Source organism: Protopterus annectens, chromosome 1.part0 (assembly GCF_019279795.1).
Source record: "Protopterus annectens isolate FY-2018-M chromosome 1.part0, PAN1.0, whole genome shotgun sequence".
NCBI classification, from domain to species: Eukaryota; Metazoa; Chordata; order Ceratodontiformes; family Protopteridae; genus Protopterus; species Protopterus annectens.
The window spans coordinates 962,675,311-962,747,399 of NC_056725.1; positions in this window are offsets into that span (position 1 = coordinate 962,675,311).

Below are 72,089 nucleotides of genomic sequence, written 5' to 3' on the forward strand. Positions count from 1 at the left end.
GCTTGTGCTATGTATAAGAGCCTTAACTGCGTTGCTCTAAAATACTCCCTCAAATCGTGTAGTCCTAGTCCACCTTGTTCTATTGGAAGAATCAGCGTATCCCACTTGACCCTTGCTGTCTTCTCTTCCCAGATAAAATCCTCTTTTTTAATTGCTATAGACAGCTTCTCCTCTGGTGGAAAAAATATGTCTGACCTGTGTATAAGACTAAAGAGACTAAAAACATTTTAATTGCTTGTATCTTAGTATCCATATAACAAAGCTTCCAGTTTCTCAATTTTTGTGTTATCTTCTATTTAGTCTCTTCCCACATATACTTAGCTGCCATAATAGAGTCATTTCTAATCCGTACTCCTAAATACTTCATTTTATCATGTCCCCATAAATATGGATATTGTTGGACCAATTTGTGATTTTTATTTACATAATTTACTGCTATTGCCTTTGTTTTAGCTTCATTAATTTTGTATCTTGAGAATATTTGAAACTGTCTTAAAACATTCCACAACACTGTAATGCCCCTTGTAATGCCCCTTTCTGGTTTTGTCATGTATAAAATAATATCATCTGCAAATAGAGACAGATTTTCCTGACTGCCATACCAATTATATAATTGAATTTCTGAATCTCTTATTTTCTTTGCCAATGGTTCTAAATATAATGCGAATAACAAAGGGGAAAGCGGACAACCCTGCTGGTTTCTCTACTCAAGCATAAGTTATCAGACAGGATCCCACCCACTTTAATTTTCACCTCCAATCCCTCATATATATTCCTAATCAACCTCATAGTTGTATCAGGGAAAGCAAATGCTTCCATTGCCCTGCTCAATAAGTCCAAGTCTACTCTGTCAAATGCTTTCTCTGCAACAAGACCCATCAATAACAGTGGTATTTTCTTACATTCTGCTTCCCTCTGGATCATCAGTGTTCTGTTAATATTGTCAAATATTTGCCTCCCCTCCACAAAACCACACTGATCCATATCTATCAATTTTGGTATCACTTTTACCATCCTTTTAGCCATTATAGACATAAACACTTTATAATCATGATTTAGTATTGAAATGGGCCTGTATGAAGCTCAATCCAATGGATCTTTACCCTCTTTAGGTATTACCGTTACCACCACTTTTTTCCAGGATGCTGATGCTTCTCCATCTCTTAAAATACTGTTAAACAAAACCTTTCAGATCTTTATCAGTTTTTTCACTCCCATCTTCCAAATTTCCACAGGAATGCCATCTATTCCTGGGGACTTTCCAGTACATTGGTTATACATAGCCATTTTTATCTAATCTCTTCCTGTCCTAACTGTTAGTAATTGAGCCTCATCTACCTCTAACCTTTGCATATTTAATTCTTCCATTAACATTTCCATGTGTACAGTTTCTTGATTTCCATATTTCTCTGCTTTATACAAACTTGCATAAAATTTCCAAAAATATTTCTAATACTTCCACAGGATCTCTTGTTATCTTCATTGTTATAGGCTCCCTAAGATTAGTGACACCTCTTTCCACTTTCTGTTGCCTGAGTCATTGTGCTAAACATTTTTGTGCTCTAGAATTATTATCAAAAAACAGCTGCTTAACAGCAATCTTTCTAAACTCATGTGTATTATTGAGGTAATCCCTTATTTTCTGTTTAGTAGCTGCAGTTGCTCCTTTTCTTGTTCTGAGAGATTCCCCCTATTTTGCAATATTTTAACATTTGTCAGTCCCTCTAAATAATTCTTGTTACTTCTTAACCATATCTTCCTTTCCTTTATGTCCACCCTAGTTTTAAACTCCATTTTAATTTCATCCCACTCCCTAGCTATATTTTCAGAAGAAATTTCTGTCTTCTCTAGTAGCTGCTAAATTGATTCCAAAACCCATTCTTTAAATTCCTCTCTTTTCAACTGATAGGTGGGAAAGCGCCAGTGTCTCATTTTTATTTCATTACCTTTTGTTTTTATTTTAGTTATTATTGGGACATGATCTGAAATAGTTATTGGGTGTGTTTCAATGCTGTCAATTAAATACACATGTTCCTGGGAGATATAAATTCCATCTAGCCTAGCCCAGTTTTTGTATCTTGGAGAGCAATACTTAAATTCACTGTTAACTCCTAGTACTGAATGCATATCTTCTGTGCCAAAAATTTTTATAAATTTCTTCAAAAATCTACCCTCCTTTGTTATATTTTCCTTTCTAGGCCCCCCAGACACACCTTCACTGTTGCAAACCATATTCCAGTTTCCAACTATAAGTAATATTCCTTGCTGAAAGCTAATTATTTCTCCCAGAATTTTCTTAAGCTCCATTACAGCTGTTTTAGGGGGGATGTAAATGCATGCCAGTGTAATCCTCCTCCCTAGCCAGTAGCCCCTTAGTACTATATATCTTCCATTATTATCTTGTTTTTCCTCTTCTATCACCATTGGAGCTCCTCTGGAAATTAATATAAGTACTTCTCTTTTCCTTTGCCCCAAATAGTCCACTGAATAACCATCCTGAAAAACCCTTCTTTATCAAATTCACATGTTCAGTTATTTTCAGGTGTGTCTCATGTAGCATAGCTATTTGCGCTCTACATTTTTAATATGGTTCACTACTTTTTCTTTTTTATATTTATCTGTAAGACCATTCATATTGAAAGACATCACAGATAGCATCCTTTTATTATATAGTTATTATTATCACCTTTTATGTATAAGTGCTTTTTTGTTAAATGTCTAATTCCGACTTTTATGTTACATGCATATATTGTTTGGCAGGTTGGTCTTTTATACAGTTGTCTCTTGTCATACCCATTTGAGCTTATGTCACAGCTTACATAACTTTTTGTTTTTTGAAAACCCTCAAATAGAACAAATACCCCCCAAACCCCCCCAAAACATGTCAACTTAATAACAACACACAAAGCTGTGTACATCTTCAAATTTTGAAGTTTTTGCTTCCTAATAAGAACAAAAGTTCTAAGTTGATAGCCACACAGACAGGATAGAGTTAACCAAAAAGAAAGGTTAGTCATGCTAAGATGCATGGTACAGCTTGTGCTATTAGTAATAGCTCCCACCATATAAAACACTTTCTCCAAGCCATTTCTCTTTATCAAATTGTCTTCGAGTGACATACAAACCAGACACAAAACTGCTAAGGATACCTTGATTACCAGAAATAAAGCCTAATAATATTCAATATTATTTTTCATTTACATGTTTTGTAGTAAATTTGTTACTGGATAACACCTAGGGTCTTAACCCAGTCATTTCCCTATGCAAGCATGGGAAAAAGCACATTGATTTTTCTTTTGTCATACTCTCTTAACCAAACTCCTCCACTCTACCTCTTTTTTTTTTTTTTTGCATTACAGTGCCTACATTTCTTAAAGCCGAACAAAGCAAAAGAGAGGCAAAGGGAGAAAAAGAAAAAAACAAACGCACCTGTTTATATTAGTATCCCCATTGCATTTCAAGAAAAACTGAGAAAACTTTACTTTAAGTGTAATCGATTTTGTCTTATCTTTAGAGTTCTCCCAGCTGGGAAAACCATTGATTGCTTTCAGAGAACATTATGTCCTAGCCAATTTCTCTGTTCTTTTTCCCTCAGCCAATTCCCTTCCACCAGACTGTCTCCAGTTTCTCTTTATCAGATTGTCTCCATGGAGACATGAGAACCAGACAGCAAGTTTCTCTTTATCAGTTTTTCCTATGGAAACATGAAGATAAGCTGCAGAAATGCTACAAAGTATACATGCATTTGCTAGGAAAAAAAGCTTCATAATATTCAATATTCCTTTTCATTTATTTGCTCTCTCTTAAAACTAATCAATCTATGGTCTTTAACCCAGTCATTTCCCCATGCAAGAATGAGATAAAGCACATTAGTTTTAACTCTGTCATGCTGTTTTAAGCAGGCTCTTTTTTTTTTTTTTTTACATTGCATTGCCTATATTTCAACTGTACAATAAGAAAGAGAGAAGAGGGGAGAAAAAAAACAGCACCTGTTTACAATCCCCATTACACTTAAAAATATCATGAAAAGAAAATCACACACCACAAATACAGTACTATTAAGAAAAGAAAATATTTTCTTTACTTACAGTTAGCTTTCTCTCTTCACCTCCCCCAAGCATTTTTCCAAACAATGACATGAAGTAGGGCACATACTTTAGAGTCCCCCACAAGTCCAACACATTTTGAAAAAGCTCAATATTTCCAGATTTTCTTGTTCTGTCATATTCCACAAATATAATTATTATAGTGTAATCCCATAGTAAGTTACTGTTTTAATTATTGTTCTTCTCCATCTCCCAGATCCTGTCTCTGCTTCATTTACAACATAGTCTCAATTCTTCTAGCCATCTCATTTGCTCCCTTCCTTCTCTTCAACATTTTCTGTTGAAATACTAGAAAAGGTTTCACAGGTATAGTCTCTCTGTGGTCTTTATTACCAGAAGAACAAGAAGAGCATGCATGTCATCAAAAATGATTTTGTCCCTCCAGGGAAAAATACCTTAAAGACAGCTGGATACAGCAGTTTGAATCTCACACCTGCATCTCCACATGCTCTGAATAGTGGAATGAATTTACTCCTCTTCTGCCTGGTGTACAATGAATAATCATTCTCCATAAACAATCTTCTGTCTCACACTTTTAGTATTTTGTCCTTCGGCCACAGTTTTGTCAGAATCAACTCCTTCTGCTGATAGGATTGCACCTTTACTATTAAAGGTCTAGGTTGCTTTCTTATAGCTAGGTTTAGAGCATACACATAATGCACCCATTCAGCTAACAACTCCTGCTGAGGAATACCAGTCCAACTGCTTATTTGTACTTTCGTAAAATTAATGCAGTCTGTTTCTTCCAGCTTCTCTGGTATAGCTGAAAATCTCAGGTTTTCCCTACATGCTCTGTCCTCTAATTCTTTTATGTTTTGAAACATCTCTTCCTGAACAGTTTCATATTCAGTCAACCTTTTCTTCATTTCAACCTCTGATTTTTGTAGCTTTGTCATTCATATCATCTGAATATCTGTTTAAAGCTTCTTCCATTTTTTCCAGCCTTTTGTTATTTGTGTTGATATGCTCCATCAGTGTTTTGTTTATTTTAACTAGATCTTTATGTAGTTGTCTTATATCATCCTGTAACTTACTGGAAGTCATGTCTGAAGGTTGCATTGCTTTTTGCTGATCAGCTGCAAAACTTTCCCCAGTCAGTGTTTCTTCCTCACTTTTTGTAGCTGATTTTTTTCCAGGTCTTCTGTATTTCTTTATTCCTGGTATCAAGACAGTGTCCTTAATAGTCATTTACTGAAATGTATCCGTCAACACAAGTCTACTGGCCTTCTCTGCTGAGTTTCTGTTTTCATGCTGGGAAAGCTGGAAACAAGCTGTTACGCAATGTACAGCCATCTTAGAAGTCCTGCTAATAGACAGCCTTAGACATTCTTTACAAGATATTTTTCCAAACTAAAGCAATATAAACAGGTACATTTTTTCTTGCCTGATGATAGCTACTGAGTTGAGAAAATTGAAAAATCATGGAGAGAAGATTGGATGCTGCCTGTAATTTGTTATTACTATAGTTATCGCTATGATGTGATATGTATCTTTGTTTATTATATGCTGTACTTGAATGGATTTATTTCTACAAATACATACATTATCTATCTATCTATATAGATATCTATTTATCTACCTGTTTATTCATTAATTAATTTGTGTTGATTCATTTATGTTGACTGGGCTAATCCTATTGGGCTTCTGGCTTGTTTTCAGGAGTAACTCAACTTGGTGTTTTACAAAGAATTAAGCATGACCTAGCTGCGTAATATTCAAGTCAGCATGCATTTGGACTTGTGAGGATCTCACAACGTGCTTAATTTAAAAACAAGTTGTCTTCATTTTGAGCTTTGTGGTCAAGCAAAGTCTCCCAGTAGTATTTAAGTGATCTGCAGGCAACTGTCACAGGAAAAGAATGGACGGCATATGCTCATCTCTTCGTGTTATGCAACATGTACTTGATTTACTAGGCTCTCTACACACACCCTGTCAGTAACTAAATACATCTTGTTATACTGGTATCTTGTCATCCTGAATGAAAAGAGACTCTTACTAAAGAGTACATTGGCATCTGATAAGTCAGTAAATATTTTATATGATAACAACAGTTTTTCACATGATTCACGGGGTACTTTGAAAAGGCCAATATCACCTGCAGTAAAAGATGCAAGTGTGACAGAAATTCCTTGATTTATTAGATTCTTTAATTATATGTCTATGAGTTTGAAATGAGGAAGTTAATAAACTGTTATATTTTACAGTTAACCAGCACCATGGGGATTGGTAGATGCTGGATAAGTATAGTTTCTGGTTGCTTGAGAGTTACTATTAAAAACAGACCTGGCAAATACTGTACCCTATACTATACCATACCATACCATACCATAATATACCATACCATAAACAACGTATTGATTTGATTTTGATATTGAAATACAGCAATTAAAAGCCTGGCTGTAATAATAATATTTTAAACTTATATTTCCACTAGAAAACGTGCCACGTGGAACAGTTTTCATTGGAACTCTGAGTGGATTCAAATTGAATGAATTGAATAGAGAGAGAGAGAGAGAATGCATGTATGAAAGAAGAAGTGACTGTGTGTGAGAAATTGGAGAGATGTATGAAAACTGAAGAGAGTGTGTGTGAGACTGGAGAGAGAAAGAGTGAGTGAATGCATGTATGAAAGTGGAAGCGAAAGTGTGTGAGAGATAGAAGAGATGTATGAAAGCTGAAGACAGTGTGTGTGAGAGATCGGAGAGAGAGAAAGAGTGCATGAATACATGTGTAAAAGCTGAAGAGACTGTGTGTGTGTGTGTGTGTGTGTGTGTGTGTGTGTGTGTGTGTGTGTGTGTGTGTGTGTGTGTGTGTGTGTGTGTGTGTGAGAGAGAGAGATCAGAAAGAGAATGTGCAATCTGATGCAAACTGACTGAATATGGAGCAAGTATTTACATTTTAACGATTTGGCATGTTTGGTTTGACTTGTTCTCAGGTTGGGGAGAGGGAATTTATTTGTATCTTCCTTTTTAAAACTCTAAAAATGTAAGGTATGTTTCTGCAGGGGGAAAACAAAGTGCAACACATGAAAAACTGACTATTGTATTTCTTCAATTTTTTTTCTGGTTGCTTGAGTTCTGGTTAACTGAGAGTTTACTGTAGTTGGATAACAAAGAGATGAGGTAGATTTCTTCAACATGGAGTTTTGCAAAAGCTGTGAAAAGTGGGGACTTGAAATCTCATCTAATCTGCATTTCTAATTTTTTTTTCTCCTCATACCCCTGGCCATTTGATTCCCCTTCTCTGTTAGGATTTTAGTCAGAGGGAATGGCATTTAGGCAAAACGAGCTGGGTTTTCTTCTACCCTAACTCCTGAAGTCCTCACAGCAGCCTTGATGTCCACATACTTTCTCAGGGATGCATATGTTTATGTAGGCATGAACTGTATCTTATTTTGTGTGCTAATATACTACTGGAGGAGGGTGGGTTTGGAATAACAGATATCGTCTTCATCTCATGAAACACAAGGTACAAGTTTTCATTGCTGCTGTTGGGTTATTGGTTAGGTTTAAAATGGCCATACAGGGCAGTTACCCTGGTATTCTCCTACACACCTTTGAACTTGTTGCGCAAGTATCATGTTTCCTTTTTCTGCCTTGCTTTATCTCTCAGCCTTAGCTGGGATATCTGTATTGCAGTGGACCAAACTGTCTTCTTTCCCCAAGTTGGGTGAGCTAATATCTAATGTTCAGCCCTACTATTCCAAGCTGGCTTCCTATCATCCAGACTACTGGTTAATTCTGGGTCATTTGGGCCACAGCCAGGGCTTTAACCCTATGCACCATGGAGCCAGTTGCATCAGAATAGAATAGTTATTTTTGATGAAGGGATTGACCCATCACCAAATGTTTTTATTTATTTACTTCCGTTTGATGACCGGGGAACTCCACTGGCCTAAAAAGAGCCCATTTTCAGTGGAGGTCTGGGGAGAAAAGCTCCAGTAACAATGGCAAACATATTAGCATATACATATATAAAGCAAATAAGTCATACAGCTTTATGCAGCATTCTACAGTAAAAAATATCTACATTCTACAATAATAATAAAATCTTGCAACTATACAGTCTAAGAATTATTAAGAGTGAATTACAACAGAAATTTTACATTCCACAATAATAATAGTACAAATCTAGCAACAGAACAGTCTAAGGGTCATTAACAGTGAATTACAATTGAGGATGAGAAATTGTTGGAAATATTTTTTCTTAATAAAACACTTACTGCAGGGTTGACACTATCACCAGATCTGGGTCTCTTACTTATTGAGAATGGTATATTATAGATTTGTGCCATTTTCTACCTGGAGTCTCAGAACTCTGATATGAAAAAGATCGCTAGGTGTTTTATTGTCATTTAATTCATCTAGCAATAACCATGTTGTCATACCTGTAGGTAAATCCCTGTTACAGCTGTGCTAATCTTGGTTAAACTTGTTATTGGAAAAGGTTGGTCTAAATGCATATAATATGAACTTTCCTGTACACCTGCATTTATTGAATTATGTTATACAGATAAAAGTGAGTTATTAAGGTTAATCTAAGACTGCAAAATATGTATTTGGTTTTCCAGAATTTTCAATTTAACAGAATTGTGAGCACTTGAAGCCTGAACAGCTGTCTTTACTGAATTATTTTATTTTGTATCTGTTTATTAGTGTTCCTTCCTCTGGTATGGTATGAATACATGATTTTTTGAATGTTTCCACAGTGGGACAAGAGAGGAATAACATAAGGGGAAAAACAGAATTAGACCAAAGTTTATGGAGTTACATATGTAATAATAGGGATGTCGTAAAGTTCCGATAAAACCAGTGTTGACATGTGATGATTAAAGAGGTTTCATTCTACTAATCAGATTTCATTCATATATGTACAAAAATAAAGAATTTGTATTAGGAAGACAGTTGCATGAGAAGAAAGATAAAAGGAATGTAGCCCCAGCTTGTATACTAATCTAGGAAGTCGTACCAATGATAGTTCACTATGGACTTAACTGACCGACAAAATAAAGTGTTGTACTGAGGAGCAGTGATATGGTATTATGTTCTGGGGCAAGACAGGTCAATAATTAATCATATAACTGGCAAGTATAGTGCATGACTAGTAAATGTGTCGATGTAAAAGTGCTCAAAATAATCTGAAAAGTTTTCTGACTTTAAAACCAAAATAGTATTTTGGAGAACAAGTATTAAACCAACAAAAAAATGAAGACCTGTGGTGCAGGCAGCAAAACTGCTGAAATGTGGTAGTGGTAAAACACACCACACTACCTTTGCTTCTCCAAAGAAGAAGATATCTGTACTTGAAAGCAAACATAGTTCCACACAAAAAGGAGTTTATCTATTTTCAGATCCCTAACAATCTGAAAGGAAATCCCTGCAGTGGGCAATTTGCAGAGTTAAATAAGTGCTAGCAGATTTAAGTTCTTCTGCACCTTAACAGCAAGAGGCCCCATTTTGTAAAATTTGAAATAAAGGCTAAGTCATAATTTTGAAATTTTTATCTAAGGGGGTGTACAATACATGCTTTATCAGATAGATCAAATGACAGCCACGGTCATATGGATAAAGTCATTTGTGAAATTTACTTATGATGAACTACTAGATGTGAAATTCAGAGTAGTTCCTCAGTGTAGTTCTATAAATATCCTCTTTACTTGCTGTAGTTAACAAATTTTGATCACTAGGCATTAAACTGAAGTAGATCTTGTGGAAATAAAAATACAATGGGCTTTGTTAAGTGCTTTAGGAAAACAAGTATTGAAAAGAAGCACTCAGCCTTTGATTGAACTGTAACCTATGGGTGAATTTAAGTCAACAAATTAGTATTTCATGAAAAAAAGTACTTTGGTTATGTGGAGTTATCTAGTTCTGCAATCTGTAAAGGTCAGTTCTGCAACAAAAAAAAAAAGCTGTTCTTCCGTGACTGGAACATATTGAAAACTGATGTAGTATAATGCTGCAATTTAGCACAACTGTTTGTGTAGTTAAATATTAGCTTTTGTAGTAAAATAAATATTTTTGTTATATTTAATGTCAACAGATGCAAAATTATGAAGCTAAATATTACCTTACTGCAGCATATAGACCTAGTGCTCATGTTTCAAAGGGAATTTAAATCTTGAGTTACATTTCAAAATGCAGTCTGTCTACTGGACGTTCCCTAATGGAGCTCAGACACCATCAGACTAACAAGACAGCTCAGACTGTTCCCCCTGAATTTAAGGATAGTGCTAGAAGTCCAAGTAAAAGCTGAAAGACCGAATGTAACAAAATGCAGACACCAAATACTGTCTGCTTTAAAAAAGAGAGTTATATTGGTGAGAGTTAATCAACAACACAGAATGCAGTCCAGTCAGATAACAAGTTAGTCATCACTTTTAGGAGGATGTGTATGAACACTTATAGTTGCACTTCTTCTATATTTAGATTTTCTCTTTTTTTTTGATCAATTGATTAAAATTATCTTATCTTTAACATACATCTCTAATGGTTTCATTTGTGCACAGGTTTGCACATTGTGTTGTCCCCATACCTGAGATCTTTCAAAATATAAACAAACAAAAAACTTAATTATTACCATTATACTGCTTTGTACAGTACTGCGGTGGTGGTGCTGCGGTAGCGTTGTCGCCTCACAGTTAGACGTTGCTCATTTGATTCTCAGTTAGAGCGTCTTCTGTGTGTCGACATGCGTGAATGGGTTTTCCTTCGTTGAAGGCTGTGCGTTAGGACCGGCAAGCCAGCATGTAAAAATCTACTGCCAATCATTAGTGGACCGGAGTTCCGCTGTGGCGACCCCTAACCGAGAAAAGCCAAAAGATACAAACAAATACTGCTTTGTACAAATTCTTAGTTAAAATGTCATGATAAACCACTACATTTTGTTTTGTTTCTAATTTAAAATCTGTCCATGGTATCTCACACATACACACACACACACACACACATATATATATATATATATATATATATATATATGGTTTACCTTTATATGTGCGTAATGCACATGAGTGAAATACAAAAGTCCGAAAGGACTTTTTCAAGTTTTCGGAAGGCCGAAAACAGAATGCATCGAATGTGCAATGAACGAATGCACAGTAACGTTCGCTCATTGCAGATTCGGCAATTTTGGTGCGAGGTGCACTATAGTGGGGATCGGGAAGTGGACCCTTTCCCCATTGTAGTGCGACCTTGGAGTTAGAATAATAAAGTAGGGGGGTGTGGGGGGTGCAGGGGGCACAGCCCCCCTGCATTATAATTTGTCTTTGAATTGAAGTTCAAAAATCAGCGAATCTGGTTTTCGATTTGCTGATTTTCGAACTTCGGTGCAAATCAGACTGACGATTTTTGTCATTTCGGTTCACACAAAGGGCCGTTCGGTAGGTTGATTTTTGACCTTTCAAAGGTAAACCATATATATATATATATATATATATATATATATATATATATATATATATATATATATATTGTTGTGCCTTTCGGCTTACCCTGGTTAGGGGTCACCACAGTGGAACTCCGGTCTGCTAATGTTTGGTAGTGGATTTTTACGTGCCGAGTTACCAGCCCTGATGCACAACCTTCAACAAAGGCACGCCCATTCACGCATGCCTCCACACAGAAGACGCTCTAGCTGAGAATCGGACGGGACAACGTCTTGCTGTGAGGTGACAACGCTACCGCAGCACCACTACCGAATATATATATATACACACACATATATATATATATATATATATATATATATATATATATATACACACACACATATATATATATATATATATATATATATATATATATACATATACACACACACACACACATATATATATATATATATATATATATATATATATATATATATATATATAACAATGTCATTCATATTTCCTTAAGGACGCTAATGCTACTGAGTACAATGAATGATGTGATACTGCAAACAGAGCTTTTGGTGAAAGCATCTCATGTCTTACCCCTTTAATAGGTCATCCTTAATAGTATGCATTCTTACCAATATACATATATGACATAGTGTCATATCAGAATTAAATGTGTTTTGATACTATGAATTGCTTTTTGGATCCTCCATTTTTTGAGTTGAAATGCTTCTTCAGACCTAAGGGCTTCTGAGTCACAACCATCGGCAACATCAAGCCAACTATTTAGCTCATATTTTTCAGTGAAAGTTGAAAGGTTTTTCTATTTTTTTAATTTTTACATGTTACACTTTTCTCAGTTAAGTGATTTATTTCTCACATATTTAAGACTTGCATCTCAATTTTGCAAACATCATCTCATTTCTGCAATAAATTGGACCGCCCATATTTTTCAATCACACTTCTTCAAATTTTGGATCAACACAACTACACTACACTACAACAACCACCATCACTGAAGCTTCATAGAAACCTCCCTTGTCTCTAACCAGATCTGACATGGCCCAAAGCTGGAACTGGTTGAAGTCATAGTTACAGTCAGTATAATTAATAATCACATTACAGACCATTATAAATGCCCCTCTATGGCCCCTTCAGAGTATGAAGAATATCCTAACCAGTTAGAACAATCAAACAAAGTGCCTTTCTGGCTTTTTTTATGGGTGAATTCAACTATCCACACATAGAGTGGCAAACTTATACTACCAGCAATAAATTGACTCAGAGATTTCTGGACTTCATAAATGTCAATATACTTGACCACATTTTCCCTTACCATCCAGAGATGTTAGTCTTCTTCATCTTCTCTTCACAAACATTTCTGCGAATTGCACCACACTGCTTGTTACCCCCTCCCTGGTTAAATCTGATCTCACTGTGATCTTCTTTATGAAAAACTAATTTGTGACCCCCTAGTAACTCTTCAACACTCCAACCTCATGTACAAAATGAGAAAAGAGGGTTTGCTGCTGATGCCAGTTAAGGGGTTACTGCAAAAGCAGTTGATCACTATTAACTGATCATTTTGATAATCACAAATGGCAAAGTTCCTCAGCAAACCTAGTAACTGGAGTTGCAGCTTACTGCCCTAAATGTTACTCCCTTTTGAAAAGATTCATTGAGGCATCTGTACCAAGCTGGCCAAAGCATACTGACAATGTTAAAAATAAACCCACACAGTGGAATTTCCACATCAACAAACTCTATAATAAAAAGAAAACGCTCCTGTCCATTACTTAAAAATATCCTCCTCATCATTGTAAAATAGGTGTGAAATGTTTAAGTCTGTCATTCAAATGTACCATTCGGAAATTTAAAGATAGCTGTGAACTTCTGGTTACTGCTTAAAGAGTAAGACAACCATAAGGTCTTATTCAGGGGTCTATATTATAACACCGAAGAGGTATATAAGTGAATGCCTCTTCGTCTTCACGTAAAGACTGATCGCACTAAAGCGCGAACGGTCAAAACTGCAAATTCTTTCCCTGGGAAAGAATTAATTTGGTTAAACACACACACACACACACACACACACACACACACACACACACACACACACACACACACTTACAAACATAACTATGTTTGTAAAACCAAAGCGCGAATGGTCAAAACAGTGAATTCTTTTCCCTGGGAAGGAATTTGTTTGGCTAAACACACACACACACACACACACACACACACACACACACACACACACACACACACACACACACACACACACACACACACACAGACACACACACACACACACACAGACACATGAACATAACCATGTGGGGGACTTTGCCCCCACACTCCCCAATGTGGGGGTGTCTGCCCCCCACACCTCCCTAACTAAATATACCATCTCCGAGGTCACATTACAGTGGAGAAAAGGGCAACACTGTGTAGTTGGCCAACTACACCTTTGCCCTGTAAAGTATTCATCGAATCGCTTAAATGTGTTTCGATGAATACATGTCACTCATTTGGTGTTAAAAATTACAACGTTTCGACGTTGTAATATAGACCCCTTATTCAGGTATATAAAGAAGCTTATATGTAAGGTAACCAAGAATTCTGTAATGAACTTATCTCAAATAATATCTCCTTCGTTGATCCTAAGGACATTCTTAATATTCTTGTGGACAAATTCTCTTCCAACATCACTCTACCCAGTCCTTTCTGTTCCATCCATTCCCCCTCATACACTCTTCCTGAGATTAATTTGGACCAAGTCATTTTGATGTTTTCCAAAATTAAAAATACCACTTCCATGGTTACTGACAATATCTCTGGGTGTCTGGTGAAAAGCCTAAATTCTCATCTAGCAAAATTCCCCCAACAATTGTTCAACATGTGTACCAGCACTGGTTATGTCCACAAAGTGTGGAGAATGGCAGTTCCGGGGCCCTGGCATAAAGATGGTCCATCTACAGCCATGGGAATTAAGGCCTATTTTATTTATTTATTTATTTATTTAACATTTGTTGACCGGGAATGTCCGACTAGGTTCCACAGAGCCTGTTTTCAGCGGAGGCCCGGGGAGAAACGCTCCAGATGCATGTCTTTGGAATGTGGGAGGAAACCGGAGTACCTGGAGGAAACCCACGCGAACACAGGGAGAACATGCAAACTCCACACAGAAGGCACCCCAGCTGAGAATCGAACCGGTGAACCTCTTGCTGTGAGGCAACAACGTTAACCGCTGCACCACTGTGCCGCCCTGAAAATGTATTTATTATTATTTATTATTTATTTATTCATTTGGCATTTGTTTACTGGGGAAGTCTAACTGGGTCATGAGGTACCCATTTTCATTGGAGGCCCGGGAGAAAAGCTCCAGATACATATGGTTAACAGAATGAAAAACTACACAGCATACCTCTCAACCATACCAAATTCCTTGGTAAATACTGGTTTTGCGGGCAAAATATTGGGGTGCCATGAATTCCCAAGTGGCCCCTTTAATTTCTGAATTTCCTGCGTTTTTTTTTTTGACAAATTTGTACCTGACGTCATCACGTGCAGGCTGTGCAATGATGTCAGCTGACAGACAGCCTGTCAGAATGCCATAATTTAATTTAACTTGCTGCAGAGTCAGACTGGTCCAGTTCGCATGTTTATTCAGGCAGGTAAGGCACTGTTGCACATGCAAGAAAAACAGCAGTCTTTGTGCTTTTTATTAAGTTTGGCTTCTCTTTTGTGAACAAACAGCAGCCTTTGTGCTCTCATTGTTAAGTTTATTAAGTTGTGGCAGCAGGCTTCTTCTGTTTTGTAGAATGGCTAAGCTTGAGCTTCTGTATTTTATTTATTAAGCCAGCAGCTTCTGTACTTAAGCTTCCCTTTGTGTGAATCTCACGCTCTTTAAGTTTTCCCTATGTTATGTGCAACTACCTTTGAACAAAACTGCTGCATGAAGTTTTAGGCATATTTTTGTAAGTGGAACAGCTGCAAGGAGTGTGTGGCAGGCATAGATCTGTTTTATATTTGTTTAACTTTCACTAAGGAGTGCGTGACTGCAACCGCTGCTTTTAAACATGTCTTTGTGCGTTGAATGAACAGCAAGCATAGTATAACTGGAACAGCTGCATTTAAATTTTATTTATATTTGTTTAGCTGCATTTATGTTGGTTTACCAAGGCAGGCATAAAACAAACAAAAAAAACCCTAAGAAGTTACATATATTTGTTTACCAATGGCTTTGCTTAGCAGATGTCTATTAGTTTGTGCTATAAAATGTAAAATAAAAGTTTTAAATGAAATCCAAATAATCACTGTAGAAGTAAAGCTGTATGCACATTAATGCTCATGGTAAATGGGGCAAAATAGCCAAGTAATGGGACATTAGAATGGCTGTGTATGGGGCTGCCCCATTCGACCATGATTTGGCAAACTCAAAGACAGTCCCGGGGGCAGAAAGTCTAGCTATGCCACTGATCAATAGGCCATGTAGAATGAGTTTTGGAGGTCATAGCAAACTATAATATTCTTTTGCTAAGATTAGAATATTGCCTACCATTAAATGCCCTACTTTTACCATAAAACCCACATACCGCAAGTCGCCAAAAACAAAATCCTAAGGTTCATCATCTTCTCCCTTCCCAGTGAACATTATTGCTACACATTTCAAAAAAATGGTTACCATTTACTACAGGGTCTGGGGTCTGGTGCCATATTTTGCGTGTCTGTTCTTCCGTTTGCATTTGAAAGTTGGTATCCCACAATTCCACGGGAGTGGGTGGGGTTCCATAATTATATATGCAAATATTATGTTAATCAACGTACAGATTTGCACCTCTTTTTCATGGGCCTTTGTCCAGATTTTTGATGTTTCCAAGTTGAGGGGTATGCTACACAGACATAATAAAGTCATAACATTCAAGCACAAATATGAAAACAACATATTAGTTTGTCAGAATGAGAACTTAACAGACATCATAAAGTCATAACTTTCAAGCTCAAAATTTGAAAAACTACACATTAGTTTGCCAGAATAAAAACTCAACAGACATAATAACGTCATAGCGTTCAAGCATAAATTATATGGAAAGCCTGACTGATAATAGGAAGATGCAGCATTACTTACATAATAGATGATTATCATAACAATTATTAATAATCTATAGGTTATGAAATATGGTAACATATTATATTGGTGAAGGTGTAGGATAGTATGGATAGAGAAGGGTAGGGTGTGATAGAGGGGTTAGTAGGAATAGATGTGGAAAAGGTATCAGTGTAACCTGAGGGGAGTATGTGTAGAGGAAGGGAGGGTAGGGTAAGTTAGTAGTTGGGACAGAGAGAGTGGAGGTAGAAAAAGGTGTAAGAGAATGAAATCCTTCTTACTTGCAAAACCTATGTTTCATAATATCTCCTCAAGGACCACATAATTTATAGTCCTACTTTATTCATCCTTTGTTAGACTCATGATTGAATATAATGCACTGTTCTGCATATATTCCATGCCAAACAACACCTAAAAAGACGATAAATCAAAAAAAAAACTACAACAGGCACTGTGAAATATCCAGAAAACACTTAGAAGTAAAGGCAAAAATAAACTGTTTATTCCAATTCAATCCTTTAACGCATTAACTGACTCATCCAACATATCCTTAATTTCTGGAATAAGCATTTTTTCAGGTTTCTCCACAAGTCCACTGACAATGAGATACAGATCAAAATGTTGACTCCACAACTTCCATACGTTCATAGAATCTTACTAAGCTTATGGTCAATGAAACTATTAAGAAGCTCAGCCACATCACCCTATAGTGGTGGGGAACTAACAGCACCTCACCAAGCAACTTTCTACATGCATCTCTGTAAAAATTTGTGATCATCTGTCCAGTCATTTAGACTTATTTTAAAGGTTGATTCAGAAGTACTCTGACTGATAGGTAAGGACAGGCTATTCCAGAAATTAAGGATATGTTGGGTGAGTTACACGTCATACCATCTAGTATTGCTAATGTGGTAATATAAGTTTAGGTCTCTAGAGGAAGTCGAAAAAAAACACAATAGGCCCTGTGAGAGGTCCAGCAAACATCCAGAACTAAAGGCATAAATAAACTGTTTATTCCAATACAATCCTTTAACGCATTAACTGACTCACTGCAATTTCGTAACTATACACAAGTATTTGATACCTGATAAAGTCCTGTGTGTAGGTATGAAAATACGATGAGTCAGTTAATGCGTTAAAGGATTGTATTGGAATAAACAGTTCCTTCATGCAGCAGGTGAGGAAACATCAGGGTATTTAACACATTTATCTTTAGAAAGGTGAAAAGGGGCAAGGTTTCTGCTGTAAACAACAAGTTTCAAGTGTATTGTTTGTCAAAGAAGAATCTACCATATGTAAGGAATTTACTTTTCACTAGAAATTAAATGGTTTGGGAGTCAGTCAATGCTTATATGACTAAACTTAAAACAGACTACAAAACTTTGAGTTTGACAGTTTGGCTTATTCAATGATGAGAGTTACAACTTAGTGTGGAGTCAGAAATGAATAGTTATAACTAGAGGCATAGCTGACCCAACTAGTGTCTTGAATCATTCCTCGATACTGTGCCCCTCAACATGTCCGCTGTCAAGTACATTGTGCTCCTGAAATGCAGGATCCGATCAGGTCCCCTTTCTGTGTCCTGCCCCAACCCTCCTTTCCCAGATTTTAGTTAAAAAAAAAGAAAACCAGATTCATTAACAACTACACTGTGTACAAAGTCTATATTCAAGAACATCCTTACCACATTTTTTGTGCTTTCTAGTCCCACAGAAAGATTACCTTAAGTGTACATGTAGTCCACATTTTGTGGTAACTTTTATAAACACTCTGAATATTTAAGTCGCAAGACAATCAGTAGGAAAACTAAAATTAGGAGGAAGAAGGTGAGAGTTATGCTTGTGTTGTCTGTTTACCCAGAATGTTGTACAGTTAGTGCAGACATTAATGAATGTTTTTTTTTTCTTTTAAGCTGTAGCAAACTACTTATGTAGCAAGCAGTTTATATAGTTTATACCACGCATAGAATGCTACAGCACTCAGATTTGACCACAAATGCAACACTGGCTTTTTAAAGCTGGTATGAACTAAACAGCGATCTGTAGTGGAAAGGCTGATTGCGCTCCCCTGACACTTTATGCCCAAGGCAGTTGCCCCCTTCATCCCGCCCTAACAACACTAGTAGTTATAAGGCAGATTATTAAGAAAAGCAGATCTGGCACTGGGCAAAGTGAATTATGTATGGAAAGCAAACAAACTTCCAAATATTTAGCTTTAAGGCATGATTGAAGAGTAGAAAGTGTCCAAAATAGAATTAGCATGTCATAATGAAAAAAATAAAAAAATAAAGCAAGGACCATTAAAATATTAAAAATAAAAATGAGAAGGGTGGCAACCACATGGCCACATGACATGTAGAATAGTAACTGGTTAAAAAAACAAGTAAGCAGAAACCACACTCAGTGCAATCAGTATGTACTTTCACAAAAACATGTTTCAAAGCAACTGATAATGTCTGCAAATGGTATGGGAGTTGTAAGTCCGTAGGTTCATAAATGATTACTTGACTAATGACCCTAAAGGACATTCCTAAGCCTAGCAATGCTTCCCAACTGTATTTGACAGGTAATGATATCACTCTTTTTATGCGGATATAACTTGGATATGAGTAGTCAAGCATTTACAAGATTCCCCTTCCTAATAGGGACATAGGTGTCAGGGCAGGAATACATTTTATGAGTACTCATCCACTGATTCAAGTTGCACTTGAATAAGTGCAGGGAGGAACTGTGCTTCACATGTGCTTCACATGGATGGGATGCCTGTTCCAGAGAAGAGGTAGTCTCTGAGACACATACCTGTTCCTCCAATATTCCTTATTTATGTTGCTGATGAGGTTCATGTCCCTAGACTGGGTGTAGGTGTTTCTGATACTGTTTGTTTTATGTATGTACAATAGATCAGAGGCTGCTTTGAAGGCCAGGAATAGATCACCCCCCAGCAGTCTGTAAGTGACTGAGTACAAGGATAAGGCTTTGACGTGGTCCGCATAGGACAAGTTTTCTACACCATGTACTCTTTTTTTGTGGGGAAACTCTGAGGACACTCAAGTTGTTACATATGCCTGGTCAAGTACATGCCAAAAAGAATGATTAGTCTAATGAGAGCTGAGTACATCTGAGCAATGATATCTTTGGACCTAGATGCCATACCCTTGCCTATAAGTTCACAACATAGAGTGATTTTCTTACTATAGTAGGCACATTATGGTCAAAGGCCAAGTTGCATTCCCAAATCCCTGACCACAGGGTCACCTCTTAGATGTAGATTATCAGCACAGTAATTTCCAAGGGCTTTCATCTTTCTGAAAAATACTGTTATGCATTTTTTGGCACTGAGTTTTAGACCGTGACTCTGGCACCATTTATTAGTCTGTATCAGGCTTCATGGTGGATGTTTGTGTCTTTGGGGTTTTAGTGGCTGCACCTAGTTTCCAATCATCTACAAACCTGGTCAACCAGAGGCCTTTGAGGTTGGCGCTGACTTCAGGGAAGTAGACACTGTCGCTTGTCTTGTTTCCATTAAATGCAAACAGGTAGGGTAGTTTGTTTATATGCTTTATTACACAGAAACACATCAGGATGGATAGCAGCAGTACAAAATATAAACAAACTGATTAACTGACATACTAGACAGACATACATGCTTACATCTCAACAGCTAACTACAAAATGACAGTCAGGCCCACACGTGCTCAGTATTTATACATGTGCAAGTCCCTAGAAAGCTTCTTAAAGGTATACATACATATTGATCTACATCCTCCCTCTTTAATGAATTGCCCACAATATAATGACATTTGAAAAGAAACATGCAATTGTACAGACAATGGGAAACAAACACAGTGTTCATGTCCAAGTTGCCGTTTATCTGGAACATGGTCTGGAAATGCAACCTGATCTAGTGATATAGCAATAACAATTGTGTTTAGCAACAGAGACAGTCATGGATGAACAAATTGCTTCAGCAGTTTCTGGATTCTTCTCAGGAACAGGGATATTTACTGGAATGTCCTCTGGGAATTGAAACTCGGGATAACTCACTCTTGAGATATAGAGTCTTTCTTGCAGGTATGATACTGCAATACAGGCTCAGACACCAGGATCACATGTTTCTGAGCCGCCTAAATTCTGCTCCTTGCGATTTCACAATGTACAATCTCGGCTCTGGACATACATTTTTCACAACACCAATCCAATCAAAACCTTTGGACATTTGCAGCCTCACTATCTCCCCTTCTCGTAATGGATTGAGCGGTTTGCTGGTCTTATCATAGGAGTTCTTCTGGGATAAGTGCTTCTTTAACAGATTGTCTTTCACTGACCTGTTGTTCTTGACACATGGAACCAATAATGAACTACTGATTGGCAGTGTGGTCCTGGTTTGGCTCAACAGAAGTCTCTGTGCAGGTGAACCAAGATGTTTATCACAAGGAACACTTCTGAGATTCAAGAAAACATTGCTATTGTCTCATTTCAGCTTCTCTAGTAATTGTTTCACACTTTGAACTGCACCTTCTGTCAAACCATTTGGCTGTGGGTACTCAGGGCTACTCGTGACATGAGTAAAGTCCCACTCTTCAACAAATCTTTTGAACTGATGGCTTGTAAACTGTGTACCATTGTCAGAAATAACTTTGTGTGGACTCGACAATGACAATTCAGGAATCTGGTTTAGCTGAAGTGGTTCCTTCTGTTGATGCGGTTTAGTATTATTACATACAGAACAAGAGGAAAGTACTTTTTCAGTATCCTATGACATAGAAGGCCAGAATAGTAGTCCTCTTACCCTTCTTTTGGTAGAATAAGTTCCTGGGTGGCCATGATGCAAAATATTAATATACTCTTGTTGCAAGGATTTTGGAACAATCACTTTTGGACCTTTCATGATGATACCATTGTCAAACAAAATCTCATCTCTGATAGGAAAATAAGGTTGCACTTCCATTGGTAAGCAAGATTGCTTTGATGGCCATCCTTGACTGATAAAGTGGTTAAGCTTCTGAATAACTGCATCTGAGGCTGTATGACTTCTAAGCTCTTTAAGATGTGTGGAAGAAAAATGTCTCACTTCCATGACTTCAAATCTAATTTCTCATTTTCATGCTATTCAGTGGTATTTCTGGGTGATCTGGATAAAGTATCAGTAAGATAAAGAAGTTTGCCTTTTGTGTAGACAAGATTGAAATTATACTTTTTCAATTTAAATATCATGCGTTACAATCTGGCAGGAGCTGCATGCATAGGTTTTCTCAAAATAGTGACTAGAGGTTGACGATCTGTTTCAATTTATATAGGTTGACCATAAATCTAATCATGAAACCTCGAGCATGCAAACACAATTGCCAAGACTTCTTTCTCTATCTGCGCATAGTGCATTTCAGTTTGGGTTAGAGTTCTGGACATATAGGCTACTAGTCTACCCTCTTGAAGAACGATTGAGCATCACAAGAAAGAATAACTGGTTTGTAAACATCATAGTATCTGAGGATGGTGGACTGGCAATTCTGTGTTTCAGGACATCAGATGTTTTCTGGTGTTGTTCAAACCATGACCAAGATACATCTTTCTGTGTCAGCTCTCTAAGCGGTGCTGAAAGTTGGCTCAAGTCTGGAATGAAGTTGCCTAAGTAGTTAACCATGCCAAGAAAATGTTGAAGGGCTTGAACATTGTCTGGAGCTGGCATCTCGAGAATTGCTGTTTGCTTTGAAGGATCTGGTCGTAAGCCTAAATGGGTAAACAAATGACCAACGTAAGTAACTTCTCATAGCCTGAATTTGCACTTCTGAGGATTCAGCTTAAGATTAACTTCACATGCTCTTTCCAGAACTTTCTTGAGGTTTCTGTCATGCTTAGTTTCACCATTGCCTCTTACTAGAATATCATCTACTATAATAGCACTTGGATACCCAGAAAAAATGTGCTCTATTGCACGCTGGAAGATTTCACTGGCAGAATTTATCCCAGATGGCATTCTCAAAAATTTGCACCTGCCAAACAGAGTACTGAATGTGGTTAGCAATGAAGATTTTCTATCAAGCAAAATTTGCCAAAATGTACTCTTTGCATTTAAGACAAAAAAAAATCAAAAAAGCAGAGGCATTTGGCATAAGAGCAGTGACTTTTCGACTGTACGCTTTGGATGGTGATGACTTTTCAGTGCTTTGATCAAATCTCATGGATCAATACATATTCTAATATCATCTGAGCTTTTCTTATGAGCAATGACCATGGAAGATACCCATTCTGTAGGGGTAGAAGAACCTACTTGACAAATTACACTTTGCTACACCATTTTATCTAGCTCAGCTTTAACTCTGTTATGCATAGCTTTTGGAACTTTCTGGGCTGGCCTGACAACCTGACTGACTTCAGGGTCTAACTTTCATGGGAGTTTGCCTAGTTTGTCTTTGAAAAGATCAGCATAGGTAGAAAAAATAGACTGGGTGAAATTAGAACAGTGGTCTTTCAAGCTTACATGGTGCACTTCCTTATTAAATGAAAGTAGTCTCATTTTCAAACTGTCTCTGAGGCCTAATAATGACTACATGCACCTTTCATGTCATAGCTGCACCCAGCAGAGTAACATGAAAGCACTACTGAACATTCAGTTTGAATTTCTTCACCACCATAAGCAACAAGCTTCGCACACTTTGCCAAATCAAGCTTCTCACCAGCACATACTCTAGCAAACGTGTCTGCTGACATAACATTGCACTTTGAACCTGTATCAACTTTGAGCTCTATGCATTTTCCATTTATCTGAACAGTACAGAATTACTTCATTCTTTGCCCATAAATCTACTGCATTGACTGTTTCATTAAGCACAGACACCATCAACATAAAAAGTAGGGTCACAGCTTTTTAATAGACCAACTTGTCTCTCTGAGTGTCCTCTTTTAATAAAAGAATGTCCCTTATTTGATTTACAAAACCTTTGGAAATCATTCCACTTACTGCATTTGTGGCATTGTTGACCAAAAGCTAAGCATTTTTCTTTTTTGGGTTCATGATTTGCACCACAATTACGACAGTTGACTATAAAACTGGGTAAGGGTACATTCTTTGAGTTTGCTGACTCACTCTTATGCTTCACTAAGACTGTGCAATTTCCAGAGTGCACCTTGGAACTTGCTAGAAAGCTATGGGGTTTCCCAGTTAGTGTTGCAGGGCTTACAGTTGCTGCCATGTGCTTGAGCCTGTTCCTTTTAACCACGTGGTGCATACTGTCAATCTGAGTATTAGAAGATACTGGAAGCATGCATTTCCCATTTGTAAGCATATTTGTGTGCTTCTCTGTGAACTCGTATAGCTCATATAGTGTTATTCAAAGTTAAATCACTGTCACAAAGCAAAATCTTTCTCACAGCATCATCTTTAATACCCACACTAGTCTGTCTTTTATCAACTCATCCCTTAAATCACCACATCTGCACATTTTAGCTTTGTTTCTCAAGTTAGTTATATATGCTGCAAAAGTTTTCCCAGGGTTTTGATCTCTTGTGTAAAATAAGTGCCTTTCCATTGTAATATTCATTACACATTTCTCTAAATTTACGATTTTAAGCACTTAGGGTCTTCCCTTGACTCAGCTGGTACAACTGTATGATGGTTTCCCCCCTCTCCTGCAAATACAGCAGGTGCATGCACAAATGAATGCTCTCTATCTACGGCTTCTGAACCAGCCAAATTAAGGAGAATAAATGTCTTTGTACTGTCATCTTTATCAGAAAATGCAGCTTGTATGAAAATATCTTGCTCTTGCTCAAAAACTGTCAAATTCTCTACAGTATTATTATCAAAGACAAGTGGAGCTAGTTTTTGAAATTCGTCAGCCATGCCAACAAACTATTCCCAAACACACTGAAAATGGCCCTTGTAATTATGTACAAACATGCATACATAGCCAGTACTTGTAATAACATTCAAATGCACAATAAACTCTTTGAAATACTGTACTTTGTAAAATATGCTTTGAAATGGCTGTGTTTTGCAAAATAACTGTACTGTATTACTGCACAATCATGCAAACTCTATATATACTTCGGATATCTTGAATAGCTTTAATTAATATGAAAAAAGTATGTGCTATGAGCTACTTCGAAAAAAAAAATTCAGTTGTTTTCCTTATTTTATTCATTTTATGCGATTCGGACTTTATTTCAAACATTTCCATAGCTATTTGAATATTTTATCAATATATCGCAGTTTTGGACATTTTGTTTACTTAGAAATTCGGTTAGAGCATTCTAAGTGCTTTGTTTTGTATTTTGCAAATAAGAAATTATTTAAGTAAAGTTTGATACCTGAAATAAGTTTCTGATCTGCTTTGCGAATTAAACCTGCAGTGGAGATGATCCACTCTTCTATATTCCTCCACCTTTAACCGAGTGCCTTCTTGGTTCAGAATCTGGATTTCTGGATCCCATTCTTACACCATGGTGCTCATCTGTTTTCATTAAAGACGAACAGGTGGGGTAGTTCATTTATATGCTTTTTTACACAGAAACACATCAGGATGGATAGCAGCAGTACAAAATATAAACAAACTGATTAACTAACAGACTACACAGACATACATGCTTAGATCTCAACAGCTAACTACAAAATGACAGTCAGGCTTGCACATGCTCAGTATTTATACACTTGTGCAAACCCCTAGAAAGAGCTTCTTAAAGGTATACATACATATTGATCTACAGACACCAAAAAGGAGTGGCCTCAGAACTGAGCCTTGGGGGACTCTACTAATGACCATCCTTTTTGTGGAGGTAGGGTCACCTATCCTGACTTATTATTGTCACTACCTTTCTCAAGATAAATATCTTATAATAAATGTATTTCTTACTGATTTTTTAACTTGTATCTAAGAACAGCTGCAGATTTACTGTAGTGTATATTTTTTGCCCTCTGCTGCACTCCTGTAATTTGTATTGTATTGTTATTATGCATTAAGTCAATTTCTGTAATTTTTACTTAATTGTATTATGGAGCTTTTCTACCCAGGCCTCTGCTGAAAAAGGGCATTAGCCCAGTCAGACTATCCCGGTCAACAAATGTCAAATAAAATAAAATAATGTCCTATCTGTGAGCCAGCTGGCTACCCAACACGTGACATAGGGGTTTATACCTAGTTTTGTAAGGTTGTCTATAATGCCAAGCGGGATATTGTGTCAAATGCTTTGGCCAGGTCAAAGTAGGCACTATGCACCATTTCCCCCTCACCATTACTTTGCTGACCTTCTCAAATAAATCCACCAGATTGAGTAGGCATGACCTGCCATTGATGAAACCAGACTGGGTCAGATCCAGTGTGAGAAGGTTTCCTGTGTCATTTATCATGTCCATAATTATTCTTTCCATGATCTTACATATGAGACTAGTCAGGCTTATTGGTCAGAATTTTCTCGAGTCTATGGATGGTCTGCCCATGTGCAGGGGGATAACAGTTGCAGTCCTCCATTTGCTTGGCAGAAAGCCTTTTTGGAGCCTATGACTGAATAGTCCTTCTAGTTGGACCTAAGTGTCATGTTTTATGGTATTAAGAAGGCTTTCTGGGATATTATCAAGTCCACTGCTGCAGTGTTTTTGCTCTGGAGAGTGCATTGAAGACCTGGCCCCTGATAGACAATTGACTGTATCCTTCCCCTTTCTCAGCCAGCCCAACAATGGAGTCTCATATGACCAAAATGTTGGCTTATGTGGTAGTCTGCCTTATGAGCTTAGATGTAGAGACACTGTGAGTTGAGGGTGAATGTGTTGTGATGGGTGTTGCTTTGGTAATGTGTTTTTGAGGTCAGTGAGGTTATTTATTGTAATTATTGAATCTGGGAGGCCTTTTTTTTAGTTTGGTCTGGGTAGATTACTTTTGAGAGCCTCAGCATATGTGGACCTGTGTGTTTGTCCAGCAGTGTGCGTGGCAGGTATTGTATAGTGTTGTGTGCTTCTGACAACCAGTTTGGTATTTGTAGTGGCTTTATATGAGACAGTGTATAGTTACAAATCTCAAATACTGTATCAGATTGTTTGAGAATTAGCAGGATGTCAGTAGACATGAGACAATTTCTGCATTGACTCTGGATGTCTACTTCTACTCATCTGGCCACAGAGACAGCAGGAAAGTGCAGATAAATGGTTTGCGTCTATATCATAACATCAACAGCTTAGGTTGTCGAATCCAAAAACATCGACACCTAAGTGTCAAAAGCTTACAATAGCAAATGGCCATATAATCAAATTCTTTCCTTGGGAAAGAATTCAAGTGGCCACCCGTAAACAAAATAAACAAACACACCCAAACATAGTGGGGGGGCTTCACCCACCACACCCCCTGATGTGGGAGGCTGCACCCCCCACAGCCCCTCTAACTAAATATACCAACTCCGAGATCGCTCTACATTGGGGAAAGGGCAAATCCCTGATAACGGCCATGTGAATTCTTTCCTGAGGACACACTTGAAGACAGTCATCAAAAAGTGGAGAAAATATGGGACAATAGTGACGTTGCAAAGAACTGGACGTCCCTCAAAAATTGATGAAAAGACAAGATGAAAACTGGTCCAGAAGGCTGCCAAGAGACCTACAGCAACACTGAAGGAACTGCAGGAATTTCTAGCAAGTACTTGTTGTGCACTGCATGTGACAACAATCTCCCATATTCTCCATATGTCTGGACTATGGGGTAGGGTGGAAGATGGAACCTGTTTCTTACACGGAAAAACATCCAGACCCGGCTAAAATTTGCAAAACAATACATCAAGTCTCCCAAAAGCATGTGAGAAAATGTGTTGTGGTCTGATGAGACCAAAGTTAAAATTTTGGCCACAATTTCAAAAGGTACGTTTGGCGCAAAAACAGCACTTCGCATCACCAAAAGAATACCATCCCCACGGTGAAGCATGGTGGTGGCAGTATCACACTTTGGGGTTGCTTTTCTTAAGCTGGAACTGGGGCTTTAGTCAAGGTGGAGGGAATTATGAACAGTTCCAAATACCAGTCACTTTTGGCCCAAAACCTTCAGGCGTCTGCTAGAAAGCTGAAGATGAAGGGGAATTTCACCTTTCAACATGACAATGCCACCAAGCACACATCGAAATCAACAAAAGAATGGCTTCACCAGAAGAAAATTTAAGTTTTGAAATGGCCCAGTCAGAGCCCAGACCTAAATCCAATAGAAAATCTGTGAGATGACCTGAAGAAGGCTGTGCACAAAAGATGCCCTCACAATCTGACAGATTTAGAACGCTTTTGCAAGGAAGAGTGGGCAAATATTTCCTAGTCAAGATGCGCCATGCTGGTAGACTCCTACCCAAGAAAACTGAATGCTGTAATTAAATCAAAAGGTGCTTCAGCAAAGTATTAGTTTAAGGGTGTGCACACTTATGCAACCAACTTATTGTACTTTTTTTATTTTTTATATTTTTCCCCTAACAGATTTGTTTGTTTTTCAATTGAATTGTACAGATTATAGGTCACATTAAAGGTGAGAAAAGCTTTGAAATGATTTATTGTAGTCTTATTTTTTATATCATAAAAACCTGGCATTTTAACAGGGGTGTGTACACTTTTTATATCCACTGTGTATATATATATATATATATATATATATATATATATATATATATATATATATATATATATGTTTGTGTGTGTGTGTGTGTGTGTGTGTATATACTATGGGAATGTCGGATCAACATCGGTCGAACGTTTACAATGTTCACCTTAAATGTTGAATCCAAAATACCAAATATTAACCCACAACGAAACTGAATGTATCAAAGTCCATGGTTTGATGTATTCGACATAGCAGGAGGTGACGTCACTCACCTCCTGCTATACACAGTAATGTATCGTTGAATTCTACATTCAATGTTACATTAATTCTACTATTTTGCAGGGGGGCTATGCCCCACTGCACCCCCACACCCCCTGCACATTAAATATACCAACAACGAGATTGCACTACAGTGAGGAACTGGGCTAATTCCCTATTCCTCACTGAAGTGTGAAGTCTCGGTACGTCGCTTGGTGAAAGGTCAAGTCCACCATGCAACTCAACTAAATGTGGTCGATCACTCTTGATTCGGTTTCCTGCCGCTTGGAAACCATGATTTCGACAATCAGCCGTTCGACTGACTGCCATTCAGGTAAGTGATTGTAAACTATATATATATATATATATATATATATATATATATATATATATATATATATATATATATATATATTCGTGTGTGCGTGTGTGTGTCTGTGTAGTGGGTTATGAGGGCAGTGATACAAAAGGATTCTGTGCTCCTGATTGTGTAACCACTGTAGATCCAACCATGATAACAGAACCAGGACTCAGTTCATATATGAAAAAAACCAACAGTATACACTGAGGAAGGGTTTTTACCTGAAAGCTTTGTTTTATTAAACAGCTTTTTTGTTGCATTTGTGTTGCTGAGCTCATGTTTCTACTGTTGGATTTTTTTGTATATGAACTGTGTATCCAGAGTACCACAGAACAGATCCTTCTAGGGTGTTTTGTTGGGTAAGAAGTACAGTCTTAGAATAATCTTGTGGAGCAAAGCATCTCTTCACACAAACTTGGGGCTCACTGAGCAGTTACATGCTTAGGAGCTCTTATGAACACCTTTATAGGAAATTTGAAATTGTAAGTCCTGTGTCTATTCAGGGCAGTGCTGACCCCCATTGCATGATGTGCAGCATTGTGAAGGTTTGTAGAGAGTGAAACAAACTGTTGCAGCAAAATGGTAACTACAGGTAAAGGAGTAGTGTAAAGCTAATATATTTGTTGGTATCACAAAAGGAAATATTGCCAGCCCAGCTAAATATATTTGTCGGTATCATAAAAGGAAATATTGCCAGTCCAGCTATCTGGTATTTGTAAATAATCATATGTCATTTGTGAATATCAACATGATTCATATGCTTGTATTATAAATGTATTAGAACTGTATGTCATATAAGATGGTTTGTACAGAGGTGTGCTGAAGAGATATGTTGCAGAGTACTCAGCTTAGAGATATGTCCACAGTGTACCCTACTAGAAGGGAAAAGAAATGTACATAAACTATTATAACTGTGTAAATGTATATATCTTAACAGTGGAAACTGGAACATAGAGGGTTAACTTGAAAACTTCAGAAAAATAGTTGAAATTATTTTATAACTGTGCCATAAAAGATGGTTTCAATGCTGCAAGGAAACAGGATATCTAAAATAGGGAGCCTTATGCATTGTATTGTGTTTTATTGTTTTATGTCTTCCAGCAGCCGCAAAGATCTGAGGGCTACGTATTTTCACAGGCAGTTTATAGCAATGGAGGTTTAGCCTAGGAACTAAAGTCAGATGACAAGAAGTGATGTCATCCTGCAAGCTAATCCAGCAATGATATTTGATATTAATTTAAGAACTCTCTGAGAGAGACAGAATATTCTGTATTCTGACTTGGACCCAACATCAGCTAGAAGATCCATTCACCACACTTGCTTTGCTGTAATAGTCAGGAATAGAGCTGAGCTTAATTTAGATGTTTTTCTTCATTTATCTGAGACTATCCTGCAATATTGTTTTAAAAATTTCCAGTGATTTTGAACTCTGATGTAACTGCGTTTATTTACTGAGTATTTTCTTGTCCTTTTATTATTTATTATTAAATATATTTAAATGTATCATTGTGGCTGATATCTTTGAGACATATTTAAGTTCTGGGAGTACTTTCATATTTATTTGGTGACACTGTGGGCCACTCCTAATAGTCTTGTTCTTGGTCAAACTACCATTTGTATTGATAGTAAGATTACACAGTAAGATTGGACACCCTTTGTTTAGGGTCTTAAAGTAGCTGCTAAAGAGTTGGCTGGTGGCAGTTATAACTACCTTATAGTCTGGGCAAAAAGGGCATAGCTAGTAAACCTGTACCACCCTTTCCGAGGGGTGTATGTGTATATGTTTGTGTATAAATCAAATATGTGTGTCAGCTACTTGGGCAGGAACACAAAGCACTGGTTGGACAGAGAGGATACTGGAGGTCTTGGGGACAGAGAGGATACTGGAGGTCTTGGCTTGGCCAATCAGCTGAGATATCAACTCTGTAGCTCTGCCAGTGGGGAGTCTTATTGAGGATATGGAGAAAGATGGAAAAACCAGCCCCAGACTGACTGAGGTCTCTGTGTGCGCTTAAGGGAAATTGCACTTTACTGTGTGTTTACTTGTCATCCTCCCAGTGTGTATGTCCCCCCCACTGTTGCCTGTGGTCAGGATTGAGGCTTCTTGATTACCGGGCCAGTAGTGGGGCATCACAGTTGGCACAAGTGAATTATGTAGAGTTAAGACAGTTCCTGCTTCACACAGTGTTAGGGCAAACTGTAATTAAGTAATTAATTAATATATTAAGTAATGGTGTAATTAAGGCACCACTGCCTTACTTTCCTTTACTAACACTATCCTTCAACATAAAAACAATGGCTATCTCTCCTCTGCTACTTTCCTAGACATATCTAAAGCATTTGACATGGCCCCACACAAACAACTTATCTCTGTCCTCAATAACCTATCCTTCTCTCAGTCAGTCACCAACTGGTTTCAGAGTTACCTGTCTGACCGCCAACAATCCGTTGTATGGTAGAATGGCATATCTCCCCAACTACCTGTCTCCATAGGGGTTCCCCAAGGACCCATCCTTGGACCCCTACTCTTCTCTGTTTTCACCAATAATCTAGCCTCTGCCACCAAACATGGCACACTCATACAATATGCAGATGACTCAACCATCTGCTCAGCCCAGTCCCTACCCAAACTGCAAAATGTCACACAGGAAGCCTTTTCCTCTGTTGAAACTTGGGTATCCGATGCCCAAGTAATACTCAACCCAAACAAAACTAAACTACTCATCTTCAAACCCACCAAACATACTCAAAACAACTCTCACTTTAACATCACAGCAAAAGACAACACCACTATATACCCAACTGAACACACCAAATTGCTAGGAGTGGAAATAGACAATAAACTAAAATTTGACATTAACATATCCATGACCATAAAAAAAGTCCACAAAAACAAGGAGCATTGTACAGAAATAAGCAACTTCTCACCAAAGCAGCAAAGATTTCAGTAGCAAATTCCCATCTTATATCCACCCTACTTTATGCCTCTCCAATATATACCAACCTAAGGCAATGCGATCTAAATAAGCTAGAGATCTGCTACAACAAAATCACCAAATTCGCCACAGGGGCATCCTACCATAGTCACCACTATACCTCCCAACCATCTCGAATTACTCGGGTTTTACCGAGTTTTGGGTTCCCAATAATGAGGTGCCACGATTCCCGAGTGGCACCCCATTATTTCCGATTTTTCCATCTATTTTGTTTGTTTTTCACACTTTCAGGGCTGACGTCATCATGTGCGCGATGACGTCAGCTCCGTCAGCATGCCGCACGTCTGTTTGAATGCTGGACTGTCATTCGGACAGAGCATAGGATATCTAAGCCGTGCATCTACTTTTTAAGGCAAGTCCGACTCGTAAATGATTATACATTTACTTTTAAGCTAAATTAATAAATACTGCTGCACTAGCTACCGCCCGGACAGGATTCCAACTGCAGAGCTGAAAGCCATGTGTCTGTTGTCGTTTAACTGCAGAGCGAGCAGACAGAAGGTACCATAGAATGCAGCTGAAGAGTGTGGTGTGTGTGTGTAGGCATGGATGAGTATGTTTGCATGCAAGTATTTGTAGATTATGGTTAGAGTATTGGTTGGGGAGGGGATAGATGTCGTATGTGTGTGTGTGTGTGTGTTTTTGGATTATAGTAAAGGTTAAATTAAGGGGATGTACTTAATTGTGTATGTATGTATATGTTGGTGTGTGTGTGTGTGTGTAACTGAGCCTATCTTGTTTGGTGGTAGTGTTACAGAAAATTTTGTTAAGGTAATGTGTAAGGTTAGGGTTAGGGCCAGTGACAGGGTCAAGGTTAGAGTTAGAATGCATAGATAAGACAGTGCAGGAAGGTGTTAGTAATATGTGCCTACTTTAGCCCTATACTTTTACCTTAAAAAAATCCTTAACACTACCATTCATCAAAGAAATTAGAGGACAACATTATGGAGGGGTCTAGAGTAAATATTGTGAAAGAAAATTCACTGTATAGTGTTTTGTGATACAGTAATGAATTCCATTAGAATCCATTCAGACACATAACAGGCATGATTTTAAATCTGAGTTACTGAAACAATACTCCTCATGCTTCATTAACAGCTAATAAACTTTAATGCAAAAGTTATTGACAATGGTGACTGGGGGCTTTGAATACTTTTGAAGAGGGAATAAATAGCCATTATCAGATGAAATCCTTTATGGCTGTATACATTTTTAATTTCTGTTTACATAACAATCATTAGGATTCTGGCTTTTGCATCTTAATTTCACTTTATGTTTCAAATGAATTTATTTGGTATTTAGATGGATAATAAATACCTCTATTATGGTTGTAAACTGCAGATAACATATTGTTACACTTGCATACTCAGATGGCTTTTCATATTTTTTCTCGTCTCTTTGTTTGCACATGGATTTGTTAAACAGTGTTTATAACTTACTTAATTGCTGGTGTACTTTTATTCATGGCACAATATATTGTGCATCAGATAGCTGTAATAAATGCTGAACCACTATATATATATATATATATATATATATATATATATATATATATATATATATATATATATATTGTGTGCAGAAGTAGACTGTTATCATGGAAATGTTCTGAATAGGGCAGTTTTGTCATTACTGGTTCATGCGTTTTGTTTCATTGCCTACTGGAAAAATGTTTAAACAATAAATTTAAAATGCTCTCTAACTTAAGTCTAACAAGTGTGCTGTATTGTACAAGGAATATAATTTAAGCTTCCTGCTGAATTCCTTCAGGTAGCAGCAAAAGCTATAGCCTACCCTGTTTCGATCCTAATAAACAGATCCATAAAAGAAAGTGATTTTCCAGCAATCTGGAAGATATCACACATCATACCCTTACATAAAGGAGGCAAATCCACTGACCTCTCTAACTACCGCCCAATAGCACTATTATCTCCACTAGCTAAAATCATGGAAAAATGTATACACAAACAACTACTTAACCATCTCCTTCAAAATAACCTACTAGCAAACACTCAACATGGATTTAGACCCTCACATAGTACGACCACTGCACTACTTTCCTTTACTAACACAATAAACTGTAACCGTAATAATAACAAACTAACTGCTTCTCTTTTCCTAGACCTGTCAAAAGCCTTGACATGGTCAACCATAAACTTCTCCTACACATACTAAACTCACTTGCCTTGGATTTTTCCTCCTTAACGTGGTTCTCATCCTACCTTGAAAACCAACAACAAGCAGTACTCTGGAAAAATTCTCTATCTGCTCTACTACCTATCTCCTTAGGAGTACCTCAAGGATCAATATTAGGCCCACTCTTATTCTCTATCTTTATTAATGATCTTCAATCATCTATCCATAACACTACCTGCATACAATATGCAGATGATTCTACCATCATCTGTACAGCTCCCACCCAATCTGAACTCCAGTCACTCACACAATCTACCTTTTCAACCGTTGAACAATGGTTCTCAAAAAGATGTCTCCTTCTCAACTCCAAGAAAACAAAACTATTACTATTCTCACCTACCCACAAATCTCCTCAACTAAATTTTACTATTACTGCAGCTGACAATTCTCTTATCCTTCCAGACTCTACTACCAAACTGCTTGGTGTTACTATTGATAATAATCTTAACTATGATTGTCATAGCAATAACACTATAGAAGCAGTAAATAAGCAGGATAGGTTCACTGTACAGAATAAAACCCTTCCTTACTCCAGAAGCACGGACCACCTTAGCTCAATCACATCTTATCTCCACCCTACTGTATGCTTCCTCTATTTACACCAATCTCTCTAAAGGTAACCTGAAAAAACTAACTACATCCTATCATAATATAGCCCGTTTTGCCACAGTATCCCAGTACAGAACTCACCACTGTAATAACTTAAAACAATTACAATGGTTAGAACTACCTAACAAGCTTATCTATCAACAACTCTTAATTACACATAACATTCTTTATCAACCAACAAAAACACCAGCTCTCAGTAACCTCCTTACTCCCTACAAAAACTTGAAACAGTTGCGATCTGCCGAAAAGATACAAGTCACCACAACTAGAATTACAAATTCAGCAGGTAACTGTCTATTTTCAAACTCCATAGGGAAAATATGGAATAACCTCCGGCCACACATTACCTCACTAGACTCCTTTCAACTTTTCAAAAAGCAACTTCTATTACATCTTAACAACTTCTGGCTCTGCTCCTGTACCAATCCAGACTAAATGACTTCTTCGCTCTTCAGCCATACCTCCCTCGTAAAAATCACTATCTTTCCCTGCTATTTCAAATGACTAAATTACTGTACTGTTCTAAAAAAAAAAAAAAAAATATATGAATATATAGCTTAGGCTATTTGTTTTTTACCTGTTTTTTTTTCGCTGTATTTTCTACTACACTAAAATGTATGCATTGTTGCTTAAATGTTTAACCTTGTTTTAATTGTGGAGCTTTTCTCCCCGGGCCTCCACTGAAAATGGAAATTATCCAGCTGGACTAGCCCGGTCAACAAATGTAAAATAAAAAAATAAAATAAAATAAAATAAATAAATAAAGTCAGGAAGGTGTAGCAAAGGACACATGCATGTTTCTTGTTTTGTGTGCAAGGGGCCTATGATTTGAAAACAGCCCAAAGGTAATCTTTATCCACCACTGGCCAGATGCATTTTCTTTGGATGTGGTGTAGGTTTCAATGCTGTCAATGAATGTGAGTTGCAAGGGTAGAGAAGTTTTAATGCCAAGTCTATTTTCATTGTGAGACAGTATTGCTTTGTTTTGCAGATATCGTCTATTAGTGTTTGTGCATTGTGCTATAAAATGTAAAAATAAAATCCAAATAATCGCTATAGAAGTAAAACAGCATGCACACATTGGTGTTTATGGTAAATGGGGTGAAAATGCCAGGTAATGGGACATTGGAATGGCTGCAGGGAGACTCTGGTACTGCATTTTGGTTCTGTTCTTCAGTATGTGTTTGAAATTTGGTATCCCACAATCCCATTGGAGTGGGCAGGGTTGTGTAATTATGTATGCAAATTTTATGTTAATCAGCGTACAGATTTGTACCTATTTTTCACGGGCCTTGTCCAGATTTTTGATATTTCCAGGTTAAGAGGTATGGTCACCACTGTCTCTCACTTGCTGAACTGGGCTGGCTTGAACTTCCTCACCTCCTTCAATGGTATCAACTCTCACTCGCCCACAAACTAGTAAAGCATCCACTAAATGTCCCATCCCTCCAGAATCTACTCCAACCCTATTGCACCACCAGACCACTAAGATCCAGCAACAAAAATCACTTGCAGATCACTAAAGCCAATAACTCTGCTGGTGAAGCACTATTTTCTTGCACCATAGCCAAATGATGGAACTCCCTCCCCCCACAATTACCTCCATACCATCATGCACCCACTTCAAAACATTACTTAAGGCACACCTAAAAACATGCTGGCTATGCCCTTGCAACTCCCACTCTAATATCACCCACCCCATCCAACCAATACCTTTCTTTCCACTCCACTAACTACCTTGATTATAGCAAGCTCAGATGCTCATAAGCCTAGTACTTATTATACAGCAGGAACTTCTTATTGAAACATTTGTTAATGTCTGTTATGTACTTCACAGATAAAGATTCTAGTTGTCTACTGATGTACTATGTTCTTCATTTGTAAATATGTTGTAAGTAATTGCTGTGTTAAATTGTTAATCGCTATGTAATTCAATGTAACTACAGTCTGTTTATTTTAACTGTGGAGCTTTTCTCTCCGGGCCTCCACTGAAAATGGACCTACGTCCAGTGGGACACCCTTGGTCAACAAATATAAATAAATAAATAAATAAAAGTTTAGTACTAGTGTACATTTAGTTCAAACTGTTACTGATAGTAGTAACTGGTTCAGGCAAATAAAACAGTAGACTCCAGATGAAATAAGTGTATTTAATGGATAAAATAAAGTGCTTTTCATCCAGTATTTTAACTTGAACTTCTTCATATCTGAAGAAGTTCAGTTTAATATACTGTACAAAAAGCGCTTTATATTATCCATTAAATACACTTATTTCATCTGGAGTCTACCGTTTTATTTGCCTGAACCAGTTGCCAGTGTTTCATTTTTGGTTTGTCTTTCGTTTTTGAGTTTTGTTACTGATAGTAAGGAGAGCTAATGGTTAGGAAAACTGCTGATTAAAATGAATTTTAGTTTGATATTGCACTAGAATGCAACATATCATCAGAATGTTAATTTAAGATACTTAATTTAAATAATGAAGTGTCCAGTTCAGCATACATGCTTCTGTCATACTAAGGCCACAGGTTAAGATCTTTGTGTCAAATCTGACTGGAATTCGAGAAAAAAAAAGTTTTAAAACAGTCTGTTGCTTCAGATAGTATCCTTACTTCCCAAAAAGCTCAGTTAAAGTAACCAAATATTTTAGGTAACAATGATTGTAAAGCACTCGGTATAGTGAAAATTCACTCAGTAGAGTTGCACAGTGACTTATTATCTGCTACAGTCACACACACACACACACACACACACACACACACACACACACACACACACACACACACACACACACACACACACACACACACACACACACACATATACACATAAAGAATTTCAGAAAAAAAGCTCCTCTGTACTCATATAACTGTAGCAAACTGTTTGTTATAAATGTAACAAGAGCATCGTGCTAGGATTACCAACATGCACTCAGTGCTTCAGTACTTCAGCCATGATGGCAAATGCAATATCAGTATTCATTTATGAAGCTGTGATATCCTCTCTGCTTCATACAACAATGCTGGCACTGCACTCTTGCACCATTGGCATCTACGGATTGTGTCCCCTAACAGCTTATACCTGGGGTGACTGCCCCTTCACTTCATCCTAGTTATTGCTGTGATGTAGCAATCAGAGTCAGCAAAAGATTGTGTGTAGTACATCACCCTAAATTTAGAAACACATATCGCAGATCACTGAATGTGTGCTATAAACTACAGATGACATGTTGCATAACTATTCCAATGTGTTTGAAGGCTTGCATTGTCTCTAATTTGAATATCATGCAAGAGTTACCCCTGAAGCAATGACAGTGATGCAAAGAAGAGCTCCTGCTTTACTAAGAGCTATAACTGAACAAGAAATGAATTATATGGAAAACAAGATAGTTATTGTCAAAAAGATTGAACTGATAGATCAGATAACTATGCATAGATCCTCAATATCTAAGTGGATTAAAAGGAACCACTATTCATTTCAGGCAATTGAAGATGTAGTAGCAACAATGCTTAGTGCTGAGTTCCCTGCTCTGTACTTGATGCGAAGTATGGCAGATTAATATGGATAAAACTAGTTCCAAGCGATACTCTTTTAATATACCTTTTGGTGAGTTCACATTCTTGAGTTTACCATTTGGAGCTTCTTTAGCTCCAGAAATATTCCAGAGAGCTGTAAAAAGTGTAGTTGAGGGGGCAAGATGGAACATCCATCTCAGTTGATAGCATTCTATTTTAAGATGGTATAAAGCAGCTGTCCAATATGTAAGTAAGACTACTGAACAGATTAAGGTTAAAATACATAAAACCTACAAGGAACAAATGCCAAGTTTGTGTAACTTCTCTGAAATGCATGTGTTATGTTTTGTCTTCAGAAGGGTTTATACCTAATGCTGATAAAGAAAGAAAACAATTGTAAATATGCAAACGTTTTATGATAAATAACCTGTTATGTATTTCATAGGCATTGTGCAGTACCTTTGCAAGTTTAGAAACACAACCACTTGAAGGCGGTGTCCAGTAACACAAGATACCAGGTGTCCTCAATAAAAATGCTTTAATGCAAAGCCAAAATCCACAGCAGCAACAAATACAATTTGCGAAAAGCAGCACAGCTATAAGAACAGAATGTTGGATAAGCGCTTTCATCTGCTACCATAGCAGACTTGATCAAATCTTTGATTGTCTGCTATGGTAGCAGACGAAAGCGCTTATCTAACATTCTGTTCTTGTAGCTGTGCTGCTTTTCGCAAACTGTATTTGTTGCTGCTGTGGATTTTGGCTTTGCATTAAAGCATTTTTATTGAGGACACCTGGTATCTTGTGTTACTGGACACCGCCTTCAAGTGGTTGTGTTTCTACAGTTCCTTGGTTCCACTTGTTTACCCACTGTGATTTTTACCTTTGCAAGTTTGTTCACACGTTATCAGCGGTAACAGTACCATTTAATAGGCTAATTGGCTGAGTATAATATAGCATACTTCGGTTAAGGGATCAAGAAGTGCCTTTTCTCAGGTGATATGATGTGACACGATCAACTATGTAAGTAGATGCCACTGAACAAGGTTATTACAAAAGTGCAGATCAACAAGTATTGGGCATAGAGCTCTCACTGATGCTTAAGCACATTATTGACAGATGGAGAAAAATGCCTGCCGTATGTTTTTGTTGTGACAAGTTCCATGACTGTATTTATGATAAAAGAGTAATTATGGAATCAGGCCATAAAACACTTTGAAGTATTTAAGAAAGTAATTATGCAAGGCACAAACATATCTTCAAATAATGTTACAGTCTTTGAGAAAACATGATTTGCAAATTCAGTATAAACCTGGTAATGTTTATAGATGATACCCTGAGTACTGCATACCTGTATGAGCATAAGTTGGATCTGAAGAGTTTATGGAAATTTCTTTAAAAAAGTTAAAGGCTTGTACCAAAGATGGCTCCTAACTTCACTTGCTGCTTAATATTGTTATTACAAAAGTGCAGGACAATGCAAAATTACTTTATCCTAATATCTTACTTTTCCTACTGATGTACATTCAAGAATTGCTATTTAAAGATGATAGAAGCTGTTACTATTGTATACACACCTTTAAAGTAAAACAGTGTTACATATAGTAATACATGCACCAGAGTAAAAGAACATTATTACAATATTAGAAAACAAGACAAGAAGACAAGACAAATGCTTTTTATAAGCATACTATCATCTGTCCTATGTATAAAAAAATTTTGTTTTCTGCGCTGGAGCAAGTAAGTCATTACTTTAGGGGTGGCAATTTCAAAACAAATCTTGAACAAAAGGAGGCTTTATGGCAAATCAGATTAAATTCAGATAGTAAACCTGGTATAAGTGATGCTGTTAACATTAAATGTTTTTTGAAAGATCGTAGAGTCTATATAAGGAAATAACTTCCCGAGCTTTGAAATTTTATTGATTAATTGTACAACTGTTTAAGTGAAGGATGTGTTTATTGGTGCAGAGGTATTTCAAAACTGTTTTTAAATGTGATGTTGAGAACATACATTTTATTCTGAAGACGTTTGGTTACGAAAGCGCAGATTAAAAGTTTTTATTACGCTAACATTGTGTGGATTTTACTCCGTTCTTCTGCGTCTTTCAGTTTAGTTTTTTGGTTCTTGTGGTCATCCAGGAGTACTTATACACATATGACACTTGATCTTCCAAGGCTGAAGGTCAAGACAAAATCTCTAACCTCATTGCTTCTTTGGTTCCACTAGGTAGCTTTTGAAGAAAATTGTATGTTTTGAGGATTTCTAAGAAAGAACTTTTCACCACTTCCTTTAAGGACCTGCTTTTTCAGATTTTTGATCTTACCTGTGGAACAAACTTCTACTACATGTCAAACAGAGTAGCATCCTTGCCACCTTCAAGGTGAACCTGGACAATTACAGATGGGCAGCCTTAAATTCTCTATCTTATCTATCTTGTCTTATCCTCCTTGAGGGTAGAGAGGGAATTTTGAATGTTTTTCTTTTTTTTGGGCAAGGCTTAAAATGATCTGCAGACCAATTACCAAGTACTTAACTATGAGCTGTTAATGAGCTACTTCCTGTGATACAAGGTTTGATTCTCTCGGTATTCATCTCCCTCCTGATTGACTTTGGACATGTCACTTAATAAGACAGTGCTTCGGGGCAACTGGGAGTGTAGATACATCATAAGTAACTACCTGTTTCATCGATCATTTCATCCCGATGTCCTGTGCTGTTGCAGGTTTTACTTCTTCACAATCCTTCCTGAAGGTACCCTATACACTTTCTTTAGTAACTCTGCTAATTTAGCTCAGAATTTCAAGTGTTATTTTGGATCAATACTTCAAAAAAAAAAAAAAAACCAAAAAAAAAAACAATATCTTAAAGTTATTTTTACTAAAGGCTAGATTGAGCAACCTCTTTTTATGGGATTGAATAAGGAAAATCCTTAACTGCTTCTCTGCCAACTTACACTGCCTGCTATGAATCTGGTAAGAAGGAATTTCCAGTTTTAGTACTAAACTCGGTGTAGAACCTTCTGATTTCATTCTCCAAAACTAATGCACACACAAATACAGTACACTGCTTCACTTTAAACTTCACTGGTGGATAATATGTACACAAATCATGTTCAAATAACTCTTCTGACATAGATAAGCAAAATTAAAGTGCATTATTTATGTATGTTGTAGTGCACTACAACTGGAGTGTATTTATCCTTAATATAAATGAGGAGGCACGCCTTGTAGCACAAACCTGAAACAAAAGCTGCTAACATTTTTTCCTCACTAACAATCATGGCACATATTTTTTTTATCTTCAACACTGCAGTGCCAAATGTTGCTTTCTGTAATCATTTTAGAATACAGTATCTTGCGCGATCATCATCATCGTCATTATCATTAAATCCAAAGCAAAATACAACGGCTCCACTCAGTAAAACCTATTTCTCATCTCATTCGGCCTTAAAATGCATTGTACACAACAGACATGCTTTCATGCTTACTGTCTGTTTGGCAAACATGAAGAAATAAACTATGCAAACTAATATGTTTTATTTTACTGTGCGCAGTTATAAATAATACAGTCATCAGTCAGTGTTCTCTTGCTTATACATACTGTACACAAAACACTTCACCTTAGGTTATGTTACTCTAACCATGCAAAAGAAAGTGTTAGTATTTTTTACCACCTTTCATCTATAGCACTTTTCTTGGACAAAACAATTTAGACCTTATTTGGACATGTTTCTGCTCAGTGTTGGTTTCTGTTATTTCATTTCCTTGAACTGCAATATTCAGTTTTGAATTATATCTTGGAATTTTTGGTGTCTATGTGTTTGATGTGGGGCTTCATTCTGATTAACACAACATGAAGGAAGCAGTATGAGTCAAACTCCTAATATATAGTGATTAAATCAAGCTGCTGCAAAAGCTGGAGACCTATGTTTGAATTTAGTCAGAACACACATTACAAAACAAATAAGATGCACAGCTGTTACAAGCTAAATTCTTTTTAAGCAACTCACTTTTGAATGCACATTTGTAATATGCAAACAAGATATTTTCATTCCTTCTATAACCTCTGAAAGAGCACAAGAAATATGATTGTTGCTATAATATTAAATATTAACAGAATATGAATGAACATACAATCTGACATTTTGGAGATCATTTTGTTTAACCATGCATATTTAATTTTAATGTATAAAGTCAGTCCAAAGGGCAAATGCTATTGCCATCTCCATTAGGATGTATTTTAAACAGCAGCACTGCTTTTACCATTGCTGTCTGTTGCATAAACACAATAAAAGAAATGTACATCACTGTTTTATGTTCTTGTCCTTAAAATAATACAGACTCAGCCACATTGCTCTTATTATATTAATTGTGCAATAGGCACTTTACCAGTTTCTGTGTTACTTTAACTGCACAAAACAAAATGTCATTGTCTCTTATGTCCAGTGCTCTATAGCATCTTTCTTGAACAAATCAACTTAGATATTGTTTGCTTTATTTTATATTAGTTTTGTTGTCTGTTATTTCACTTATTGGAATTGTCATATTCAGTTTTGAATTACACATTGATAGTGGTGGTGACCAAGTGTTTGCAAGGTGAGGGTGGCTTCTTTCTTACTTTTTAATACAATTAAAGAGGAACATGATAATTCACACTCCTGTATTATTGTGATTAAAGCAATCAACTGCAAAAGTGAAGACTTTTTAAGTTATACCATAATCCTCATTAAGATAGCGCCCAGATCAACCAGATAACAGAACCCACATCAAGATAGTGCCCAGATCAACCAGCAAATTAAAAATAAAACAAATCAAGGAATTTAGAATATAGAGCCCACTGAAACAAACAAGACGTTTTAGTTGTACTATAGATTCTGCAACAGTGCAAGATTTACAGTTGCTAATATGATGTTAAATGTTAATAGAACATGAATATACCTGTAACCTTTTAATTTAAAAACATGTCATTTAATTATGTTTAACTGTAATTTATAATGTTAGCCCAAAAGCAAATGTTATTCTAAAGAAAATGTTTGATTTTGGAAAGCACCTGGATTCCACACTCTTGCAGGCTATGTTGTTTTTTTTTTTTTTTTTTTTTTTTTTATAGTAATGTTTTTTTTTAAGACCTGGGGCAGACATTTTAGCAGGATAATACAAGTGGTTAGCCTGTTAGGTATTTACTTTGTTACTGTGGTTTTGTGCATCTTAGTTCTGCTTTCACTCAAGAAAGACAGCTGGGGAACTGGGGGTGACGGGGAGGGGATGTTCTTGTTACTACATCATGTTACATCATATTTGTTTGCAAGGCATATCTTTTCAAGCTACAGTGAAATATCATCTCTGAAACAAATTGCTCTTAAAATTTAAACAGAGGGACACCCTCACATCCAAAAGATGAACCTTGACTATTGGATAGGCATCAACAACTTCATCCCTGGCCTGACATGCTTTGTCTTTCTAGATGTGGAATGGAGAACATGAGGGTGGGTATTGGTAAGGTGTAAATTGTCTCATGACTTACTTACTTTGTCATTCTCATCATCTTATGAGTACTCATGGATTTACTTTTACCCCAGCTAGTAGAACAAATATTGCACAGCCTGTCATTGGTTTTAAAATATTTAATGTGAAGTTAAGTTTGAAAGTTGTTCTAAATGACCAGATGTTTAGGCCTAATGTTTGCAAGAGTAACTCAAAAAATGTATTCATTCTTTCTGCTCAGTACAACTTTGGGTGCTTTTCAGTGCTGATGTGAAAAATACATTAGGAATTTATTGCAATAGTGTCCTAAAAATATGTTTTTTTTTGTAAATTTGAATATGTCCAAAAGGCAGCTTTGATGGAAATATTACTTGGATTGATAGACAAGAGATGCATACCTGTGCAGTACTAAAATGCATGAAGCAGGTAGTGTGGTACAGCCTGAAGCTAATCAGATATGTATAAGCACAAGCATGATTTTGACTCATTGTTGAATTACAGAGAAATTGCGGATATAAAACAAGCAAAAAAGGAAATACAGAGAGCAAAAGAAAACAAAGGTAGCCATTACATATGACGGGGGGAAGAAAGAAGGGCAGTCATTTTTGTGGGTTAGAGGCACCCATTTTCTGTACATAAATAAAAAGGATTGATGGGACAGGCACAGGAGAATGGCTGGGCAAGGGACAGAGGAAGAAAGAAAGGTAGCAGGGACAGACTAACAAACATAACACACCAATATACAGAGTGATATATACACACAAAAAGTGGGGACAACAGTAGATTGACATAAAATGACAGAAGGTAGATAACTGGTGATGGGGGAAGGATGGAAAAAAGAAAGTATGAGGAATGGCACATTAGGGTGTAGGACACAAGTCTGGCAGCTGATGCAGAGGGTTAAGGCTGTACGCTGTAGTTCCAGTAGTACAAAGTTTGTTTCCATCTGTCCTCATTTACTTACTGTGTGACCTTGAGAAAGTCACTTAACCAAATAGTGCTTAGCGACAACTGGGAATTTGGGTTAGGCACCTCAAAGCTCCCCTGAACTGCAAACTTTGTAACTACTTATGAACCTGTTAATCTATGAACATGGATGGAGATAGAGTGGGAGTTATAGTCAGGTGGCAAGCCAGCCCAGAGTGTAACACCCAGCCATGTGTCACCTCCATATCTGATGTTTTGAGCAGGCTGTGCCCAGATAGCCCAGTGGTCAGGGCCTGCTAGTCATGAAACTTGACAAGTCAAACCAGGAGGAACTTCATGATACTGAAGCTGTCCAGCTGTTAGTGCACCATGGACAACATCAGCCTCTGCAATTAAAATTTGGAGATTAAGGGTCACCCCTCAAGGCTGCCTTTAGAAGAAGACACTTTGTCTTCCTCCCAGGATGTGGCCATAGATGCCACCAGGGATCCCACCTGGTCACTTTCATCAGGGTGACAATCATTCCCATGCAGAGAGGCAGACCTGGAAAAAAGTGGTGATCCAGCAGTAGAGGGATCCACCAGCTCATGCAGAGGTGACCACTGCCATTCCATAACCTTAAAGGACCTTAAGAAAAAAGTAGAAAAAGAAAGCATATTGGTACACACACACACACACACACACACACACACACACACACACACGCACACACGCACACACGCACACACGCACACACGCACACACACACACACACACACACACACACACACACACACACACACACGCGGTGCATGTGTAGTGGCAGTTGCACAGTGGAGTGCCACACAGGGCATATATATCCCACTACTGAGAGAGTCACTTCTGCCTACTGTGATATCCTGCTATGTTCATATCTTGCTCCTTGGCTGCTGTACAATAGTATGTATACATTTGTACAAAGGTACGCCAGGTAATACAATAAGAGGAGGAGACAATGTTTACAATACATGCCTGTCTGTCTTACTGTCTCCCCCCCATCCTCCGCCTCCCACTGCTGAAGCAGATCATGGTGATGCCAGCACAGGTCACTGTAGTGGTGCCAACACTGCTGAATAAAATTATTGGTGACAGTGGCATCACTCAACACCCTAGCAAGCTTGTGCCAATTATCTGCCTTGCACAAAGGACCACCATACTACCCCAACAGACAGTAATAAGGTTCCAGTGCAGGAAGAACAACAATATCTTGCACCTTGGTTCCCCATGCAGGAGCCTTGCAGTTAACAGCATCTGAGGATACCATGACCATTACATTGGTTCACTTGAAGAGCAAAATAGTACCCAGTGTGAAAAGATGCATATTCAGACATAATGTGATGCATAACATAACCCAGCAACAGTGCACTGCCAAACCTTCATAGCACAGTGCTTTTATGCTGTGGGTCAGCACAGGCTGTATAAATGAGCATAATGATCACATATTTCCTTACACCCATACCAAGGGCAATAAGTACCAGCTAGGCTGACTAGCCATTGTGATCTAGATATGTTTTAGAAACAGTGGCACTAAACTGACTCATTAGTAAGGAACTTTAGTAACGTGACATAAAAAATAAGTACCATTTTACACAAGAACGTGTTCAGATAAAAGTCTCTGGAATACAGGACTTTACATAGCAATTCTCTGGAAGTGGATACAAAAAGACTGAAGTCAGAAAACCCACCTGGTAATGTACCCCAACAGTGAAAGGCAGTAATTGTGAGACAGATGTTATGGGTTTTATGTGAGTGGAAACAGCATGATGATATGGCCCTGTCATGTCCACCTGTGGTAATGGTGCATACAGTGGCATAAGGCACCTAGGCAAAGACAGGACACTAGGGACATGAAGACTCCTATACAAAGGAGTAGGAATGGCAACACATTGTGAGGGGGGGTGGGGGTGTAACAATGTATGCATATCTCTGCATGGGTCCAATAGGCAGATGCAGTAAGTGGGTGTAGGAAACCTATTTACAGTACAGTGTTCATGAGATGGGCATTGTACACAGTAGTGCAGGAGCTGGCTAAGCTGCTGCAGAATAAGGGAAGGGAACCAGTGACCATAGTTGTGTGACTTCCACAGACTGCCGGATGCAGCTGTTCAGTGACATATGTAACCTACAGGCAACTGCTGGAAAAGATCACTGACCATGAGACATAAGTGTTACTGCAGGCCCTCTGCATGCATGGCATGCATATCCTGACCAAAGGTGCCATGAACAAGATGTATTGAGAGGAGGAGGTGTGGGTAGTAGTGCAGAATGTGAATGCTGCAGGCAGTCATAATAAATCTCTCCAAAAGGTGTGGCAAAGGGTAACCAATTTGCCAAGGACATGTTCACCACAATGGGGAGGGCTGGACTGAGAATGGACCCTCATACCCAGGTGTGTCCTAGGTGTGGGAGCTGAGTTAGGCAGAATCACTGAAGTGTCAGTAGTGGCCATACCAGATTAGTACTAGCCAGTAGTATTCCGCATGATGCTGATTCATGAGGGTCTTTCTGTATATATGTTATTTCCAGTACTCTTTGGCTGCAACTGCATCAGTGTAGATGTTAATGTATGTATGTATGTCTCCATATGCTATATACATATGGTGCTGGATACCATTATACATGTCATGGGGGTTGTAGACACATATTTGTGAGTGCTACTATAGGTATCATGTGCTAATGTATTCACATGTTCTACTAACAGAGAGCCATGCATAATACTACAGCACATAGCTGCTATCAGCAAGTTTCCTGTGACTGATGATGATAGCATTGTGCACTTGGCAGAGTCTGATGACAAACTGTTGCTGTCTGTAATACTGTTGTAGGGGGGCTCACCCTCATTACCAACATCAAAGGTCCCTGTGTTGGTACAGGGTGATTCCACACCATGGCCATTGCAGGACTGCCTTTCTGTAATTGTGAGCCCTGGCTGAGGTCCCCATAATTCACCAGCTGAAACAGCCTCTGACATGTACATAACCAAGGGGAGAAGCAGGGGGTTCAGGGCATCACCATTCCTTCAGATCAATACCTAAACTGGGTACAACACTCAGCATAAATCAACAGAGAGTATGAATGTGTACTACATGTGTTACATGATGATGTGCAGCACCTCCACAGTGTCATGGGGCATGACATAGGGACCAAGAGCTGATGTTAATGGTAAGGTCTCTGATAGCAAATGTTGCCTTCATAGGTGCTTTGATGAAACGCGCATAGACTGTCTTCAGGTCTGCCTCAGCAGTTGTGTAGTGTGTGGCAACTGAAGGGTCTGTACATGAGGTGGCCAAGCACATGCCAACCTTGCACACATTACATAGACTACTGCTGAAATGGCTTTAGCATCAACAATGGCCACATGGCATGCCATACTTGGCCATCAGAAGTCTCAAAGTCATAGGCAGTGCTGCTTCTTGGGATCATCAATGAAGGGTGCTCACAAATGTTTCTGCCATTCTATACCATTGTTATCATCTGTAGGGACTTTGGATGCCATGCCTACTCATTCATGGCCATTGTGCAGGTCATGGACAATGAGGTTGTGCTTTACATAGCCTAGATGCATAATTTTATTGTCTTTTGTCATGGCCTGTAATTGTGGGGCAGATGCCTCCTCTTCAACATTTCCATGATATATTGCTCTTGCCTCTACCTCACATGCACTACCACTGCTACCTCTTCATCCCCAGACCTTTATAGCCTACCCTGCACTGCTGGTCCATCTGATATTTTAGGACATGCTGGGATGTTTCCTTGCTAGTGTATCTGTTTCCACAGTGCCATAGTATGTTACACAGAAAATGCCAGAAGGATGTTGACGCAGGTGTTTGGTACATATTGCAACATTCCATCTGAGATGTCAGTGCAGTGGAAGCATGTATTCAGCTGTACAAACACATAATCAATGTAGTTATACATGTTGGCATGGGTGTGTTGTATGCCATCTCTGCAGTGGTCTAAGGGTCGTAGATGGGGGTCATCATTTACAGCTCCAAAGTATGTCCAGCATCCAGCATCACTTGCAATACACAATGCCATTACATGCGGCCTGTTCCCTGCTTGTATGCTATGTATGTATGCATGTACCTACCTTTGTGCGCACCTGCTGACTAGATGACCCTTTGTGAAGACCCTTGCACAAACCAGTAGTTTAAGTTGGACATGTGTCATATGGCTGTGAATCACGGGAATGGGCAAGGTGGCATTCAGACACATTATATGCAATGCTCTAGGTATCTGTCTATTTACAATTTTGTTGACATTATAAGTACTTATCTAAATGGAACATTTTCAACTTAAGCTTGGGTGTAGCGTACAAAGCAGTCAGTTACAAATTGTATAAAATTATATAACAGAAGTGATGCACACAGTTTTCTGTAAATAAGATATACATTTGTACAGAAAGATTGAAAACAAACAAATAGTATAAATTCAACCACATTTATACACTCTGTAAAGCATCAAATAAGTATTCTACAGTTAATCACTTAGAAGGGTTAAGTAAGGCATACATATTCATCATGTCGATAAATGGCTAAGTAAGGCGTACATATTCATCACATAGATGAATAGTTAAGCAAGACGTACGTATTCATCACATAGATCAAATGTTACGTAAGGTGTACATATTCATCTTGTAGCTACACTGAGGTTTTTTGGAGGGTGGTAAGTAAATGGCAACATATGTCTATGTGAATGATGAATTAAAGTGAGTAGGAATTAAAGAGGAAGGAGCATGGTGTAAATAGATTGTAAGGCTAGTTTAAAAGAAATGAAGGCAATACTTTTAGAGGTATTCCTTTGTGTCACATTTTAGCTAGTAGCTTTCTTAAGTTAAGATGTATAGTTGTTGTAGGTGGTTGTAGTTTTTCTTTAAATTGTTTAATTTACTCTATTATTAAAATTGTGACATTCAGCAGTTTTAATCAAATGTTTCGTTTTTGATATTTTTCTGAATTCAATGTCTTGAGCTGCATCTCTAACTGGGGCAAGAACTGAGTCCCAGACTTCAGTTCCTAGAACTGACATGCTGTGATTACTGCATTGCTTGAATCTGTAGGTAGCACGGAGAGTAGGAACATTACGTAGCTGCATTTTGAGACTGGAAGTTTTTTTTTTATTATTGTAAATCTGCTTGTGAGGTAGGTGAAGGAATTTTGTGTCAGTAACTTTGTTGTTCAAGAAACCATTAGCTTTTTTTTAAGAAGTGAGAGGTGGTGCTCAGTTCTTGGGGCAAGAGAAATGAATTGGCAGATTCTGTTTGAGGTTGTTTGTAGTGTAACAAGGTTCTCTTTAGAGGCTGAAGCTATGAGAAGATATGAGTCTATCTCAGTCAAGAGGATTCTTTTTCCTATGGCTTGTTTGCTTGAAGAAGCTAATAATGCAATTTTTTCTATACCTGAAGAGAGTATTTTTATATTTTGGTTCTAGTCTTTCTAACCTGTTGCTGAAGTTGAGATCTTGGGCTAATCACAGATGGAGGTATTTGAAGGAGGTAGTAATTTGCAGTTTTTAGGCTGCTCATCATGGACAGGGGTATGACTTCACCGGAGCGACCAGCACTATCATTCATAAATTCACTTGCAAATGAAGTTTTAAGCCAGTGAACAGTGAGTTCATCCAGGGGTATATCTAAGCTTTAATGCTAGCGCCAACTTTCGCCTAAACTATAGTGGAACATTTACTGCAGTGTCAAGATGGTTTTTATCATGACTAAGTTACAGTTTTGCAAAATAAAGGTTAACTAGTGTAACAACTCAAAACATTTTATAAAAGAGTCTGCTGGATTCCATAGAAATCATCAAGTATACATTATACCCAAAATATTCATCTATCATATTTTAAATGCTGATAGATTACTGGCTGACTTCAGTACAAAACGTAAAGATTTCCACGTGTTTTATGCTCTAATATAGATCTCTTGAGGGAGTTACAACATTTCTCAGCCTTTAGGTTTAAATTGTTGCCTGTTGTTTCATGACAGTGGGCTATAAATTTAAATTCCAAGCCAAGTGTAGCACATAGAGTGGGGATTTTAAGACACTTGTAAATTATTAGCAGGTTGTGCCTACAAATCCTATAGTAAATAGAATTTATTTTCAGTATTTTCAGTCTTGACTATAAAAGTTCTCTTGCATTATTTGCTTGTCTCATCAGAAGATGGTGCATAAACACCATAAGTACTGGAAAGTAGTTATGAGTGTTAAACCACAGGGAGAAAAAAAGTTATTCCCTAAGCTTATAAACAGTAGCATGTTTAGAGTGCTGACTAGAAGGGTTGCTAGTTTTAACTGGTATCTGCAAAAGCAATACTGATCTGACTTAAAGACAGTTGTTTAAATGTTAGTGAATTGTTTACCTGACCATGTAGTGACTGACTGAAAGTATAAGGCTGGCAATAGTGGAAATATCTGAGTCTAATTTTTAATGGATTTAAATGTATTTTCACACGGTTACATTCTCCCCTTTATATCTGATACCTCTTTTTTTGAAAGAAGATTTTAATGATGAATTATCTTCAGAACTCATAGGGGTCTTTGTTGTTGAATACTGAAGTTCTTGAGCCATTTCTAAATATTTGACTACCTATATTCACCTGTTACTTAGTCATGACAAAACTTTATTTAAAGCTCATGAAGGGTCTACAGTAGAAGATTCCCCTCTATCTTTTATAGCAGAGCAGGTATATACTTAATATTTCTTGTCTCCCTTAACAAAGGGAGTCTCTCAGCCCATGGATATGCTTGGGAAAGCTCTTCTATATAAATTACAGAATGGTGCATTCATCCTTTAGTCATAGATTCCAAAGCACAATCAGATTTTTAAAGCTGCATCCGTCATTATCATCATCATCATCATCACTGTCATTATCAACCTCCTTTTCTCCATTTTCTACATGAGATCAGGGTGTTGCTCCAACTGTCACCACCTGTCTCAGTGCAATGCCACTCACTTAACTTCTTCAAGAATCACGCATAACTGTTTCACGTCTTCTCACACATGATCCTACTACCTTTTTGCTGGATGTCCTCCTTTTCTCTTGCTTTCTTCCTGTTTCTCACAAATATTTTTCACTAAATTATCTTTAGCTTTTCTGTACATGTGCCTGAACAACCATAACCTGTTCTCTTTGATTTGCTCTGCAACTGGAGCTACTTTGGCTTCTATTCTAATGTCATCGTTCCTTTGTCTGTTCCACAGTGTGCATCACCAGCCATCTCATGCAATTCATTTCCATCACATTTAGCTTCTTTAACTGCTCTCTGCCTTCATTGTCTGTACCATGCAGAAGTACTGATTGCACTACTGCTTTTGTACACATTACTTTTCAGCTTCTTTAGCATTCGTCTGTCACATACTACCCATAATTCTCTGTGCCAGTTGGCTGCAGCCCCTCTGATCCTAGCATTGACTTCCTCATTCAATCTTTCCCTCTCCTCATCTACCCCTCCCAGATACTTGAAGATGTTACCTGTTCCACTATTTTGTCTTCTATCTCAATATTCAGTTTCTTCTGATTTCCCCCATTTGCTGTCATGACATGTCTTTTTTGTACTCACTTTCATCTCATGTGCCTTCAGTTTTGCTTTTCATTCCAGTTTCCTATCATTTGCTGAAGTTTCTATTCCGAGTCTGCTTGTTATTCCACATCAACTGCATGCAGTAGCTTTATTAATCTGTCTCCCCCAATCTGTTTACTAATGTAGTCCATCACTAAGTAAAGCAGTGGTCTCAGAGTTGAACCCTAATGAACCCATAATCCCATTGGGAACCCCTCTTCCAGTCCATAGTTGTACTTTTGTCAGTGGGATCTTTTACTTAGACTGCACTAATTCTACCAATGTTTCTGGAACTTTGAACCATCACAGGGCTGCCCAAATCAACTTTCTTGGGACCTTGCCATATACATTAACCAAGTCAAGGAATGCCCATTTGGACTCTTTCCTCATCTCTAGCTTCTTCTCCACTACAATCTCACAATAAACATCTGGTCAGTTGTACTGCATTCTGGTCTGAATGCAACTCATTTCCCATCTTCTTTTACCTCTTGTGAATTCATTTGCCAATCAGCCTCTCCAGCAATTTCATGCAGTATGACAGGTGTTTGATATCTCTATATTGCTTACAGTTATGAATTCCCCCTTTGTTTTTGTACAGTGACATTAATAATGCTTGTTTACCAGTCTTCTCTCCATACCGCTATGAGTATTCTCAAGAATCAGTTCTCCACTAACACACACCATCTTTTTCATACCTGCTGTGACCTCATCTGACTTGCTGCCTTCCTTGACTTCATTTTCATTACTGCTGTTTTCCTTTTTCCTTCTTCTTCTAGAGTATTCTCTTCTTCTTCTTTCATTGTATGCTGTGTATGGGGCAGTACTGCCTCTCTGTGGTTTTCTTTATTCAGAAGTCGCTGGAAGTCATTCTTCTATCTGTCTTTGCTGTTTTGTGGCATGGTGAGCACGTTGTTGCTGGCATCCCTTATTAATGGTGTCCGATGACTGCCTTCTTTATCTTTCTGTCAATACCTTGCAACCAGATAGAGTTTCTTTGAGCCATCTGATGAGACACTTTCTGGGAGCTAGTATAGTGCCAATAATGCCTTGATCTTAACTACTGCAACTGCTCTGTTAGCCTTTTTGCTAATCAATATTCCTTCTTAGCCTGATTCATCTTTTCTATCTTTCACTCTTCCTGCATTCCTCCTTTCTTTTGATAACTTCCCGGACTTCTGCATTCCACCACCATCTTTCATTATATACTTTATTTCCATACCTGTTCTACAGTCTTCACACATGCTGGATCCAGAGAGAGGTGTATAAAGTGACAGAAGCATCATTGGATTAGTCAGATTCATGGTTCTGATAGTGAGTAAGATTTTTGTCTATATATAGTTTGAGTCTTTGAATGTCTTATTTTCTTCAGTCATTACATCTAACTCCTCAGAATGGATGATATGCTTCAGTAGTTTATTTGAGAGATTTAACTGTATACCTCTGCTTTCTGATGATGGGAATAATTGACACTTTCATGGATTCAAAATCAATCCATTTATTAATGCATATCCAGTGTTATTAGTAGTGTATCTTATAATCTGGTTGTATCTGTTTGCTGTCTGTTAGTGTCCCCAGTGTATTGTGATCAGCATACTTATTATAGCAAACAAAATAAACTAATGATGTGTTCATGGTGCATAATGTTAATAGATATGGGTTGAGTACTATCTCTTGAGAAGCGTGTTTATGTATCTTACAACCTCCACTGAGTATTGTATCAGTTATAACTGTCCCTTCCTATTCCTCAATATTCATCAACTAATCCCTGGCTCATCCAACCTTAATATGCCATATAATGCTGTATAACTTTAAGAACTAAGAAACATTTCATTCGGTGTGAATGTCACATGATCACATGATCATCACAGCAGTTCTTTACAGTCACAGTTAATTGCTTATAGAGACTGCTGCAATATCCAGCTTATCTGAGTCTTTACTAAGCATCCTGACAGACATTATAAATGTGAACTGGTATCAAAAGTACTAGAAGTGAAAATGTTTATTCACTTTTGGCCATTTATCATTGCATAGTATAGAAACATAATTTATGGTTCAAAAGTATTTTTTTTTAATTAAAGGGACCATTAAGATTTTCAGTTGTGACTTCTCAAAATTTTGTTCCTTGAAAGGAAATGTCTTCTTGCTGCATGTCAGTTTAACAGAAGAAAAATGGAAGCCAGAACTCTAGAAATTGACTTTGTTTCTTATAATGAGCAGAGTACACAAGAAACATGAAAACGTACTGTGAATTTTGTAAGGGAAGATTCACTGAGGGTATTTAATTTTTCTTCTGCCATCCAAGAAGAGAAAAAATACAATGTAACCACATTAAAGGACAAATTTAGAAACTATTTTGGGCATAGAGAAATGCCATTCACATGTCATTTGTTCTTTACAAGAATTCAAATTCCAAAGAAAACCAGAAAAGTTTATATTAATGAGATAACTGATCCAAAGACTATGAATTTGATAAGTTGCATATTTCACTGATGTCTGACATGTAGGACATCAGATAAGCAAAAGGCTTTTAAGACAGATGGACTTTACCTTACCTAAAGCATTGAATGTGTGCAGAGAAAGCAAAATTATAACAATACTATTAAGGGAATTAATTGAAGGAATGAAATTATGAAAGATAAACATGTGAGTCAAATAATAAAATAAAGAAGAAACCTAAAGCAAAAATGCACATTGTCAGAAATGGTGATGAAAAAGAAAACCATAAGCTGTATGGAATGTATGAAATTCAAGCCTTGTGTACTGTGTGTGGCATGTAAGCAGTAAAGCAGACTCTCTATTAGAAAGGAGAGTTTCACAAAGATGTATTCAAGAAGGATAAGAAAATTCAAAAGAACTGGCAACCTTCTGAAGCAAAACATGAAAATGGACTATTTTTTTGATACTATTGAACCTGAACTGATTCTATATAATCAGAGAATAAAGAGGAAGGGAAACTTGTCTACCACTCACACTGTCTGCATGGAAGTTTAGGATTATGAAAGTGCTGAACTGACAGTAAACACAAGTGCAATATTTTGAAAGAAAATCATTTTTAAAACATTGGACCTCAAAGGCACCAGAAGTAAAGAAGTATGCACGTTACTGACTTATTCAGGATACAAATTAAACCCATTATGAAAGAAGCTATTGACATGTATATATAAATAAAAAGTATAAGATAATATTTTGAATTGTACCACTAGAAGTGGAAGGCATTTTACCTAGAAGTTCTCTCTGATTTGCTTGCGGAAAGCTGGCCATGGTGAAAGCTATACACCGTGTACAAGCATAGACGTATCTAACAGTCAAACAGTCGCAGAGATATCTCAAATTCTGTTCAGACCCATAACAATATTTGGCATAACTGATGCTGATTTATTTATAAGCTTGTGTAGTTTGCCAAGACATTGTCATATTTAAATAACTTCAGATGGTATGCCAGTAATATATTTTCTAAATTAGCATCTATTAGGAATAGGACCGAACAGGAATTAAAATGAATAGAAAGCCCCACTATCAAAAAGAAGCTACACAGTCAACAGAAATTATTAATTGTAAGGTTACTGATATGAAGCAGGAGAATATTTGGATTTGCATCAATCCGCAAGATCTTTATAAAGTGATTAAAAGAGAGCATCATCCAGTGCTTGCAGATGAGGAAGTGTTTTTGACTATGCAAAATCTTAAATTTATTTCAGTATAAGATGCAAACCACGGATTCTTGTAAATATAGCTAGATGGTAAAAGCTCTAAGTTGGACACATTTACTTTATTATTAAAATTCTGATGCTTGTGTTTGGTACCTCACATGCACCAGAGCTCTTCCAAGGAGCAGTTTAACAAATACTTGTAAATTGTAAAAGGTATTTTGTACATAATTAATGGTTGCTAGTATGTGAACAGACAGAAGAATATGAGAAGAGACTGATATAACTACTGATCAGAGTGAAACAACACAATTTCAATTTAAATAAGAACGTGTAAAATAAGTGTGGCATGTTTGAAATATACACAACATAATCTAACATCAGAGGGGCAGAAGCCAGACTTAGAAAAAGTCAGATAAATAATGCATATTCCAAAGCCAGAGGACAGACAGACAATGATATTTTTAGGAATGATGCAGTATTTTGTAAAGTTTACGTCTAATATATATATGAGATAGTTATATTTTATATAAAGCTGTAAGAGCAGAACAATAAACTGGAAATGGAATATAAACAGCAAAATAGTTTTTAAATGTTAAAAGAACTAGTACCAGCAGCACCTATATTGAAATATCATGAAATAAATAATGGAGTTGTATAGCAAGTGGATGTTAGCGTAGCTGTGATTTTACAGGAAACAGGCTGGCTATTTATGGCTTAAGAACATTTACATGTGCACAAGAGAGATATGCTCATATGGAGAATAATTGTCAGTAATAGTATATAGATATGTACTTATCACCATACCTGTATAATCTACTTACTTTTCTGTTAACTACAAATAGAGTGTATAAGCTACCTACTTTTTCTGGTAACTACAAAGAGAGTATTCTCTTATATTAAATTTTTATTAGCGAAATATTTGAATGGCTAACCATAGCCGAAATGTACCATGATTCTGTTTACAGAAATGCAACAAAATATAACGAATGGGAGGATTATCTGTAAATTTAGTTGTATTTGTAAATGTCACATATTATAAATGATAGTGTGTTTTTTGTTTGTTGGAGCTTTTCTCCCCGGGCCTCCACTGAAAATGGATATATATCCAGTTGGACTAGCTCGGTCAACAAATGTAAAATAAATAAATAAAATAAAAATATGAGAAATTTCATGAACATATTTATGTAAAAATAGTAGAAATAGACCATAAACCCCATTCAAAGTTCAGGACATCTTTGTACAAACTACCACTGAGATTACAGATGATGTTGCTTAACCTGCAGAAGTATGATCTGAAAATAAAATACATGTTAGACAATAAATTACATATGACAGACGTGTTAGTAGAAGGACTAGAGTCTCTTTCAGTGATTCTGCAGTTGCTTATGAAAGAAAAAATGAACAAAAATCAAACATGTATTGAAACTGACATAAAAATATAGTTACAAAAAAGTGACAGAGAGGAGATAGCTAGAACAAAAGTCAGCAACCAGAAAAGAGATCTAATCTTAATTTTCCTTCAGGCATCAGAGGTGAAACAAGTTGTGGCCAACGGTTAATGTTCAAAGCTGACAAGATCATTGTAGCTGTCCTTGTGAGAGAAAAGATGTTTAAGGGAATAAATGGGTCACATCTTGAAGTAGCACAGTGCAATGAAATGCCAGCACAAATAGAAAAAAAGTGGTGCAAGAGTGAGATATATGTTATATGTGTCATAATAAGAGTCCATGAGAAATGATGTCATATACAGTACTTGACAGAACCTGGATACAAGTAAGATTTTGTTTCAATTCAAATAAGTTCAAAAAAGTCATGTAATTAATATATGTGGATTATTATTCCATATGCCCTGAAGTGATAAAGTTAACAGAAATGTTAAGTAGCAATGTGTTAACTACATTGAAGTCTTTCTTCTCAGGACAAGGTATACCTCATATTCTCATATCAGTCAACAGCCAAAAGTTCAGCAGCAGAAGTTAAGGCTTATAACTACAAATCCAAGAAATGAAGAGCCAAATAAAATGAGTGTTAACAGTAATTACAGGGGATAATTAATCGTGTGCTTTTAGGATATATGAATAATCCATTGCAGACTCTCAGTCTCTCACTAACCCATTTACTGGCTTAAATACTAACTGAAGATGACAAAGCAGCAATTTACCACATTCTACTGCCTTATAATGATACCAGAGAATCAAATTAAGGTATAAGAAAAAAAATCAGCAGGGACAAAAGTATTAATGCAATAAACATTTCAGAAAAATGCTAAGAGCTGCAGATGGGAGATAGAGTGAGACTGTAGCAATTATGGTAGGATTAGTAATCTGAAGCTGTAGCCAAATCAAGATCCTCTTTGGATTATGGAAGCAATGGTCAGTGTACAGAAAAAAGACATATTTTGAGACAATAATGTCTACTCCATGGAATTTTCCAAGATGGCTGCACACTGATTAACAGTATGACAAAAGGAATTGAAAGACAAGGGCCAGAAACTCCGTCACTTTTAATAAATTCAGTTACTGGCTAGTAAGTACACTGCCTGGATGCCAACGAAGAAGAAACTTTGAGAACCTGCAAGAAAATCAACTAGAAAAGGTGAAGAGAAAACAGTGACTGGGAAGAATCCTGCAGCTGGTCAGCAAACAGCAGTCCAAGCTCCAGCTTTTGGTGCAAGACACTCCAGTAATCTACAGGAAAAATAAATCAAATATGTTCAGAGCTGATTAAAATAAATGAAACACTGAAGGAGTATATCAACTCAAATAACAAAAGGCAGGAAAAAGTGGAAAATGCTTTGATGAACAGATAAAACTGCAAAATCACAGGGTAAAATGAAGAAAAGGTTGGCTGAATATCAGACTGTTCAAGAAGAGATGTTTAAAAAAATCATAAAATTAGGGGACGGAGCACACAGGGAAAATCTTGGATTTTCTGCTGTACCAGACAAACTAGAAGGAACAAACTGTATTAATTTTATGAAGGCACAAATAAGCAACCGAACAGGAATTCTACAGCAGGAACTGTTAATTGAAAGGGCACACCATGCATATACTTGAAATCTGGCCACAAGAAAGGAGCCAATAACTGTATTAGTAGTGAAGCAAATAGCAGAAGTAGTTGATCCTGTCAAAACTGTGGCAAAGGGGCAAAGTAAGAGACAGAGTGTTTGTGGGAAATTATTATTCACTGTTCAAAAGGCAGAAGAGAAATGTATTTTTGCAATCAGGGAATGTTGAGAGGGAGGTATGAGATAAAAGCTGCTGTATGCAGCTGTCTTTGGAATATTTTTTTTTCCTGGGGGATCGAAGTCATTTTCTGATGCAGAACAGGACAAGGAGGAAATATAAATGTTTGTTCAACAAAAAAATGAGGCATCAAGCAAAGGGGACTTTGCTTCTCATTCTTCTGATAATAAAGTACACAAGAGAGACTTTGCCAGTGAAACCTATTCCACTGCTCTAAAGGAAAATGCATGAGAGACATAAAGAAGCCCAGGAGTTGACTAGAAGAATCAGGAGTGCCTTGGAACTGAACCAGAATCTAGAGCTGAAGGATGGAGATAAACAAGAAGCAGACCAGCAACACAAAAATTAGTGAATACATGTGAGACTGCATACTGTCAATCTCATTTGTGAACTACAGATGTTTAAGAAACAGTCGAAAGAGTGGACTTTTGTTGAATTTGTTAAACATGTGGGAAACTGAAAGGCATTTGCCTCACTTTATATCATTAATTTTTGGAAGGACACCGAGGGGTGGAGAAGAGAAAAGAAAAAGATAACTGTAGACAGAATAATTTCTGTTCTGAATGATGTTTCTATGAAACTTCACAATATAAATTGCATGTGTTATATAAAGCAGTTTTAGTTGTTCATGTATGTGATAAAGATACTAAAGTACATAAATGCCTTTTTGTTTTTTATCTTTTTTGTTTCTTTTTAGTATTAAGAAAGGCATTACACTGCAAAAAAGAAATAAATGCTAGACAAAAGCATGTTTAGGTCAATAGGCTGTATTCTTGGGTTTTTTGACCTGGTGGATGGGGTGCAAAAGTATACAAATCATAATATACTGTGTGTAGATCTAATATGTTTTCTCATACTTTTGCATATATGAATGTCTGGATTAAGACCCTTGGCTTAATCTAATAACAAGTTTTAAGCTGAATCAAGTAAATAAAAGAACACTGAATATAGTGAAAAAATTATCCTTTAGCATTAAGTGTTTCAGCTTGCCTTTAGAAGCCTTCATCTGAGGACTCCATTTTTTCTCTTTTACCTAGTTTACAGTCTTCAGCAAACTTAGCCACAGCCCCTCTGTTTTGGCCTGAACATCTGAGAAGTATATTCCAAATGATAGGGGGCACAGCACTGACCCCATTGGAACCCCACTACTGACTGGTCTGCTGGTTGAGGTGAAGTCCCCATTTTTCTCTGAGTGTTATCTGTCGGTGAGCCAGTTAGCAACTCACCTGACAACGTAAGGGTTGATATTCAATTGGGGACAGTTTATCAATGATGCCGGAATGTGGGATTGTTTTGAAGGCCTTGGCTAAGTCAAGGTAGACTGTATGCACAGATTCACCTTCATCTATGGCTCTGGTGACATTTTCAAAGAAGTCCATGAGGTTTAACAGACATGACCTGCCTTTGACAAAACCAAACTGTTGGATCAAGGGTTTGGAGATCACCTATGTCCATATTTATAAGGTCCATGATGATTCGTTCCATGGCCTTACAGATAAGGCTGGTTAAGGCATATGGGTCTGTGGTTCCCAGGGTCTGTTGCTGTACCTCCTTTATGAAGGGGGATGATGGTTGCTGTTTTCCATTCAGCAGGAACAAAATCAGTACTCAGACTGTGGTTGAAGAATGTACCTAATGGAGTTGCTAACTCATATTTTAGGCCATTTAAAATACAACCTGGGATTCCATCCAGTCCCATAGAGACTGTGTTTTTGGCCTTAGACAGAGCATTAATAACTTGTTCTTTGGAGATGCAAGGTGAGGGAGATGCAGAGGGAATGCTGTGTGGAATGTTTGGAGGGGACAGGGGTGTGAAATTTTTGCTCAACCTGTCAGCTAATAGGTTAGTTATTTTTGCAGGATCGGTGTGTGTGATGCCATCCACAGCTAGTTCAGCACACGTCTGGGTCCTACCTTTTAGGTTACAGATATAACTGAAGAATTCTTTATTGTTATCCTTAGCTATGGTTGCTAATTTGTTTTCAAAGTAGCCCTTAAAGGATTTTACAAGTTGTCTTATTTGTTTGTACAAGCCAAGGAGGCTGTTCTTCCAGTGCTGGGACCTCTCATCTTTATTCTTAGACAGCAACTTCTTTTCTTGTTGTACCAGGGGAGCTTGTTTTTTTCTCAAGGATCTTGTATTGATCCTGTCAGATACACCTGTGTCAGTACATTTGTATAAGTGTTTGTACAGGGCATTTGTATATACCTTAGTATAGTTGTCAATGCCATCTGTGGGAACAGGAGTTTGGAAGTTATTTATGCCATCCCTTAGGAGGGTATAATTAACTTTGGTGAAATTTTTAACCTGATTTTACCTACTTAGTATAGCTACTTCAAATGTGACTGATTTGTGATCAGATTTAACTAGTGAGGGTCCTATACTTGTGATGGTGCAACAGTCACCCCATGTTGGTGAGGACCAGGTTGAGAATATTTGAGCCCCTTGTGGGGTTGCATACTATTTGTTCCAGGACAATCAGCTTTCAGAAGGGAATATTATTTATAGACGGGGACTGGAATTTGATTTGCAGCAATGAGGATGTATGTGGGAGACCTAGAAGGGGAAAATGTAATGAAATGTAATAAATGTGGGTAGATGTCTAAAGACATTTATGAAAATATTTGATATGGAAGGCTTGAATTCAGTAGCATGAACTCGGAGAAAATTTATTATTCCCCAAGGTACAACGACTGGGCTAAACTAGATAGAAATTATATTTCACAGAAACATGTGCATTTAATAGAGAACTTTGACACACATTTGATAACTATTTCAGGTCATGCACCAATAATTAGTAAGCTAAAAATGCAGGTTAATGAAGTAAAGATGAGACACTTGCTCTTCTGCACCTACCTGTTAAAAAAGATAGAATTTAAGGAATCGGTAACATACCTCTTGGCTGTCCACATTTTTGCCTCATATTTTTGGTCTGTTCCCCATACAATTTTTGTTTTTCTGTTAAATCACTGAGTATTGAAGTCACTAAATAATGACATACATTTGAGTTTCAGACTTAATATCATTCAGACAATGCATGCTAACACAAATCCTGTTATTCTAGCAACTTTTTAAGTTTATGAGAGTAATATCTAAAATCTGTCTCTATTTTTGGGCCTTTGTCACTCCCCACATTATTTTAGGCTTTTTCCATATTTCTTATTCTAAGAGGTTGAGAGGTATGATAGGTAGTGGACATTATTTAAGAGTCATTAGGGAAGATAAAAAGGACTCCAGGATTTATAGTTAGTGTGTGGGATAAAATGAAAATGGAGTTTAAAATAGGGTAGAAATAAAAGAAAAGGACATATGGTTAAAAAGTAACAATAATTCTTTAGAGGGACTAACAAATGTTAAAGTATTACAGAGTAAGGGGAATAGCACAGAATAAGAACAGGCACAATTGCAAAGTGCTAAAAAGAAAATAAGGGAGTACCTGGATAATATGCATGTGTTTAGAAAGATTGCTGTTAAGCATTTTTTTTATAATAATTCCAGAGTGCAAAAACTTTTGGCATAATGACTTAGGCAACAGAAAGTAGAAAGGGTTGTTGCCAAATTTAGGGAGCCTATAGCAAGAAAAATAACCAGAGATCATGTAGAGCTACTAGAGATATTCAGAAATTTTATGAAAATATGTATAAATTAGAGAATTTGGAAACTGAAGAAGTACAGATAGAAACATTTATGGAAGACTTAAATATGCCAAGGTTAGAGGCAGATGAGGCTCAACAATTAACAGTTAAGATAGGAAGAAATAAGATAAAAATGGTGATGTATAACCAATCTGCAGGAAAGTCTCCAGGAATAGATGGTATTCTGATGGAAGTTTGGAAGCTAGGAGGGAAGAAAGTGATGAAGATTTGGAAGGATTTGTTTAACAGTATTTTAAAAGGAAGAGAAGCACCAACATCCTGGAATAGCTGTGGTTGCTGTTATACTAAAGATGGTAAAGACACATCAGATGCAGCTTCATATAAGCTCATCTCAAATTTAAACCATGATTATACAGTATTTATGTCTGTAATGGCAAAAAGTGTTGCAACAATTGATATATATAAATCGGTGTGTTTCTGGAGGAGAGACAAACATTTGACAACATTAACAGAACAGTGATGATCCAGAAGGAAGCAGAATGTAATACATTACCTGTGTTGTTAATGGGTCTTGATGCAGAGAAAACATTCGACACAGTAGCCTGGGATTTTATGAGCAGGGTAATGGAAGCATCTCCATTGCCTGATACAATATTAAGGTCAATTTGGGGGATATATGAGGAATCTGAGGAAAAAATCAAAGTGGAAGGGTTCCTGTCTGTGTCTGAAAGTGGAACTAGGTATATATGCCTTAGTTCCCCTTTGTCATTTGCATTATATTTAGAACCATTGACAAAGGAAATAAGAGACTCCAAAATTCAAGGACACAGCTGGTATGGTATTCAAGAAACGTTGGCTTTATCTGCAGCTGATATTATTTTGTACTTGATAGAACCAGAAAAGGACATCTCAGTGTAGTGAATATTTTGAGACATTTTTGGGTTTTTTCGAGATATAAAATGAATGAAGATAAAGCAAACACAACAGCTGCAAACTATGTATCCACACATGAATTGATTCAGTAATACCCATATGTATGGGAGCATGATAAAATGAAAAGGATAGGAGTCATTTACATAGGAAAAAATGAAAACTGTGGGCACAATGATGTAGAAAAATGTTTTGGAGAAGGAATGAACTTTAAGAGAAGGCAGGAATTGAACAATTTATAATGTTGGTTTGAATATATTGTATAGAACAATATATATGATTTATAATATTTGCAAATGGGAACTTGTTAATATCACTTGATTACTTTTTAAAACTAAGTTTGCCTGTGTCACAAATGATAATTTAATGAAGGTGTTAAAAAAGAATGCCTACTCCAGAAAATCAGATGCAAGCCGAGAAAGGTATACAAGAACTACATTACAAAATAGTCTTATGTAAAGAAGACACTTGTTCTGTGCCTTTACCAGTATATGAGCAACCAGAACTATCACGAAGCAAATCCAGATCTGAACTCAAATAGAGTATATAAGAAGTTTGGTGAAAATATCAGGATATAACATAGTAATTGAAAGACTGGCATATAAGCATTCCAGAGTACTAGTAAATGCCCCAAAACTGAAAAATTACTAAAATGATTTCAAAATATAGGGTCTTATTTTATGTACAGAGCAGATCAGATCAGTCACACACAAGCACAGTGGCAAAGTAAATTATACAATCTCTGCATGTAATCTGCAACTGCCTCATAATAGAATACAGTACTTTTTTGCTTGTTGGAAAAGATGAATGTAGAGTATAGTGAAATTAGAGTCATTCTAGTGTGTAGGAATGTCACATGACCATCTCACTAATACCTGACAAAGTTAATTATACAGTTTCCATGCATATAATTTAGTGCAATATAGCATTAAGTAATTAGAATAATCCGATTAGGTGTGCTTATCATATAATCATCCAAAAGTACCAGACAGTTGAAAGACCTCATGGAGCCTGATCACATGTCTGAGCTGTCTGAATTTTTAGTAAGAATCATGACAGACAATACAAATATTAATTCACTTATGCTGATTATTTGCTGTATTCACTTCAGGGTTGTAGGAAGCCAAACCCCATCTCTGCACTTAGTGGCTGCAAGGAAGTAAGAGAAATAATATACAGGAGGCCAATCCATTATAGAATGTACGTACACATGCAGATATACATAGCACACACACACACACACACACACACACACACACACACACACACACACACACACACCTACAAGTAATTTAGAGGATGTGAAATTCACCTGTATGATGTCTTTTGGGATACAGTAGGAAACCAAAAAACCCAATAAAAATGTATGTGGTCAAAGGGAGGATATGCAAGTCCAAAACATGAGCAACCCAAGCTGAAGTCACACAATAAGGTAACAGTGAAAATCACTGCATTATAGTGCTACACATTAGAAATGTTATACATGTTATTGCTGTATGCCTGAAGCAATGCAAAGCCTTGCTAAAGTTAGGGTGGATTGTAATATCTCCCAGTTAGACGATCACAAAATTTTATATACAAAAGTTTAGTTACGCATGTTGTGCTTATGGAAAATCCATGCTGATTAATATCTTGCATGCTTAGCTCATTCCCACCCGTGCATACCTCTCAGCTGTACAGATTTTCACAGAATGTCCAGATTTTAGCCTCGTGTTTTTGGTCTTTTTTTCATAAAATTGTGTTTTTCTGGCAAATTAGTGGTAAATTATTAAAGACTTAAGTTCAAAAATATGACAGGCATTTAAGATTCAGACTTCATCTCTTCAGAAAATTCATGCTAATGAAAAATCTGTTATTCTGTCAACTTTCTAAGTTTGTAAGATCAATATTTAAAAAAATGCCCCTATTTTGAGCCTTTTCCCCGCTTTTATTTATGGCTTTGTCCAGATTTCTTGCTGTACAATGTTGAGAGGTATGCACCTGTGTGGTGTAGAATGTCACATCTCTAGCAGCCTACAGACATCTTGCATTCCAGAATGTTTCTGAAAAATAAACTTAAGTAGCTTAAGTTAAACAAATGTAAATACTTTGTGAACAATAAAAGCTATTTACACTGTATAAATAGCAATGTTATTAATAAGAAGTTGTCTTTAAAGTGATAATATTCAGTGCATTCATAGTAATTCCTGAAATACTGTAATGGTAGTTTCATAAACAAATGGTCATATCTTAGAAACTGTACAACCTAGACATACATCATTAGTACATTTTTGTTAACGAAATACAATTTCTTTATGAGTGGATAGTTATTGAGATATTTACAGATATATGAAATCATATACTTAATTGTATAATTAGTCATATAAATAATACTGAACATCTCTCAAGATGTGCAATTTGCAGCTCAAATATCAAAGATAATTTTATTCACAAAGTCTAAAGTTTCAATTGATGTCACACAGCAGTTTGGAAGTCAGTTGTTTTTTGAAGTATTAAGTACATATGGAAATATTATTTATTTTCATAATTACTGTCACGCTGCCAGCTCAGCTATCTGGAATTTTGCAAATAATTCTATGTGATTTGTGAATATTGATATGATTTATATAGAACTGTATGTTATTTACTGAGCTTCAAGAATGTAACCACAGCATACCCTGCTGGAACATAGAAGAGTAACTTACAAAACCTCAAGAAAATAAGTTGAAATTAAGGGCTTTATGATGTGCTATAAAAGTTAGTTTCAATGCAGCAAGGAGACAGGATGTCTAGAGCTAGAAGTTTTTCTATTGTCTTTGAGAGAAGTAGTTACTAGGTTTAAAATGTAAAAGTGTTTTATTGCTTTATGACTTCCTAGCAGCTGCACAGTTCTGAGAGATATGCATTTCTCATACAGAGATGTAAATTCTGTCAAGTTTCTGTTTAGAATGAGAACTAAAGCCAGGTGGTAAAAAGTGATGTCATCCAAGCTAACCCACCAGTAATATCTGATATTGATTTAAGAACTCTGTCAGAGAGAGACTGTGCATTTTATATTTTGTCTTTGACCTGGAAACTTTCACTCATCATCATCAACATCTGCACTTGCTCTAAGTAAGATTTAGGGCATAGTATCTTCTTTAGATATAGATAGGAATATAGTAAAGATTAGTTTAGATGTTTTCTATATTTATTTTAGACTGTCCTGCAATGTTGTTTTAAAACATTTCCTGTGATTTTGAACTCTGAAGTTACTGTGTTGATTGACTGAGTATTGTCTTGTTCTTTTATTATTATTAAATAGATTTAAACCTATTTGTGTGGCTGATATTTGTGAGACATATTTAAGCTCATAGAGTACTTGCTTATGTATTTGGGGAGACTGTACAGGCCACTCTTAAATAGCCTTGCTCTTGGTTAAAACTACCATTTTGATAATAGATATTTGGATAATAGTAACATTACACAGTAGGATTGGACCTCCTTTGTAAGGGCCTTATAGTAGCCGATAAAGAGTAGTTGGTGGCAGTGATAACTATGTTATAGTTTGGGCAGAAGGGGGCATAGCTAGTAAACCTGTGCTAGCCTTTCCCAGGTGTGTGTGTATGTTTGTATATACATCAAATCTCAAACTATGTGTGTGTTAGCTACTTGGGCAGGGACATGAAGCACTGGTTAGACAGAGAGGGTGCTAGAGGTTTTAGCATGACCACTCAGCTGAGATCTCAACCCTAGAGTTGTGCCAGTGGTATTCTTATTGGGGATCTGGAGAAAGAGGGAGAAACCAGCTCCAGACTGACTATGGTCTCTCTGTGCTCTTAAGGGAAATTGTATTTTACTGTGTGTGTACTTGTCATCCTCCCATTGTGTACGTCTCTCACTGTTGCCAGTGGTGAGGATTGAGGCTCATTGATTAATGGGCAGTGCAGGGGCATCACATATTAAATGGTTGGCAGCCGTGGGATATCCACATCACATATTAATTGGTTGACAGTGGTGAGACAGCCACATCACATATTAATTGACTTGTAGTGGTGTGGCTATTGAATTCCCATAGCCTGAAGGTGTTTGTACTCTCAATCAGCCATGCAGTGAAGATTCAGAGTTTCATATCACAATTGTTTTATTTATTTTTTTGTTAGCTTAGTCAGGGAGAGCAGGCAAGCATATCAGCAGAGGAGTAAGGCAAGCTGACAAGGAGCCAGTTGTCTGAAATATACCGGGCTAAAGGACTGGTGCATGCCAGCCTAACTAAAGCAGATGTGATTGCAGCTTTAGTCACAGCTGCATCACAGAATAGCAATCAGGAGAACAATCAAACTGGCCTTGGAGATATACAACTCTCAGGAAATGGACAGTTCAACCTTTTCGCAGAGGACTTAAAAATGCATCTGGAGTTAAAGAGACTTGAGCTGGAGTTCAACCATTTGGAAATAGAAGCAGCAGAGAAACTGAGACATCTCAAGGCAGAGGAAAATGAGAAACTGAGATGTTTCTAGGCTGAGGAAAATGAGAAACTGAGATGTATAGAGGCTGAGGAGAAGGAGACAGAGTTAACATGAAAAGGAGATGCTGACTCTTCGCCAGAGTCATGGAGGTAATGGGGAAAGTAAACAAACCCCAGAAGCAACAAAGGTCAGTAAATTTCTTCCACAATTTACAGAGGGGGATAATTTTGATAGTTTCATTCATATGTTTGAGAGGGTATGTTAACACTATAATGTTGACAAAGGGCTCTGGGTACGGTTCCTGACCCCCTTACTCCGTGGTAAAGCTGTAACTGCAATTTCAAAATTGTCTGATACTGATTGCTTAAATTATCATATTGTAAAGAACTGTCTTTTATAATGTTTTAAGTTAACACCTGAAGCTTATAGGAAAAGGTTTTGTGAGCATATATGTAAGGCAGATGAAAGTGTGTGTGAATATGTTGCTGAACTAAGAACTTATTTTCATAGGTAGGTGAGTGGATGTCAGGTCACCACTTTTGAAGGGCTGGCAGACCTTTTGGTGAGGGAACAAGCCCTTAGCACTTTGCATGAAGACATGAGAATCTGGTTAGCTGATAGACAATGCAATACTGCAGATGAGTTGGGGAAGAAGGGAGACCTATACCTAGCAAGCAGGGCATCACTGCACAGGAAAGGGACACCCAGTGCTGCTCATGGATCTAAGGGATCAAATGGTAGGCATCCCAGACTGCCCCAGCAGAGTCTGCCAGTAGCAGGGAAAGCCAATATTCCAGGTATACATCCAGGACCAAGGGTTAAATGCTTTAAATGAAACCAGTGGGGCCATGTAGCATATAGATGTCCATGGAGGTAAGGTGGGAAACAAAAGGTGGGAGAGCCAGTAAGTGGGTATGACAAAATGCCAGCAGTAAGTTGTCTCGAGACAACAAGGGTACCAAACTACCACAAGAGGTTATATCCTGTCTTAGTGGATGGGAAAGAGGGCACTGCTAAGAGAGACACGCCTCTGACCTTACCATTGTGAAGCTTGCAATGGTTACACAGGAGCACTACTTGGTTGTGCAGTCCACTCCAGTCAGAGCTTTAGGCGGAACCCCATTCCAAATACCTTTGGCTAGGGTTCACCTTGACTGGGAGGTTAGAAAAAGAGTCAAGCAAGTAGGTGTGTTTGAGGATATCCCTGCAGATGTCCTGATAGGTAATGATTTTGATAATGCAGTACCCTGTGGGCATGTAGTCAGGCTTGGAGACAAGCATGTGGGTCTGGTAGCCTGGGGGAGACCCAGATAAACCACACACTTGCAGCTAGGACTGGTGAGGTGGTTACTTCAGGGAGGGAGCTACCCTCTAGCAGTGAGACTGAAGGTGAGCCACAGCTGCTTGTGGGTACTGATGTTCCCTTGGACAGAGTGACTGCATGGGCCAAGGTGAGTAGTTGTAGTATCCAGGCTGACAGTGAGGCACCGCTGTCAGAGGATGCCAGACTTCCTGTGGAAGGGGAGCTGGGAAGGGTTACTAAGAGAGAGTTGAGACAGGCTCAGCTCTCAGATCCTACATTACAAGGCCTGAGAGAGGTAGCTAGTGAGGCACCTGATTCTCAAGGGAAGGGGGAATCTGTATACTGGGACAAAGGGTTATGGTTTAGAGAGTGGATCCCTGAGGTAGGACTAGATGGTGAGAGAATACAACAGTTGTTAGTACCCAGAGCCTACCATCTGGTACTTCTAGCCATACCCCATGATATTCCCATTGAAGGTCATATGGGCATAAAATGTGCAAAGACACATATTATGCAGAACTTATATTGGCATAGGATTTCCAGAGATGTAACAGGGTACTGCAGGACCTCTGAGCAGTGCCAAAAGGTAGGCAAGTCAGGAGACAAGGTGAAAGCTCATTTGATGCCTTTGCCTGTAATTGAGGAGCCATTTCAGAGGGTAGCTATGGATATTGTTGGGCATCTGAGTTCTCCAAGTTCCACAAGGAAAAAGTAATTCTAGTGGTAGTAGATTATGCTGTCAGATACCCTGAGGTGGTGGCTCTGTCCTCCATTGAGGCAGAAAAGGTGGCAAATGCTTTGTTAGAGATTTTCAGCAGGGTAGGTTTTCCAAAGGAAATACTGACTGACAGAGGTGCCAATTTCATGGCAGACCTGCTGGCTTGTCTGGGGAAACACTGTGGGTTGAAGCACCTAAAGACCACCCCCTACCTTCTCCAGACTAATGGTCTTGTTGAGAGGTTATTTGCAGACCAGTTTAAGATGGAATGGGACAAATATTTGCCCCCATCTGTTGTTTGCTTACAGATAGTGCACTAGGAATCCAAAGGTTTTTCACCCTTTGAGTTGTTGTATGGGCATAGAGTGAGGGGACCTCTAGATCTGATTCGAGATGAGTGGGAGGGTGAGTGTGAATCCCACAATGAGTCTGTTGTGGCATATGTCCTAAACCTTGGGACAAAGCTCAGGGAACACATGGGCTTGGCCCAGGAGGACCTGGCAAAAGCCCATCAGCAGAAAAAGGTCTGGTATGACAGGAATGCTCGAGCTAGAGAGTATGCTGTAGGGCAGCAGGTAATGGTTCCCATTCCTGTCAGTCACAACAAGCTGCAGGCAGCTTGGTAGGGACCCTGCAAGGTGGTAAGGAAGGTCAGTGATGTTAACTACATGGTAGAACTGCCAGGCTGGAGGCAGGGGCACAAATTATACCATGTTAACATGAGGAAACCTTACCACGGGAAGGCCCTTGTGCTACTTATTTGCAGTACAAGGCAGGAGGAGTCTATGTGGGATCTGGTGAATGATCTCCTCAGTGAGGCTCGGACTGACACCTCAGTGGAAGGGGTAGAAATATCCCAGCATCTATCCCCTACCCAGGTTTGAGAAATCCGAGCAGTGTTACATGAGTTTGGGGGCATGTTTACTGGGAAACCAGGTTGTACCCTCCTGATGCAGCACCATGTGGATACAGGACCTCAAAGGCCTGTTAAGCAGTTCTCTCACAGGGTGCCTGAGTAAGTCAAACAGACAGGGAGGAAATACAGGAAATGTTGGAACTAGGGGTAATTCAGGAGTCCAACAGTCCCTGGGCCTCCCCCAGTGGTGTTGGTACCAAAGAAGTATGGCAGCACCAGGTTCTGTGTGGACTACAGAACATTAAATAGTCACAAAGAGTCAGATGCTTACTGCATGCCTAGGACAGTTGAAGCCCTAGAGCAGCTGGGTGGGGCTAAGTATCTTACCACTATTGATCTTACCAAGGGTTACTGGCAGGTGCCTTTGATTCCCACTGCTAGGGAGAGGTCAGCCTTTGTGACTCCTTTTGGTTTGTATGAGTTCACAAAGATGGCCTTTGAGATGAAAAATGCCCCTGAGACTTCCCAAATGCTGGTAGATCATATCCTAGCAGGAGCAGGAGATTTTCCCCTTGCTTACCTAGATAATATTGCTGTCTATAGCCATTCCTGGCAAGGCCACCTTCAGCATATCATGGAGGTGCTGGGCATATTACAGAGGGCAGGGTTGACCATTAAGCTCAGTACGTATCAGGTGGGTATGGAGGGGTCTTCAACCTGTGACATAGAGTGGGGAGTGGTAAGATCAGACCAGAACCTGCCAAAGTGGAAGTCAATCAGGCATGGCCTGCTTCTGTTACCAAAAAGCAGGTGAGGGCATTGTTAGGGACAACAGGGTACTACAGAAAGTTTGTCACCAATTATAGTACCAGAGCTCCTCACAGACCTGGCAAGGAAAAACAAATTGGATTAGGTAGTGTGGACCCCAGCATGTGAGCAGGCATTTCAGAAGCTGAAAGGAGCTTTGGGAGGACCCCCTGTGTATAGCCAGTCCAGACTACAGCAAATAATTTGTTGTGCAGGTTGATGCTTCAAACCATGGGGCGGGGGCTCTACTCAGCCAGGTTATCTCAGAGGGAGAAGAGCACCCAGTGGTATATCTCGGTCATAGGCTCCAACCCAGTGATGAATGCTTTGCAGGTGTAAAAAAGGAATGCCTATCCATAGTGTGGCTACAGCAGAAACTTCAGCCTTGTCTGTATGGAAGGAAATTCACTGTAGTTACAGACCACAATCCCTTAACATGGCTGCATCAAGCCAGCCAACAAAATAGCAAGTTATTAAGGTGGA